Consider the following 69335-nt stretch of genomic DNA (forward strand, 5'->3'; position numbering starts at 1 on the left):
GGTGCTGAGCCGAGGTTTAGCTATTAAATGGAGAGGAAAAGATAAACTTTGGATCCAAAAATGGTTGAATTTTAGATTCCAGTTGGAGATAAATGTCTCTAAGCCAATTGCTTGGACAAAAACATGATGCATTAACAATCAATGTGCTTGATTCATTCCTCTGTTAAGCTTTTATTTAGTGCTTACTGTGTGATCTTTAGGCTGGGGACTTCACTGGCCCTGTAGAACCTTGTGTCTGGGGATGCCCTGAGACTGGATCGGCATTCCAAAACTCGGCAGGCACTGAAGCAGGGAGAGGGGTGCGGCGGTGGCAGCCGAGTAGGGTTCTCTCATTCCTGTAATGAAATGTATTCAGGCATGGCAAGATGTCAATAGACCGCTAAGTCTTCAAACATCTCTACGAAAATGCAAACCCTCCGCCACATGGCCCGGCCTGTCCAAACAGGTAATTATACTTCGTGAATTAAAGGCCTATATATCCCTGACCTATCGTGTGCTCAGAAAACAGTTTAACCTTTAAACCAAGTCATGTACACCATTTTACTCCTAGAAAGATGAATTTGTGTTATTCTGTCAAATCAGTATCAACCTGACCTTTAAACACATCGGTGTTTCTTGGAAAAATATTAGGGCTGGGATGCCTAGTGCGGCAACAGCATTAGCTGCTCCTGCTCGGCGCTGAGCCGGGCTGTGCTGTGCCTTCTCACAACAAGGGGTTGGGCATTGGCGGGGATCTAGTTCTGCTGAGAAACCCTGCGGGGCGGTGAGGACAATGTAGATGCCTCGGGCTGGCAGATGCATTTCTCTCTTACTGTTCCAAAGACACCAGCTAAGGTGAATCCGCTCCCACCACCCATCATGCCAAATTATCTCCGATCCTGGCAGGATCCTATTTATTTCATTGGTAGCTAGCAATTTACTGAGCTGAAGATCATTATATTTATGTGTCTGAGAAATTCTCACGATAATTACACATTCGAGCTGTCTCAGATGTGCTATATGGAGTCTCATTAGTCACATACTTGCCAGGATATTATCGCATTTTTCCGTAGCAACCTCCACAACGTACACATAAAGCGCCCAACTGGATGTGACCTTTGATTCTTGTGGTTTCCTTAAATATCAGATTTATCAGACAGCAGGATGACCTCCAAATTCTTGCAGAAGGCTAGAAGATTGTTTTAAAGATTTATTTTTTTATATTTGAAATGCTGATCAGATTTAAGCAGAGAATGAGAGACAGAAAGATCTTTCATCCACTGGTTCACTTTCCAAATGGCTGCAATAGCCAGAGCTGGGCCGATCGGAAGCCAGGAGCCAGGAGCTTCCTCCAGGTCTCCCATGCTGGTGTAAGGTCCCAAGGCCTTGGCTCAGCCTCAACTGTTTTCTCAGGACACAAGCAGGGAGCTGGATGGGAAGTAGAGCAACTGGGACACGCACTGGCATCCATATGGGGTCTCAGCACTTGCAAGGTGAGGCTTAAGTCCTTGAGCCATTTACTGGGCCAGGAAGATTGTCTTAATTCTGCTTTTTTCTCGATCACTTTAGTGGTTGTACTGCACAGCAGGGAGACCAAACCTACCTGAGAGCTGAAATTACTTTAGGAGTGTACCAACAAGTTCCCCAAAGGGGCTGTGCCATCGGGCAGCTCGCTTCCTTTCAGTGCGTGGAGTCATCGGAGGGGCAGGCACGAGGCGTCTGTGACCTCCAGCGCTCTCAGCCAGGCCATGCTGGACACTGCTCCACCTGTAAGGTCTGTTTTGGTTGTTTCAGAGTCAGGGATTGCAAAAGGGAAGAGCTTGGCAGTTTTCTCATTTCTACCTTCCCTCATTGTTATTACAAACAGTGGTTCGAGAGCGTCCCTAATCTTGACTGCAAGTGAAAATGTTTCCGCCAACCGAGTGATGAGTCCCAAGGAGCACAAGCTGACTCCTGTGTCCAAGAATGTACAGAACCTATTTTCTTCTAAAAGTTTTAGTCTTTCTTTTCACAGATCGACTGTTGATCTGTGGTATGCTGTAACACTCTCATTTTGTTTTCTTCATGTGAGTATGGATAATCGATTATGCCAGTGTCATTCATTGGTTTATCCATCCATTCTCTGCTGATTGGTAATGCGACCCCAGCCATCGGGAGTAGATCAGTTTCCATACATCTGTGACTCATGCCTCTAGACCCTCCATTAGCATTTTTTCGGTTGTGTAAGCTGCTTTGTTTTCTACATTTGACCACATATTGTGAACATCTTCCCACACCGTGAGATGTTGCTTTGCAGTGTGAATTTTAATAGCTGCCTGGTATTCGGTCACCCTTTATCTTGTCAGGCAATTCCATTGTTTCAGGTTTTACTCTATTGTAATAGAACTGAGGCCAATCCCCTCCACACAGTCTCTGCATGCAGGCATATTGACTTCCTTGATATTCTTTTAGTGAAGTGACCAAGGAGGCACACCCTTAAAGCAGCCGACAGATACTGCCAAATCGCCTGCCGGAAAAATTGTTCAATGTATACCCCCACCTGCTTCCTGCCACTGTTCTCCACGTCGTAATACCTCAGCACTGAAACCCCCTCCAGTTTCACAGACAACACGTGCACAGACGTGCTCTTGCTGTAACGCAGGTGCAAGCCAGCTACAAAGACAGAGGCCAAAACAGAGGGAGGGAGGGAGCAAGATGGAGAAGAGGATGCGACAGAGAGCGAGGCATTTCCCATCTGCTGGTTTACTCCCCAGAGTTGCCCAGGCCAAAGCCAGGCTCCAGGAGCTCCTTCCTGGTCCCCACATGCAGGTCAGGGGCCTAAACACTTGAGCTGCCTTCTGGCGCTTTCCCAGGTCATTCATTATCAGGGAACTGGATTGGAAACAGAGCACGCGGGACACCAACGAGTGCCCAGATGGGATGCCAGTGTCACGGGTGGAAGCTTTACCCACTATGCCCCTTCTACTTCGCCTTTTCCTCTGAAATATGATGATTTGCCAAAGCACGGAAGCTTCCAGTGCTGACGTGGTCAGATCTAGCAGTACTTCCCCTGTACATTTTGCCAGAAGAAGGAAGTTCTATCCGCAAGTTACTTCTCTATGTTTCTTTCTGTTCTTTTAGGCTTTGCTTTTTGACCGATGAATTCACTTTCCGGCTACATTGAACCCTCGAGTGGGACTGCCATCATTCCTGACCTCCCTGGCCAGGGACTCCCAGGGCACCAGGTAGGCAGCTGCCCTCAGAGCCTGTTAGCTCCCGGAGAAGTTTCCTAGGTGTGCCACTGGAGCATGCCAGTGCTGGAAAAGCCAATGTCGTTTCTCCCCATCTGTGAGCGTGGCCTCTGCGTCCACTTGTGGGCCTTCACTGAGGGTGCTTGGAGACCGGCTGTCTCCTCTCAGCCCTCCTCTAAGCCTGCGCAGCTCAGCTCACAGGGCCACACATGCACACGTGTCTGTGCCGTGGCTTTGTGGCTGTGCTGACCCCCTCTCCTGCTCCCTTGAGAACTGGCTCACTGGCCGTTCCGCATTGTTCTGCTTGCCTGCCCCGGCTCTCCGGTCACCCTGGCCTTCTGCGCTGGCAAACAGGATACGTAAACAGAGTTGAGACTATTCTTCTACTAGCTATAATTCACATCTTTGATTTGTTTATTGCCTTGGGTAAAACTTCCTGAAGACGTAGTCCTTTTATAGTCAGAAAAGATAAAACTATAAAACCAAAATAGAACAAGAGGGCTATGATCTCACTTGCGTTATAATTTTGTTGATTATAAATTTTAAAAGATTTCTGATTGGCCCCTAATGTATACACAAGATAGTTTTCATCTTCGTCAAATTCATGCTCAAGGCAGCCACTGTCCACCTCACCAGAAACCTAATCTGGTCTCTTTTCTTGGTCCCTACAGGGAGTCCAAGGTTTCAATTGGAGGCAAGAGCCGTGCCCCTCCAGCTGAGAGCGTGTGTGCTGGGCAGCCTGTGCGCTGTGAACAGGTGTGCCACGTGCCTCTCTAGAAAGCTAGAACATTTCTCAATGGGACCCTGAGGCTGGCCGGGTGTTGACAAGTCACCATTCCCCTGTAGTCTGGGTCTCATTTGCCCCTCTGCAGGGTGAGGGTGCCACCCGCCTTCTCTGTAGTCCAGGGCCGTAGGCTTCCATGGCACCAGCCCCTCAAGCCGTGATCTGTGTCTGCAAGCTAGCCAGATGCAACAAGAGGACTAAAGATAAACCTCGGAGGAGGCACAGTAGCTGCCAAGTGGAGCCGACACCAACCACAGAAAAGCCAAACCCTGGAGCAGAGCAGAGCAGTAGGGAGAAATAAAGCCAGCATGCAGCGCCATGAGGACCCACTCCTTGTCACTGCCCCAATGTCTGCTCTCCAGAGCCCTGGCACCACGAGGACCCACTCCTGCCCCAATGCCTTCTGGCCAGAGCCCTGGCACCCCGGTGGAGGCCCCACAGAAGTGCTGCTGTCCCCTGGCCCAGTGGCTCCTGGCCAGAGCCCTGACACCCCGGTGGAGGCCCCATGGCAGTGCTGCTGTCCCCTGCCAGAGCCCTGGCACCCCGGTGGAGGCCACCCATGGCAGGGCTGCTGTCCCCTGGCCCAGTGGCTCCTGGCCAGAGCCCTGGCACCCCGGTGGAGGCCCCATGGCAGTGCTGCTGTCCCCTGCCAGAGCCCTGGCACCCCGGTGGAGGCCACCCATGGCAGTGCTGCTGTCCCCTGGCCCAATGGCTCCTGGCCAGAGCCCTGGCACCCCGGTGGAGGCCCCATGGCAGTGCTGCTGTCCCCTGCCAGAGCCCTGGCATCCCAGTGGAGGCCCCACGGCAGTGCTGCTGTCCCCTGGCCAAGCTGCTACCATGTTCATGTGACGCCATCATCTCTCACTCCTTCAAGTCCCATTTGTTCAAGTTACAGAAAGGACAACATGCTTGGTTTAGGACATTTTAGGAAACTACTGGAAGGTACAGGAAGATCTGTCATGAAGAGATTTTTATGTTTATTTATTCTCTGCTTTTTAAATAAAACATTACTGAAGTTATACACAATCTGTAAGTGCATATCATTGTCAACATTTCTGATATGATAAAATATTCCTCTGAAATTTATTTCTTAGCAGCTACTTTTATCTTGTACCTAAACATTTCCCTGGATAATTGGCTCTGAATTTTTAAGAGATTTATTCATTTGAGAGAGAGAGCTCTTCCATCTGCTAGTTCAAACCCTAACTGGCCACAGCAGCTAGGACGGGGCCGGGTTAAAGCCAGGAGCCAGCGATCCAATTCTGAAGCCAGCCTCTGCTGCTTTCCCGGCCCCTGAGTGGGGAGTGGGATTGGAACAGGAGTAGCAGGGACTTAAACCAGCACTCAGCTTGGAGAGCTGAACATCCCATGTGGTAGATGAGCCCTCTGTGATAGAGCACTGGCCTGCAGCTCCGATCCTGGCACTGTATAAATGACTATAATAAGCATCTTTGCCCCTTAAATTCTTGTCTAGGTATCATGCCAGTCCCCTAGAATAAAACATGTATAAGGCTGTTGGTATGTTTGTTTGAAGTTACTCATCTCAACAAAGCCTTGCCAGCACTGGCAATTTAAAAGAGTCAGAAATGGGAACTCATTGTTCCCTCAATGGCGTTTCTCTGGTTACCAGGAAAGCTGAGCTCCCCATGGGTTATTGTCCGTTTAGAGCTGATCTGTCGTGTCCTTCATTTCTTCCTCCTTTCCCCCTCGCTCTCCCTTTCCTTCTCCGGCAGAGTGCAGATGTGCTGGCCGTGGCAGACCCAGAGCAGAAAGACCCGGCCAGGCCTCACCACACCCCAGTCATCACTGCAGGCCGCAGTGACAGGTCCTGCACGGAGGCGATTGTGAGTCAGCACAAAACCTGCCATCTTTTTAAATGACCCATTTATTTATCTGTTTGGAAGGCAAAGTCAGTGACAGAGAGAGGTTCCATCCGCTGGTTCCTTCCCCAGATGACTGCAATGGCCAGGGCGAGAGCCAGGAGTTTCATCCAGGTCTCCCACGTGGCTGCAGGGACCCAGGCACTTGGGCCATCTGCTGCTGCTTTTCCCAGACCCGTAGCAGGGCGCTGGGTTGGAAGTGCAGCAGCCGGGCCAGGAGCCATCACCCCACGAGACATCCCAGCACAGGCGGCAGCTCCACCTGCTGCTCCGCAGCGCCAGCCCCACTGTTGAGGTTTTAATGTGTGTTTCCCTACTGGGGTCATGACACGGGGTGCCTTTTCATGTGCTTCTTGACTGTGTGTGTCACCTCTCCATGGGTGACTTTGAACTTCCCTCTGGTTTCAGAGGGAGTGCCAAGGCTCATTGTTGACCATCAGCGCAATCTCACGTGGGGCGAGGCCATGCAGGGTCTGCCAGGTGGGTCTGAAGGGAGTCCCCTCCCCACGCTCCGCGAGCTCACTGTGGATGTTACAGCTGCAAGTACGTCCCCAGGGACTTAACTGCACGTTACAGAAAGGACCAGGTGTATGTTATTTAACATAACTGTGCAATTTGAATCCACAAGCATCAGTTGGCCCTCTGCATTGTCTCTGGAGCTTGTCCTAGCTACCCCTCCACCAGCAATCACCCTCAGAACTTCGGAGACGGACACTGAGACACCTGTGTTTCCCTTTCCCAAGTTGAGGGGAGCACTGGCGTGGCTCTGTCCGTGTTGGCAACAGTGAAAGAACAGCGTGGGTCTGTGTCGTGTGCACTCAGGAGCCACACCCAAGGATTTGGATCCCTGCAGTGTCCTGACAGCGCTGCCTATGAGGCTGGAGACAGGTCAGTGCTGCGCTGGTGCAGCCGAGATGTTACCACCAGTCAAAGTGTGCCCTTCCCCCAAGATCTCTCAGCTCCTCACCCAGCTTGTTGCTATGAGCTAGTGTGTGTGTGTGTGTGTGTGTGTGTGTATAAGACCTACTCTGTTTATTTGAAAGGTAAGGTGAAAGAAAGATCTTCCTCCTCTCCTCCATGGCTAGCCCTCTACCTTCCCCCACCATGGCCAGCGTGGGCCAGACTGAAGCCAGGAGCCCAGAACTCTATGTAGGTCTCCACACGGGTGCAGGACCTCGGGCACTTGGGCCATCCTCTGCTGCCTTCCCAGGCACATTAACAGGGAGCTGGATCAGAAGTGGCACAGCCAGGGCCTGAAATGGCTCCCATATGAGATGCCGACACCACAGACAGCAGGCTAATGCAGCGTGCAGGAGGGCTCCCCACAGCCCTCTGCCCCTCGCCTTCCCCAGGTGGTACTGAGTGCCCTCTGTGATCTGAGCAAGGTACCAGTTACCAGCAAAGGTGAAGGGAGTGGCCCTTAGGTCCCTGGCATCCCATGGTGCCCCAAGCCCTCCTATGTACATCATCTCATCCTGGTTTTCATCTTCTCATTCATTCATTGACTGATCCACTCCTTTATCCAGCAGGCAGGGTGGGGTGCCTGCTGCGTGCAGGAGGGAAGATGGAATAAAGAAAGGGGCCTCCACCTGCCTCCTGGAGCTCACAGCCCAGGGCAGCTGACATGGAGCTGGGAAACCGTGCCAGGTCTGGAGGCCATGCTGGGACAGGCACTGGAGAGGAGTGGCCGTCAGGCAGGGTGTCGCAGGCTGGGTGAGCTGCCAGCTGAGTGAGGAGTCAGCAGCAGAGGTGGGCGGTGAGGTCCTTGACGATACAATGCTCTGGCCCCAAGGCTTTGCTGGTTGAACCCAGAGGGTCCCCTGGGGCTCCGCTTCTGCCCAATGTGTGCTCACAGGGTGCTGCTGATGGGGGCACACGCAACTGCACAGAGAGGGAGGGGAACCAGAGAGCAGGAAGAGGTTCTGGTGGTGGGCAGGGAGATACCACAGGGAAGAAGAGCGGGTTTTGGCAAGCTGCCCCAGGTCCTACTTCCAGCTCTGGGGTAATTTAAATCCTTTGTTGCTACTTTCTAGAGTCAACAAGCTTTGCTGACTTGTGTGGTGCAATCACGAAGGACCTGGAGCAAGCGAGATGAAAGAAACACGCTGGACTGCGGCATCTCCACTGATGGGCGCGTGGGCCACACCGGCGCTCGGAAGTTGCAAGCGCTCAGTCGCAGGGTCAGGTGCATGGCTTCCCAACACCCCTGGCACAAAGGACAGGGAACATCATATTGGGCTTTAGGATGTTAAAAGACAAAAATACATCTTGTCTATTTATCAAATTAATCACCCTATACTCTGAAGATAAATGAGACTCCTAGGGCGCTATTCAGCTAGTAATTTAATACCCAACTTTTTCTGATCAATAAACCATTGGCCTGTTAGAATATTTAAGCCATGCTTAAAGTCATTCAGGGAAAAAAAAATCTATTAACTTAAGTTCTTTGAAAGCCTGTCTTTAATTTAAAATGTCATTTTCTATTTAAGCATCACATTTGGTACTATTCTAAAACAACCCTGATCTTAATTTCATTTTTAAGAAGATTTAGACAAATGTTTTGAATCAGAATATGTCATAGCATGTTGCCTTCCTCTCAGCAAATACCCAAGCGCCTATGCACAACTCCAGGGGTCACTCTCCGCGCTCTGTCCTCAAGACGCTGACCAGGGGTGGGTGTGGTGGCACAGCGGGCTAAGCCACTACTTCACACGGCCACATGCCCTGTTAGAGTGCCTGATATTTGGTTCCAAGTCTGCTGCCAGCCCACTCCTTGTGTGCACACTGGGAGGCAGCAGGTGGTGGCCCACGTCCTTGGGTTCCCTTGAAGTTCCTGACCATTGGTTTCAGTCTGGGCCATCTCGGCTGTTGCAGGCCTTTGGGGAGCAAGCCGGGGCATTGAAGATTCTCCCCACTACTGCCTTTCAATTAAAGAAGCAAACTTTGAAAAGTAGAACCCTGAGGCGTGGAGCTCTCGAGCTCAGTCCTTGGAAGCTGCAAAAGCAAGACCCGGAGGAGGGCTGGCCTCACCGGGAGGCCTGGGGAGGGGTCGGGAGGAGCTCCAGACTGCGAAAACCTCAGGGGCGCCCCATCCCACTCCACAAAGATGCTGCAAAGGAGCTGTTGGCCAGACTTGTCCAGGCAGAACCCAGCTGACTGCCTGTCCCAATCTAGCTTAATTCTGTTCATGGGTGATGCAATCCATTGGTGCCTTTATTTTTTTTAATACATTTTATTATTGTTGTTATTATTTTATAATACAGTTTCATATTCCCTTATCCCCTCCCCTGTTCCCTCCCCCCCAGTTCCTCTATATCATTACTAACATATAGTTCTTCATACTCAGTCATATATCCATCATTGCGGGCATAGACAATGGCAGAGAGTCCAGAATCCTATTGTCAAGATATAGTAAACAGTTTCATTGTAAGTCCATCTTTGTCTGGAAGCAGAAATGCATACGACACTACATCCTCACATCTGAATGTTAGTCTCCATTTCACAGCTACTGTACATCCCCTTAAATGAAAAGTCATGATTCAAAATCAACAATAGAAAGAAAAGAAGAAATTTACAATGCCATGAAGCTTTAAAAAGCCAGTAGCCTGTATTGGGGACCACAGAAGATACACGTGGTGTGCTTCAGGGGAGGGAGGGCCAGTGCGCTGTGCGGCTTTGGCCCCTAAAAAAGCATCTGACACATGCTCACCTTGAGGGGTAGGGGGTAAGGAGAGGCACTTTCAGGAGCTCCTATTGGGGTCACCCCAGCCTGCTCCATGCACAGTGCCAGCAGAGCTGAGCCTGTTGGGTGGAAATGATTTACAGCCCAGCAGATCCAACACAGAAGTAGGGTTGACAACTCACTAACGGCCTGGGTGTTACTGTGGCCGTTAGTGCAGGTGCAGAATGTTCTAGAACCTGTGGCAAACCTTGGGCAAAGCGTGAGCTACTTCAGTGTGGCCAGAGACCCCCAGGTTCTGAGCCACCTGAGGAAGCTGGGGCGACCCTCCAACATCCATCACCCTGGAGATGAGCTCCTTCCAACGTTCAAAAAAGAAGGCGGAGGGCACTGAGGCAAATTTTTTTTAAAGTGTGTCCTCGCAGCTTTTTTCAAAACCACGTGTTACTGTGTCCGTTATGAAATAATGAAACAGTACTCAATCCCATTATGAAGTCAGCGAGATTGAGTAAATAGCACATCTGCATTCACAGAGCAAAACGGTCAGGAGATGTTTATCCCACTGACATTTAAAAATAGCAGCTCAGTTTTTCTTTGTAAATGAAATTATAGATGTTTTCATTACCAAATATATATATATTTTATAATAAATACAAGAATGAGATTGTTAAACTAACTGTTGGGGACCCTGGTTGGGTTTTAAATGTGGATCCATTTCTTCAGAGCCACGGCCTCTTGTGGCAATGACCAGCAAAGGGAACCACCGATGATATTTGTGTAAAGCCAGTGCGAGGAGTGGGTGAACTGGAGACCGGCCTCTTGTGGCACTTGTCTGCCCCCTCACCACCCGCGCAGTTCTAAGTCCAAGAAGCAGTAGCCCAATACTGTCCGTGTGTCTACCTCAGAGACCTGGCCCCGGCGGTTCTGATCGCTTTCAGCAGGAATTTCCGGGGCACCTGCCCTCCCAGGCCCCAGAGCCCTCCATGTGGAGCCGCTTGTGACGGCCACACTGGCGTGGAACGCCTCACTGGTTTAACCTATTGGTTCCGTTCCAGATGCCAGGGCAGGTGTGACAAATCACCCAGAACTTAATGGCGCCAAGTAATCGTGCCATGAATCAGGTATTCCGACAGACAGTGGTTTAGCTGGGGCCCTGGGTGGCAGGCTCAAAGGCTGGGGGCTGCATGCTGCCTGGGGTCATCCGCGTGGTCTGGCTATGGGTCAGGTGGGATGCTGGTGGTGGACACTAAGGGAGGGGGCGGATCTCAGCTTCTCGCAGCCACGGGGCGCCCCCTGCAGGCCAGCTGGAACCTTTCAGGCAAGGTTCTGCGTTCAAGGGTGAGCCTCCTCAGAGGAAAAGAAAATGCCATCCCCACCATCCTCTCTGAAGTTAGATATGGCTGACCCCACTCTGCCAGGCGACACAGAGACCCAGCCCTCCTGGGACGTAGGAGGGACCACACCAGGGCAGGAGCGCTGGGAGGCTGGGGCCGTGGAGGGTGCTGTTTCAGAGATGGGGTGCCACACACCGCAGGGCCACACACCACAGGAATGAGCCGGTGACTTGGAGGTGCGCCTCTCTCCATCCCCTAGGGGGGCGGTGGCAAGCCCCTCAGCCTTTCTCGCTGAGTCTCCATCTCCAGAAAGATGATCAAGGGAGAAGTTATTAGAGCAGAAATCACCCCCAGAGACCAAATCTCACAGGATTTCACCGCAGAGGAAGCCAGTCAGGCTCCAGGGCCAGGTGGGCATGAAGACTTCGCTTAACCCACCTGTGGCACGATGTCTCCCTCCCAGGCCCCCAGTGACGCCTGCATTTTTAGAGAAGCCGGCAGCGGGGTTCTGGGTGGAATGACTAATACACATGTTTTTCAATCCTCAGCCTTGTGAGTATCCCTGGAAACAGACATTGACAACCAGCCCCCTGGAAAGACTGGCTGAGGCAGGATGCACGCTCCCTGGAGGGCGCCCACAGATCCCAACATCACCTCACGAGGGCCTCAATTCGGGTCCGGTTATTTTTTATAGCTTGTGTCCACAAGCTGATTCTGGAGCCAGCGCCCCCCGGGAGTGTGGCCCAGCAGGCAGTGGAGTGAACGCTCGCTCCCCCCAGCTTGAATGAGAGCAGAGCGGGAGGAGCCACGTGGTCCCCGCGATCCCTCGGGTGTGGGAGATGAGTCAGAGAGCCCAGAGGAGCATGCCACTGCTGCTCCTTGGGTGTGGGGCAGGGGCAGCATGGGGGCGGTGAGGATGTCCCCGTCCCTGGGGTGATAGATAAGCGGGCCGTTCCCAGGACCTCTCCTGCCGCCGGGGTGTGGGGAGGAACAGGAACAGGAACAGGATAAGCCCAAATCCAGCAATGTCATGGGTGCCCTCTGCTTGGGAAGAGGCAAGGACAGCTGGTGGCACAGGAAGGGCCTGCCTGGGGTAAGCTGGGCTGTCCATGGAGGCTGTGCCTGGTGAGTGGCTGAGGGCCACATCATGGAAGCTGAACGTGCCGCTGGCCCTGTGGCATTGGTGCAGACTTGAGTCATTCAGAGCTTGGTGGTATGTTAGGAGGATGTGGCAGGAGATGACAGTGAGAAACTGGGGGCCAGGAGACCAGGCCAGTGGCGCCAAAGGGCAGGATGGAGAGGAGGAAATTACCTGGAAGGCATTTGTCTGGCAGAATGGTAGGAGATGGGGAGCATCCCTGCCCCCCAGCTTGGGGTTTTGCTGTCTCCATCTGTGATGCTCTTTAACCAAAATGTGGCCACTTAGGAGGAGGAAGTGCCAGTCTGGGAGAGAAATTGAGCCCACATTTGGCCTGGAGGAGCTTCTGGGCTATGATCAGGGCTGAGCCGGGCTGAAGCCAGGAGCCAGGAACTCCATGAGGTCTGCCTTATAGGTGCAGAGGCCCAAAACTTTCACTGTTTTCCCAGGGAGCTGGAGTGCAAGTCCTGGCCTTGGATATGAGATCCAGTGTCACAGGTGGCGGCTTAGCTCGCTGTGCCAGAAGTAGGACTGGCCACCCAGGAAGGGTTTGGCAAAGTTGGCCGAGTAAATGATTTCTATGGAAGTGATTGTCCCACAAAATGCAAGAACAGGAAGAGGAAGGGGGTGGGATAAGAGTGAGACAGAGGACCTACTTTCAGAAGTGCCTGGGAAAAGCCTGGTGGAGGTGGAGGCAGGACACAGGGAGGGGGAAGAGGAGGCCTCTGGGGCCATCACATGGGGCGAGCGGTGCGTCTAGACTGGGCCTGCCACCTGCAGGGCACACAGTTCTGTGGGCAGCCCCGCTAGCTGCTCTGTTGCCACCTGGTCTTTCAGAAGCAAAGTATCCCAAATGTTGTGACTCACCCAGAAGAATTCAGCAGGTAGAAAAGCTGAAGCAGACTTGGGCCCGGCGGCGTGGCCTAGCGGCTAAAGTTCTCGCCTTGAACGCCCCGGGATCCCATATGGGCGCCGGTTCTAATCCCGGCAGCTCCACTTCCTATCCAGCTCCCTGCTTGTGGCCTGGGAAAGCAGTTGAGGACGGCCCAATGCTTTGGGACCCTGCACCCAAGTGGGAGACCCGGAAGAGGTTCCAGGTTCCCGGCTTCGGATCGGCGCGCACCAGCCGTTGTGGCTCACTTGGGGAGTGAATCATCGGACGGAAGACCTTCCTCTCTGTCTCTCCTCCTCTCTGTATATCTGACTTTGTAGTGAAATAAATATATCTTTAGAAAAAAAAAGAAAGAAAAGCTGAAGCAGCTGGCATTTTATCACTGATGCCAACCGCTGGCATCTGCAGGTGTCTGTTCTCCGGATGGAAGTGGAGGAACTCCAAGTGGGACCTCAGTGGGATTCCCAGGCGTTTTTTAAAGATTTGTTTCTTTTTATTTGGAAGACAGCCTTACAGAAAGAGAGGATAGGCAGAGATCTTTCATCCACTGGTTCACCTCCCAAATGGTTGCAATCGCTGGAGCTGGGCCTGTCCGACACCAGGAGCCAGAGCTTCATCCAGGTCTCCGACATGGGTACAGGGTCTCAAGCACTTGGGCCATCTTTCCTGCTTTCCCAGGCACATTAGCAGGGAGGTGGATTGGAAATGGAGCAGCCGGGACTTGAACCAGCATCTGTATGGGATTCTGGCCCCACAGGCAGAGGCTTAAGCTACTGCGCCTGCGCTGGCCCCGGATTTCCCAGGTTTGAGCTGCTTTGCCTCCCCTTGGAAGCTCACACATTGTTCGCTGTCCTGAGTCAGCAACTGCCTGACAATTAACTCACTGATCGACTGATGTTTTAAAATGTGTCCCTGTAAAAACCAGCGCGGCTCAGAAAGCCTAGCCAGTGGAGGGCAAACGCCCCCTGCCCGGCCCTGCCCCCTCTCATAGTAAACACAGAGTCCCCTGTTCCCACTTCTCTTCATTTACCATTATCTGAGTCTTTTTTTTTTTTTTTTTTACTAGCAATGCAATTTGATCCAAGGTGCTGCTCCCGAAGTGTTTTGAAAGGCCATTGTGGGAAGGATTGCAGAGTGCTAGCTAAGCCCCCTCCCCTTCAGGGAATCAGGAAATTAAACTTTTTATTTATTGGTCTTTGGATTTCCCATAAACGGACACAGTTCTACCTTGTGTGACTGCCTAGTAAAAGCAGAGCCCTGGCGAACAAAGGCCTGCTGATGGGTAATTAGTCCTCAGGCCTCTGAGCGGCCAGCCAGCTCTTTATGGGGCCATGACTACTCACCCCATGCCTTGAAGTTTCCAGCCTATTCCAGAAACCATCAGGTTCCTTTAGTTGCTTTGATAACAATAGATAGATAAATAAAATTTTTAAAAAATCATTTGGGGGAAGAGATTTTCTTTTGTTTTTACTTTTCTTCCCCCAAATGCTTTAAAATAAGGAACTGGTATTTGTTCAAGAGCGCAAGGAAAGTACTCAAGGGTGTTGGCTACGTACACGATTTTTATAAAACCCTGCCCTGGGTCTGAGTAGTCTTGTGGCTCAACTGGGTTCCTGGAGAGCATACTGCAGAGCTGCTGGAAGCCCGTCTCCACTCGATGGCATTTCTCCCCTACAGGAAGCCAAGACGGCAATCCGATCTTGTTGGCCTCCACGCTTTTTATGACACCCCAGAAGGGATGCGTTGTTGTGACAAGTCCCTCTGGCAGCCCACAGGGTTGGTAGTCAGCACCAGAGTCCTAGAGGGAGGGACAGGGTTTTACTTCGGGCTCTTCTTCAAGTGCAACATCGTCACACGCCTCAATCAGAACAAACTGTTAGCTTCTCTCCTGTGATCACAGATGCTGCAGAAACAGCGGAGGAAAAGCTGTCCTGGACCTCCCGGCAGCGTGGCGGCGGCTGGGGGCATCTGAGCTGGGTCAGACTCAATGCTTGGGGCCCTAGCCCCAGCCACCACTGCCAAGCGGTGGGCAAATCCAGGCCTTGCAGGCCGCCCAGCAACGAGCTTTGGGATCTTGAGGGGTGGAATTATTGCCTAGGGACATCCATGGATAAGGCGACCATACATCATAGGTGAGGAATGAATCCTGAGGGACTCCCAATGACAGGTAAGGGAGGGGACTGAGACTTGCTGGTTTGGAGGGGAGAGACTGGAAGATCTGTATGGGTCAGACTGATACACCAGCCTACATGGGAGTCCTGAGTAGGGCTTGTTAGCGTGGAACATTGCTGACCACCACATGCCAGTCCATGTGGAAGCTAGGGCTGGAGGCCTGTCTAGCAGGGCTAGATCCCAATACCAGACTGAATGTCACAACAGGAGACAGGTCACATCAGACAGGGTCATGACACTAAACCAGCACACAAGAGAACTAGGTCAGGGGCCGGTTTTTTTTGCATATGTGGGCCAAACCTTGTGGAAATACAAGTTCCACTGGTTAGCTCTCGAGCTGGGGTGATGATGGGCTGAGCTAGGTGCGACCATGGAACCTGCCACACTCATGGGTACAGGGACGAAGAATAGTCTGGGCAGGTCCGGGCTGCAACACCCACATGTGCATCTTAAAGCAGGATGTGGGGCAGGCCAGTCTACAAAATTCACCAACTCATACAAGGCCAACATGGAGAGGCAGGCTACGCTGGGCAAGGGCCTAGCATCTGCTGGCATGCATGAGATCTGGGTCTGGGAGTGGGCCAAGTGGGGGAATGTGGGAAACTCCCCTAGTGGGTCTTAGCACCTGCTGGTGGGCATGTGGTCCAGGCCTGGGTGTTGGGGAGTCTGGACAAGGTAGCTCCAACTGATGGCAAATGTGTGGGTTGGTTTTGGAATGGGATGGACCAGGCAGGGCCAAGCAAACCTTAGCTCACCAGCAAGTACAGAAACTAGGTTGGAGCGCAGGTCATGCTGGGCTAAGCTATCACACCTACTGGTCTGCATGAGCCAAGGATGGGAGCAGACTGAGTAGAGCTGGGTTCCAGTCAGTGAGAGTTAGGACTGGGGGCCAGCCAGGTCAGGCCAGGCTACAGCATCCAGAGACAAAGACAAAGATGAGGGAAGGACAATACCAAGCTGGGTCAGAGCAACCACTGGCATGCACGAGATCTGTGGCTGGAAACAGGCCTGGTTGGGGATCAAAGGGGATGCCCTGGCTGGATTGTGGTTCCCACTGGTGAGTGTGAAGGCCAGAGTAGGCACTGCTGTCTGGTCTGGACATGGCTGCAGTGTCCCTCAGCACAAGTTTGGACTGAATCTTGGGTGCGCCAGACTGGGCTAGACACCAACACTCACCTGGTGCTTCTGAGAACTGGGGTAGGTGTAGGACAGGCTAGGTTGGGTCTCTGCCCTTACTGAGTCATGTGTGAGCTGTGTCTGGACTGGGCTATAACGCCCAATAGTAAAAACTGGAATGGGTGAGGGCCAGTAAGGAAAGGCCACGGCTCCTGCTAGGACAGGATGTGGATCAAGTAGGGCTGGCCCATGGACCCACTGATGAGCACGAGATCTGGCATTGGGAGAGGATCTGATGGAGGAGCTTGGGAAACTCCTCTGCCAGGACACAGTCCCTACAGGTAAACGCAAGAACCATGATAGGGAGCAGCCCAGACCAGACCAGGGAATGGTACCCACCAGCACACATTTGGTGCAGATCAGGAGCCAATCAGGCTGGGTTAGTTCATATTACCTGCTAGCAAATATGAGCACCAGAATGGAGTGTGGGTCTGGTTGGGCTGGATCACAACACAACCCAATTCAAATGAAGGCCAGGACTGGGGGCCAGCTGGGCTAGGCTAGGCTGTAGCCCCCACCAGCCTGAGTTGGAATTGGGGGTGGGCTAGGCCCTGCCAAGCTGCAGCACCTACTGGCAAATGACGAGGTGAGGCAGGCCATGCTAGACAGGAGCACAGCACCCAACCAGCTCATGTGAGACCAAGGGAGAAGGGGGCAAAGCCAATAGGGGGTGGCATGGGGCTCTCCTGCTGGACCACCACTCCCACTGGAGAGTGTGAGTTGGGATGGGGGCAGACCAGGCAGGTCAGGGCTACAACACCTGTTGGCCTCATGTGAGATGGATTAGAGAAATGCCAGGCTTGGTTGACTGTTCTTTCTGGTGCATGCATAAGTCAGAGTGGGTATGGGTTGGTTGGGCTTTGCCATAGCACCAGCTGGCAGATGCTGGTATGGCGGGGCACAAATTCTGTCAAGTTAAGCTGCAGAACCACCTGGAAAGTGCAAGATCTGGGAGTGAGCCCATTAGGAAAACAATGGGCACCTCTCTCTGGGTTACCACTCCAAGGTAAGCATGAAAACCAGGACTAAGGACAGGCATGGCTAGACAGAGAGTGGTACCTGCTGGCACGTGTGTAGGCCAGATAGTGGGACTGGTTGGGAAACATGGGAACCAGGGCAGGGGGTGGGGCTGATGGGGGTTATTGCGGGTCACTCCAACTAGGTGGTCACCCCCACTGGTTTACATGAAGGCCGAGTGTGTGGTGGGTGGGATCGGGCTGGGCTCCAACACCCATTGGTTTGTGTAGAAGACAGGGCAGGAGGCAGAACTGTCCCAGCAATTGCAGCCACCAGTGTGTGCATAAGCTGATTGGGGTGACAGACTGTGATGGACATTGTATTGGCAAGCACACACAGAATCTGGTCTAGGATCACCTCAGATGAAGTTTCTTTGGGGATCCCCCAAACTGAATTGCTGGACTCAGAACCCAACCATAGAGAGAATTGCAGGTTCCATGGTTTGACCACAGAGTGCATGTGTCAGAGCTGGGCCTCCTCGGTGGCTTAGGCAGAGCAGTGGACAGCATATCCAGGTGCACATGGAGGATATGGCAGTACATTGGAGTTGGCAGAGGACACCTGGTACCATAACAGAGGATGGAGAACAGAACAAATCAATCAACTACTTCAACCAAGTATTGGCAGTGAATATCTGGGCAGAGACTCTAAAGTGATCTGTGTCAACCAGTGGATTCTGGAGAGATTTCATGGTGCTTGGAGTGGCAAGATCAGCAATAATTCAGAATTGTTGAACTATCCAAACCTCTTGAGCAGGACCCTCAGAGTACGCCCCACATCAGGGACCCTGGGCTGGTATCGGGTGGCTGTCCTCCATCCCAGGGTTTGAAGGTGGCTGGAAGGCTGGGTGTGGCTTCTCTCCTTATCCCCCCTCCAAATCCCCCAAATACAGGAAGAAAAAAAAAGAGAATGTGGAAATGGTGATCTCACCCCCTTCCTGTAGCCCTTGACCCTTATCATTCTAATCAATTATGTAAAAACCATCAAAAATAAAATTAATTAATGGGGAGAAAAGAATAAGTAGACTAAAGAGAAGCTGTCCTCAGAGAAGGCAGGTGGCAGAGTTCCCTTCCGCCAACATGACCTTATAAAGCGTGTCGGGTTACACCTGCCGCAGGGGCCCAGCACAGGGGATGGCATCCATTCTGTTAAAAATCAGAAAAGCAAGATGTCCAGACCTCCAAGCACTGGTTTCGTGTTTTTAAAACACAGGTGGTGCTGGCATCCACTGGTTTGGTGTTTTGAAAACACAGGTGGTGCTGGCATCCTAACGCTGGCATGCCATGTCGGAGTGCTGGTAGGTGTGGTGGCTGCTCTGCTTCCTAGTGAGCTCCCTGCCTCTGCACCTGTGGAGGCAACAGAAGATGGCTCAGGAGCTGGGGCCCCTGTGTCCACGTGGGAGAGATCTGAAGATGGAAAATGTCTTTCTCTCTCTCTCTGTCTCTCTCTCTCTCTCAGCCCCAACCCCATACTGCATCAATATACCTTTCACATCTTTTTTTTAAAAAGATGTATTTATTTTATTGCAGTCAGATATATAGAGAGGAGGAGAGACAGAGAGGAAGATCTTCCATCTGATTCACTCCCCAAGTGGCCACCACGGTCAGAGCTGTCCCATATGCCTGGTAACCAGTGCCCCCACATGTATGGTAACTAGTACCCCACATGCCTGGTACTATTGCCCCACATGCCTGATACTATTGCCCCACATGGCTGGTAACTGGTGCCCCCACATGCCTGGTAACAGGTGCCCCCAACTCTAGTGTTAAGAATGTGTGTATTTTAGATTCCTCACAAAGTGAAATCACATGACTCGGGTCCTTCTCTCTGTGGTTTGTTCATCTGTGTGTTATGTCCTCCACATCTTCCCGTGTTGACCCAGATGGCAGTGTGTCCTCCCACAGTGCACCTGTGCCATTCGTCCATCTGCCAGCTCAGTAGTCGGCACTTGCTGCGGTTCGGCCAGCATGACGGTGGAGGTGGGAGTACTGCCGTTGGTGAAGACCTGCCGACCGTTCTTTGGGTATTATGTGTTTCCTTGGGGCTGGCCCATAGCCCTTAGCACTGGCTGGCCCTTGACCGCCTCGCTCTGGCTCCTGGTGCCACGTGACCCCCGCCCAGAGGCTGGTCCACCTTCCAGGTACACCTGTGCCTTACCCACATCCACTAATGCATCTACCTCACTTCCGCCCTCCCCATCAACTCAGCTTGTCAGTTTTCACCCCTTCTTTGCGTTGGTCTGTAAGCACCACTCTTCCTATGTTAAGAAAAAATCCTAAAGAAAAGCAGCCAGGGCAGTGATGGGAAGAGCGGTGGGGAGTTGGGATCAGAAGGCAGACCAGAGACCAAATGCAGCAGCACTGGGCTCAGGGTCGCTGGTGTTGAACATGGAGGAAGCAGTGCCAGACTGGAAGCTGGAGGGAAAAGGAAATGATTTCCCCACACTTCCAGCGAGGACAGCAGCCCCAGGAGCCCGCAGTGGGCTGCGAGGCTCACAGCGGGATAATAAGGCCACATCATTTTAAGCAAAACAAGAAGGAAATTCTCCTGCTGACTGCTTCTCTGTAAGTTCTCCCTCAAGCTGTCAGCACCAGTCTGTCCGTGTGTCCATCCCCATGGTGAGCCACTCGACACACCCTGTAAGAAGGAAGCCACCATTCCCATCTGTGTGCCCAGATCTCCCTCTGCCATCCCTGACCCCCGCAATGCAGCTGTGCTCACCTGCTCCCCCACCACGCCCCTGCTTCGTGTGCTCCATTCAAACAGGGGCCACCTGCTGCGTGGCATCACCCAAGAGCCAACACTGCGACTTCATGTTCCCAACCTCAAGGTGGGGAAAGCAGGAGAGACCTCATTCTGTTGGCTGAACAGACCCATTATCATCCCCACTGCGCTATTAATTCTTCATTTTACCTATCATTAGGCTCCTAGTAAATAAGTAAATGAAGCCAAAATAACTGCTGATATCCATAAGTAATCAAAATGTATTTAGTGGTTTCGTAGTTTGTTTTCCTAATTTCCCCTTAATTAGCATAGAAAGAATTAGAATCAATTCCTTATCCAGCAGATTAAAAATAGGCTTAACTCTCACCCTGACACATCCCCAAATTCTCAAATACACAAGAAACAAATGCATAATTGTCCTATAATCTAATATGTATCCAGTATCAAACACATCGTCATGACATTTATCTTCTGTCCCTGATCACAGCTTAATAAAATTATAATTATGACCTTTCAAAGTAGCATTGCCTGATCCACCTACTCGGCATCAGCTGAACGTCACACTGTTGCAGACAGCTGCTGACAGATGTGCCAGGATGGCCGTACCACAAGCAAGGATGGGGCTGTGGCTGCTGCCCTGGTGCCTCACCTCTGGGCCAGGGCCCAGAAGCGGCCATTGAGCATGGAGGAGAAGCAGTTGGCCTTTCTTTCCCGTAACCACGTGTGGCTCAGCGCACCTGCCCTGTCAGGAACGGCAGTGTCCGGTTGTGTGGTGCCAGTGCTAGAAAGGGCACGCCAAGGAGGGAGCCGAGAACCAGCCCAGCTTCCGCTGGCAAACATCTGTTTTAATCCAAACCTTCCCTATGGGAGGTGGGCGACTCCCTGGTCTGGTGGAAAGGGCAAGCCTCCTCCTCTCTTTTTCCTTTTTTTTTTTTAACCAGTAACAATTGTTGTTGTGTTTTTTTTTTTTAACTTACTTTGAACCTTATAATTTCTATTTTTACTTATCATCTGTTTGAAAGGTCAGAGAGAGACGGAGAGATCTTCTATCCCCTTGTTCACTCCCCAAATGTCTGAAACATGCAGAGCTGGGCAGACCGGAGCCCGGACCTCTACTGGGATCTCCCATGTGGGGCAGCAGGAGCTGAGGACTGCGTCACACCACTGCCTGCCAGAGCCCTGGCGGGGAGCTGGAATCAGACTCACCCTCGGGCATTCTGATATTTTTTGGGAGCATCTCACAGGATCTCCTATTCAAATTTCCTATGAACTACACAAAAGGCCCCCCTCATTTCCTTCTGTTGAAGTCCTAGGATACAGGTACTAGGCCTTGCTTTCAACAGAAAAATCTCTTCAGGGACAATAAGGTTGACCTGTAGCATAATGTTGAAACTTTCAAATCCTCTCTTTTTCTTTTTCTTTTTTTTTTAATATTTATTTATTTTTATTGAAAGATCTTCCGTCCAATTATGCACAACCCAAGTGGCCACAACAGCCAGAGCTGAGCCAATCCAAAGCCAGGAGCCAGGAGTTTGGGCTGTGCTCGATTGCCCTCCCAGGCCACAAGCAGGGAGCTGGATGGGAAGTGGGGCAGCTGGACACAAACCGGTACCCATTGGGATCTCGGTGGATGCAAGCTGAGAACCCCAGCCACTAGGTTACCACTCCAGGTCCCCTCTTTCTTAAGATCTTCACATCACAATCCTAAAGTTTTATTTTATTTTTATTTGAAATGCAGACTTGGGCCCGGCGGCGTGGCCTAGCGGCTAAAGTTCTCGCCTTGAACGTCCTAGGATCCCATATGGGCGCCGGTTCTAATCCTGGCAGCTCCACTTCCCATCCAGCTCCCTGCTTGTGGCCTGGGAAAGCAGTCAAGGACGGCCCAATGCTTTGGGACCCTGCACCCACGTGGGAGACCTGGAAGAGGTTCCTGGTTCCCAGCTTCAGATCGGCGTGCACCGGCCCATTGTGGCTCACTTGGGGAGTGAATCATTGGATGGAGGATCTTCTTCTCTGTCTCTCCTCCTCTCTGTATATCTGACTTTGTAATAAACTGAATAAATCTTAAAAAAAAAAAAAAAAGAAAGAAAGAAATGCAGACTTGCAGAGAAAGAAGAGAAAGAGAGGTCTTCCACCCACTGGTACCACCCCCAAATGGCCATGACAACCCAATCTGGACCAATCTGAAGAAAGAAGCCAGAAGCCAGGAACTTCTTTTGGTCTCCCATGTGGGTACAGGGACCCAAGCACTTGGGTCATCCTCTGATGTTTTCCCAGGCCATTAGCAACCAGCTGGTTTGGACTATAGAACAGCCAGGACTAGAACCAGCACCCACCCACATGGTATACGGGTGCCGTGGGTGGATGTTCAGCATGCTACCCCACAGCGCTGGCCCCTGCCTCCCGTTTGACACTCCAGTGGTGTTTTTATTAGAAATGGAGTATCTATGCCTCTCGCTCATGGTTTCTTTGGTCATGGAATCCCTAACCAAAAAATATGTCAACAGCAGGAGAACCTTGGAGAGGGTTTGAGCGTCTCTCCTTCAGGCCTAGGTAACAGCCCCACACTGCGAGTGGAGAAGACTGCACTGGGTTGTGGTCCCTTGCAGCACGTACAGCAAGCTGGGCTGTTCTCTCTGCTGGAAGCTGGGGTGCTCTTGTGCACACGATGCCGGCATGTCAGGGGCCAGGTGAGTTGCATCTGACTGTTCTGAGCTTCTGTCTGGGCAGAAAGAGGAACAGAAGGCAAGAAAGCATGATTGGCACGCCTGTGCCCTAACAACCTGGCGCACATACGGACTTGTCCATCAGTGTGGTCTCTGTCAGGAGAGAACCTATACTTAGCCAAACTCACATGCTGCCCCAAGCCATCCGACTCTTCCCAGAGCCCTCGACAGGCGTCCGAGTTAACATCTGATCCCCTGCATTGATTCCATGGTTCAATCACTGACTGAGGCTGATTGATTGTTTAATACTTGGGCTTTGCTGTGGGCGTGTTGCTCCCATGTTTTCATAAACACTGTGTGCTAAATCTGGAATTCTCACTCACTTCATTGGGTGCTTGCAAAGCCCATGTAGGACATGTCACATGTGATCCCACCCTGGCCTCAGCTTCGCACCCGCATGAGCTCATTAGGGGCCCTAAGTGCTTAGTGTCCCCAGGGGTGAAACTGGGAGGTGGGGTTACTGTCACAGAGCCTCAGAGCCCCCAGGGGGTCCTCCCTACTCCACCCCTGGCTCCCACAACCATGCTGGAACCAAAGACTGTGGGTGGCAGCAAAGAGCCCAGAGAAGAAAATTGCCTCTGCTTGCTTGTTTTGTGGTTCTTGGGGTGTTACCATAACAGCATGGAATCTTCCCTGAACACGGCAGAACATATGGGAAGCCTATACTTAGATTCTCATTTCAAGTCCTTCCTCCCCCACAGCCAGCTCTCCCCACCGGGACTCCTCAATGTGGGATCAATTCTTCTGGGATTGGGAAAAAAACCAATCAGGCTGAATTGGGTGAGCTGTCCTTTTCTTCTGGCCCACAGGCTAGTACTGAACTCGGGAGTTGCCACTGGCCATTCAACTGCAATGTGGGCATTGTCCTAGAACGGCTGTCGTGTCAAGCTGTGGCAGGAGGGGGACATGCCACCACCGGCCCCAGCGTCCGCCCCAAGAGGCTCCATGCCAACCCAAGGCACAAGGCGATCTTCAACATCACAGTCCTAACTGTAAAACAGACCACATGGAAGTGTTTCTCGGCCTAAAAATAGACAGCGCTGAGGTGTTGGTCGCTTCCGAAAGTCACCGCACGCTCTCTCAACTGTTTGAGGCCTAGCATCTGTCTCAGCAAATGTGTATGTGAGACTCAGGTGTTATGCACGGACCCACCACACGTGCCATAAGCAACTAATGCTTTCTGGAATTGTTCTAGAAGGGACGCTAAGCAGCATCTCTCCAAAAGCCTTGTTACCCAGCCAGCAGCTGCTCTAAGTCACTTCTTTCTAGAATGGCATGAGTCCAAGTCGAATCCGTTAAAACAGAACTCTGTAAACACCTGCATGTAATTGATTAGTGTGTTGGGGTTTCTCTTGCTGGCTGCTTGTTTATTCCTCTGCTCTAAACAAAGAGCTAACAATAGCAAATCGTTGACATTGTGCCAACACGTTGAAGATTTTATTTTCATAGAGTGGATGCTTAAATTCATGGCATCTATAATGGAGTTCCTAGATCCGTCCCTCCAGTAAATACCCAGGAGCATTGTGCTGTAGTGGGTTAGGCTGCGCTATAGTGCCAGCATTCCATATAGGAACCAGTTTACATCCTAGCTGCTCCACTTTGGATCCAGCTCCCTGCTGATGTGCCTTGGAAAGGCAGCCAAAGAGGGTCCACATGCCTGGGCCAGTGCAGCCAAGGAGGAAGCCCACATGTAGTTCTGGGATTCTGGTTTCAGACTGACCCAGCACTGGCCACTGTGGCCAGCCAGGGAGTACACCAGCTGGTGAGAGACCTCCCTCTCCTCGACCCCCACCTGTGTTTTCTATGACTTTAAAAGTAAATAACCTGTAGGGGAAAAGAAACGACCTTGTCTATTCGATATTGCAGGTCTGCTGAGGCTGGGGAGAAAACCTCGGCTCTGGCAGCGCCTAAACACTCAGGAATTCCAAGTTTCAACTACCAGGTCAGGCCTTGGGCAAGCAGCCCTCAGGAGGCGGTGATGTCCTGCTGCAACTCACTCCCACACTGGCCCGTGTGCTTCCCACCACGTGGGCGCCCTTCTGTCTGTACCGAATGACTCCCATGTTCTGAGTGACCAGTGGCGGGCAGAGGCTGACAGTGTACAGGTCAGGTCTGTGGCAAATGTTCCCGTGTGCTCCCAGGGCGCTGGGCAGAGGCTGACTGATAAGGCATATGGGATCCTGGAAGAGCCACTCGGTACCATGGATGCTGGGGTCCCAGGGACTTCCCCAGAAACCAGTACAAGCAGACAGGGGCTATACAAAAGCCAAGGAAAACAGACAGCCATGTCAGTCTCCATCCAGGAAGCCTTCTAGAGGAAACAGAATGGAGGGCAGAGAATCAGCCAATAAATAATCAGAAAAAAATCTCTATAACAAAACCATGCAATTGGCAATGCAGACATGGATCCTGACAGCGATGCCCAACACAATTTGTGTGTTTACATATGGAAACATCAGCCATGACTAGAGAATTCACAAACTAGAAAGATTCCAGTGGAAGTCTATAGTCAACAAAACAAACACACAGACACACGGTGCATACAGAGTTGATGGATGCTGAGCAAGGCCTGTGGAGTGTGCTGCCGTCAGCTTCCTGGTTGTGGAAGACAGAATTCTGAGACCCTCTTAAACGGCCCCTGCCCTGGAGTAGGGGCAGCATGTGGGAACAGGATGATACATCGTTCCCATAACCAAGGTACATTAGATGAAAAACTCTTAAGATATGAAGATTATGCTGGATGGGTCAGCTCTCAACACGTGACACCTTAGCAAAGGGACAGAGGCTGGAAAACATGACAGGGGCTCAACCCCCCAAGGCATTGTCCATCGCTGGCCTTAGCGGGTCTCAGGGCTGCCAGCGTGGGAAGCAGCCACCTGCCCGCCAGCTGACATGGAAGCAGGAATTGCAGTCCTCCAGCCACAAGGACGTGGATTCTGCCGTGGGCGGCCCGTGGGAGAAGAGCCTGCTGGACACTTTGCTGCTAGCCCACGGGGCCCGGAGCAGCAGTCACACATAGACACGGGACCTGCAGAACAGTCAGCTAGAAACGGTGCTGCTCTAACTCACTAAATTTCTAGTTGTTTGTTAAACAACAATGGAAAACTGATGCGCTAGTTTCTGTGCCCTCTGTAGAATTTTGTTGGTAACAATGACCTTGTGGATATTTTCAGAGAGAAAAAGAAGTTATTTAGAAGGAAGATTGCATATCCTTGGAATTAAGCATAGCCAAGGAAACTGACCACATAGGAAACCAAAATAATACTTTCAAATTTTCAATAACCAGAATTCAAGCAAATCTTAATTCCTAATCACAAAGCAGAAAATATTGACAGCAAAAAAAAAAAGAAAAAAAAGAAATAAAAATTTAAAATACACATCTTAACAACTTTTGGGTTAGAAAGAAAAACAACTTCAAGTTATTTTAGAGTAAGCAAAGATACTATGAAGTGTATATATACATATACACAAAGTAGTATCAGAAAGTAGTAGCCGGGCCCGGCACGGTGGCCTAGCAGCTGAAGTCCTTGCCTTGTACACACTGCGATTCCATATGGGCACCAGTTCTAATCCCATCAGCCCTGCTTCCCATCCAGCTCCCTGCTTGTGGCCTGGGAAAGCAGTTGAGGATGGCTCAGAGCATTGGGACCTGCACCTGTGTGGGAGACCTGGAAGAGGCTCCAGGCTCCTGGCTTCAGATCTGCAGAACTCTGGCCGTTGTGGCCACTTGGGGAGTGAATCCGCAGACAGATTCTCTCCTCCTAAAAATAAACAAATCTCTAAGAAAAAGAGAAAGAAGTAGCCTTACTTACATTTACAAAATAAACAGGAAAGCATGTAGAAAAACAAAATCAACACAAGCCCCAGGAAAAAATGACACACAAATGGAGATGGAGTGGCAAGCAGAGCAGGACGTGGGAACCACGTGGGCATGTCAGAGGGGAGGTGTGTGATCCTACCCTTTGATGGGGATAATTCTATTAAAACATAGAAAGCATGTGAATCCATGGAAAACAAATGATGTCCTGTAAAAATAAAAAGTGCCAGAAGTTAGAGGAAAAAAAAGAGTACCCAACAGACCAAGATCCATAAAATCAATCAGATTTTCAAGGCAGGAGAGAGGCGCAGGGGAGACTGGCCAATGGATGCAAGGGGCAGGTGGAGAGGGGGATCCGTGCCCCACTGCTCAGCAGGGAGACGCCGCCAGCCCACGCCGCCCTGCGCACGGTCCAGCGCAGCAGAGAGGCTCTCGCCAGTCTCTGTGCGCAGTGCTGCTCGGGCTGAGCTCCCTGTTCAGCTGCACATGTGAACACTGCATTGACCATTAACAAGAAATCAATCCTGTGTGGGACAGAGAGGGAGACATAAGCAGAACGTGTTCCAAGATCTGCCCGCTGAGAGCAGTATCTGCTGCTGAGGTCTAGATCATAGCAGCCCACATCAGCAGGGTCCAAGGGTAGAAGACAGAAAGCTAAGCCCTGCACGGTAGCCTAGTGGCTAAAGTCCTCTCTTTGCGTGTGCTGGGATCCCACATGGGTGCTGATTCGTATCCCAGACGCCCTACTTCCCTTCCAGCTCCCTGTTTGTGTGGGAAAGCAGTTGAAAACGTCCCAAAGCCTTGGGACCCTGCACCCACATGGGCGACTCGGAAGAAGCTCCTGGCTTCAGATCAGCTCACAGTTCCAGCCGTTGCGGCCACTTGGGAAGTGAACCAGCAAGTGGAAGATCTCTCCCTCTGTGTATCTGATTTCCAATAAAAAGATGAAGAAGTCAAAACAGAGAGAGAGAAAACTGCCTTGGTCAAAACCAGCGTCAGAACTACAGAAGTTCAAAAACAAAAATGTACAGGTAAAGTATTTGGATCTCGAATCCTGAATTCGTCGAAAGACTAAGCTGTCATAACCACCTAACATTGGTCCCCAGAATTTCAGAAAGACTCACAGTGGGGAGTGGTGCTGTGTGGCCCTCCTGCTCCTGCTCACACTTTGTCAAGAATCCCACATTCTGTGACGTTAACATACCCACTCCGCGTGGTGAGCATGCACGTATGTGGAGGCACAGAACTCTCCATATGAAGTGAGCACAGTGCAATCTTCAGAAGCAGGAAATATAGTTAATTAATATAATTAATATAGTTACTGCATCAGCAGGTCAACATTGAAGTGGGTAAGAACCTTGGGAGCTGCTGCTGCACCGTTCCACAGTAACGGTCCCAACCAAGCCAGCAGGACTTAATGATCTCAAGCAGAGGAGGCTTAAGGAAAGCATGGAAACCAGAAGCCAGTGAATCAAAGATTCCTTTAAAGACATGCAAGGCTTAAGAATGGCGTAAGACACACCAGTAACCACTACAAGATGGGAATTACAGGACAGTTACGGAGCGGAGGTATAGCAAGGGGGAGTGGCTTACAGGGCTCCACTTGCTGTATTGTGTCTCTGTAAACTTAAAAGCTCTCTAAGATATAGTCTGTTAATTTAAATGTATCTTAACATGTGTAAATTCATACAAATTATTCCATCAAGCAATCCAATAGAAAAATTAGTGAGATGGGTCAGCAATATATATGTGTGTGTGTGTGTGTGTCACAGCAATGTATATATATGTATTGGCTTTTTGGTAGCAACACAGACACATAGTGCAAAAGCTACGGATGTAAATGCAATATTATTTTCAGGGCAACTAATCGGCAAACACCATAAAGTTTGATAATGCGAGGATGTGGGAGAACAGTTACTCTTGTATCTGGAGTCTTAATAGCAAGATGGTTAACAGAAACATCTTCTTTTAGAAAAATGAGCAAGATGAACTTTAGCATCCTCTTTAATTGGACAGGTTTATCGTATGAGTTGGCCACATAGAGATGCTCATAAGTAAATGTGATGTTTTTCAATAAGGATGTTGATTTCAGACTGTCTTATAGTAGGAAAAGGCCAGACATTGCCAAGTGACCTGTACGGCGCAGTCATGTGATAAAACACCAAGTAGCCACACTCTTAAAGAACTGCTTCTATTAGCACTGATGTGAAACGACTTCCAAGACGTATTTGTAATTCTGCTTGGTGGGGAAGGGACAGAAAGTAGAGGAGGAATGGAGAAGAAGGGGAAAGACGGAGCGGGAAGGGAGGGCAGAGGGAGAGATGGAGAGAGGAGGAGGAGGAGCGGGGAGGTCCGAGAGGAGGAAAGAGGCAGAGAGAGACAGAGAGAGAGAGGAACAGGGAGAGACAGTGAGAGAGACAGAGAGAGACAGAGAGAGACAGTGAGAGAGGGACAGTGAGAGACAGTGACACAGAGACAGTCAGAGAGACAGTGAGAGACAGTGACACAGAGACAGTGAGAGACAGTGAGAGACAGACAGACAGCAAGGGGAGGGAAGGGAGAGGGATTCCCTGCATTCCATGTTCTAGGCAAGGACAAACACAAAACACGTGGGCAGGATTGTTAATGTTACAGAAGGAAGAACTGGACACCAAACGTGCGGAGGATCCTTTGTCACTATATTTTTATTTCCTTAAAATTTTTCCTATGTATCATATATTAGAAAAATATATTAGAGGCTAAGACAAAAGCCCTTAGGAAGCTGAGAATATGAGAGAATGTCTGTAAGCAGTCAGAGAGCGTGTGGAACCTGCACAGCACCCCAGGGCTCCAGTGGCGTGATCACACCGAAGCTGGGGCACACACGCTTAAGCGACGTCAACCTTCGAAAGGACGTCATTTGGCAAATGATTTTCTCTGTAGAAAATCCCAAAGAAAACAGTCCAAAAGTTTGTCAAAATTTTATTTTTACTAGAATGTTTACAAATTAAAAGTGCAATCAAGGGTCCAAATACATGAGTCCTTTAGAAGTTTATGGAGAAATGGAAGCAAAAGATAGTCAACTTCACCAATAATTAGAGAAGTGCAAGAAAAGACAACAGTAAGATATCTCTTTTGTCCTTAAAGCCTGAGAGCTAAGGTGGGGAGGGCAAGCCTTAGCATCAGTAGTTGGGCCAAGCTCAAGTCGTGCACACTGTCCAGTCCAGTACTGCCTGCTGCCTTCCGGCCTGCCCCGGAGCCATGTGTGAAGCACACACAAAGAGCTTGGTGGAAGCCATTTGTGTAGCAACAATTCTGACTGCAATACATATACATATATATTGCCAAGAACTTCACCCCGTCTCCCTGTCACATGGTGACAGAGGCCCAGGCACTTGGTAAAGCCTTGAGGAGCCAGGGGCGTCGGCAGGGAGCTGGACCAGAAGCCGAGCAGCTTGGACCTGAACCACTGCTCTGATGTGGGATGCGTGCACTGGGAGGCCGGCCTACAGGTAGCAGCTCAGCCCACTGTGCCACTATCATGCCCCCAGAAGATGTCTTTTACAAATGTGGTGCATCTGTTTGGGAAAATAATGTAGTAATTGCTTTTTAAAAAGTTTGTCTATACATTCTGACAAAACAAAATTCCAAGATACTTTTTTAAACATCAAAAGAAAGCTATAGAGCCCGGCAGCGTGGACTAGCAGCTAAAATCCTCGCCTTGAACGCCCCGGGATCCCATATGGGCGCCAGTTCTAATCCCAGCGGCTCCACTTCCCATCCAGCTCCCTGCTTGTGGCCTGGGAAAGCAGTCGAGGACGGCCCAATGCTTTGGGACCCTGCACCCAAGTGGGAGAACCAGAGGAGGTTCCAGGTTCCCAGCTTCAGATTGGCTCAGCACCTGCCATTGCGCTCACTTGGGGAGTGAATCATCAGACGGAAGATCTTCCTCTCTGTCTCTCCTCCTCTCTATATATCTGACTTTGCAATAAAAATAAATAAATCTTTTTTTTAAAAGAAAGTTATAGAAGGTTACATATTGCATGACGTACTTCATATTCAAATCTTGTGTGTATGCACAGGTAAATGATTGTAAACACACAGAATCAGAACAAGCAGTTAGCAGATCTCAGGGCACAGGATAAGGATTGGAGACGAGGCAAAATCAAGAGGAACCTCTGGTTTATCTGTCTTTGAAACTTCAAAGTAAAAATGTAATTATATTATGTAGCATTAAACTTTTTAAAAAATTCTCCCAAAAGCAAAGATAGCCACCTTAAGAGTGTATTTAAGCATGTGTGTCATTACACACATATTTATTTTATAAGGACTTGAAAGATTTTTCGAGCTTACTAAAATCAGAAAAGCATTTCAAAGAGGAACTGGCCCACTGGACCAGGAAGCACGCTGTTCAGTGTCAGGTGTCTGCTGCAGCCTCAGGGTTCCAGGGGAGGAGTGGCACTTTTGTGAGGAGCACACCTGACTTTTGGCTTCTTTCTCAAAGCCGGCAGGCAGCTGTACTCGGGCAGGAGCCGGCAGGTACTCCAGACATCATCATAGCGTCTGGGAAAGCGCCTGAAATGGGGGTCCACCCTGGCCCCCCGATAGACATAGGATAACTGGTTGTTTGAGAAGCCATCCAGACAGGATGGAACGTAGTCACAGGCCCAGAGGTTGAAATTTTCGGAAACATGTTGCCTTTTATCAGGGGAGACCTTCCTGCGTCCCAGGCCCTGGGGAAGAAGAAAGAGAAAATTAGGAGAACACCCGAGGTCCCTCATCCTGAAGCCCTTATTTAAAAAAAAAAAAAAAAAGATGTATTTATTTTTATTACAAAGTCAGATATATAGACAGAGGGGGAGAAACAGAGAGAAATATCTTCCGTCTGATGATTCACTCCCCAAGTGACCACAATGGCCGGCATTGCGCCGCTCCGGAGCCAGGAGCCAGGAACCAGGAACTTCCTCCGGGTCTCCCACATGGGTACAGGATCCCAAGGCTTTGGGCTGTCCTCGACTGCTTTCCCAAGCCACAAGCAGGGAGCTGGATGGGAAGTGGGGTTGCTGGAATTAGAACTGGTGCCCATATGGGACCCCAGAGCGTTAAAGGCAAGGACTTTAGCCGCCGCACCACGGTGCCGGGCCCAAAGCCTTTATTAACACTAGCTGTGCCACACAGACAGGTTTCCATACACACAATAAGAACCCACGCTTGACAAGCACTGGGGAGCAGCATGTTGCTCACAGCCTTCTGGTCAACTGAGCGGACTGGATTTCCAGGGAAGGAGCAGCCCTGTACCCCAGCGGGTGGCGCCCTTGGCCCCAGCACATCCTCAGCTTGCCTACCTTGATTCTTTCTCCACCCTAGCCTGCCCCCCACGCACCTTGCTATGAGCCTGAGAACAACGGTGTGCTCAGAACAGGTCTCTAACTGGGTGAGAACTAAAACACAAGGTGCTGTGCCAGCTGCGCAGACCATGCCAACGCCCACGGGGACACAGCAGGAGTCCGCCAGCATTCACAGGGGCAGGTAATTACAGACGTCATTAAATGTTCTTTCACATGTGGGTCGCATGTAGGAAATCCCCCAGGATCAGAGACCCCTTCTGCTCTGCCCAGATCAGCCAGGCTGGGAAAACTCGGGGCAGGATAGAGGGAGCTCAGGGGGCTGGGGGCAAGGCCAGCAAGTCCTCACTCGAGGATATGCGAGTCCAACAGGAGACACCTGGAGAGGGAAGACGTAGGCAAGGAAACCACCAAGCCTCAACTTGCTGAAGCGTGTCTGTGGAAGATTCTGGAACCATGAGAATTCACCAGGGCAGCAGGGAGGGAGGTGGGCAGGGTGAGGGAAGTGAGAGAGAAAGAGACACAAGGGAAGCACAGAACTCAGCAAGTTACCACAGTAATGAAAATGGGCTAAATATTCACAGAAAGAAGAAGAGACAGAGAAAGATTTTCCATCCACTGGTTCACTCCCCGATGGCCATGGTAGCCAGAGCTGCGCCAATCCAAAGCCAGGAGCCAGGAGCTTCCTCCAGGTCTCTCACATAGACACAGGGGCCCAAGGACCTGGACCATCCTCTGCTGTCTTTTCAGACCGCAGCAGGGAGCTGGATCAGAAGTACAGCAGCCAGGCCACGAACTTGTGCCCATATGGGATGCCAGTGCTTGCGGGTGGAGGATTAAATGCCTGTGGAGCCACTGTGTTGGCCCCAGATTCTTTCAAACTGTATTGTGTTCTATCTTTAAAAGATAAACCTGAAGGCCCGGCGCAGTGGCTAAAGTGCCGGGATCCCATATGGGCACCTGTTCTAATCCCAGCAGCTCCACTTCCCATCCAGCTCCCTGCTTGTGACCTGGGAAACCAGTCGAGGATGGCCCAAAGCCTTGGGACCCTGTACCCATGGCTCCAGATCGGCATAGCACTGGCCATTGTGGTTACCTGGGGAGTGAATCATCGGACAGAAGATCTTCCTCTCTGTCTCTCCTCCATTCTGTATATCTGACTTTGTAATAAAAATAAATAAATCTTTAAAAAAAAAAAGATACGCCTGAAGCAAAATAACTTATGAAGAAAAGGATAAACAGGGTGTAACATAAACAGCAAATCTTAGCAAGAGCCGAGTGAGAGGGCCGCACGCCGGGGCTGAGAGCAGCCGGAGAGGGCCATTGCCACAGCGCAAGACCCACCAGAATAACACAATGCAGAGAGAAGGACCACCTTAGAAGCAGAGACGCCAGACCAGGACAGAGATGGAGAAAAACGTATGAAAATGTGAATAACATGACTAAGCTCTGAATTTAAAACTTTGCAGCCAATGAGAAAGTCTATAATCCTCGTTAAACGTTATTTGAGAAGCAGAGTCACAGTACAGCACCGTGAGAGGGTGAGCGGGAGCACGCTAGCTCTCCCTGCTGGTTCACACGCCAAGTCAGGTCTCCCACACGAGTGACAGGAGCCCAGGACGTCGGCCATCATCACTACTCCTCACCCGCAGGCTCTGCATCTGCAGGAAGCCACGGTCAGGAGCAGGGGCTGTGACGTGAGGTGCCGGCTCTAACTCCTGAGCAACACCCATGAAACATCACTAAAATTAAGTGCCCCAAAAAACAGAAAAGTTCATCTGTGCCATCCAAGAAGTAGAACTCAGAAATTACACTCGATGAAAGTTACCACAAGGGGCTGGCATTGTGGTGTAATGGGCAATACCACTGCCGGTGGGACTGGAACGCCACGGGTGCCAGTTGCATCCTGGCTACTCCACTTCCAACCCAGCTCCCTGCTATGGTTAGGGAAGAGCATTAACTGATGACCCTGTGTTTGCAGCCTTGCACCCACACTGGGACCCCTGCACCCACACTGGGACCCCTTCACCCACACTGGGACCCCTGCACCCACACTGGGACCCCTGCACCCACACTGGGACCCCTGCCCCTACATCGGGACCCCTACACCCACACTGGGACCCCTGCCTCTATACTGGGACCCCTACACCCACACTGGGACCCCTTCACCCACACTGGGACCCCTGCCCCTACATCAGGACCCCTACACCCACACTGGGACCCCTGCCTCTATACTGGGACCCCTGCCCCTATACTGGGACCCCTGCCCCTACATCAGGACCCCTACACGCACACTGGGCCCCCTGCCCCTACATCGGGACCCTTACACGCACACTGGGACCCCTGCCCCTATATTGGGACCCCTGCCCCCACACCAGGACCCCGGAACTCACACTGGGACCCCTACACCCACACCAGAGCCCAGCTGAAGCTCCTGACTTTTGGTTTTGGCCTGGGCCAGGACTAGTTTTTGCAGCTGTTTGGAGAATCAACAAATCGAAGGGCTCTCTCTCCCTCCCCGCCCCCTCTCTCTTTCTCCTCCTCTGTCTGTCTCTCTCTCTTTCACAACAAATAAAAAATATTTTGAAAAAAAATTACTATAACCCTTAAAACTGGATACTAGGACAAGTAAATGATCTTTAAAAATTCCAACCACATAGAAAATTCAAAACATTGTAAGCTTTTTGTTTAAAAATTGAAATTAAAATCAAATCATATACTATATGGAAGAAAATAATAAGACTTTAATTAGAAACACTTTTGGGAAATAAAAACCAATCTGAAGAATATGATTTTAATGATTTCATTAACAAAACAAAAAAAAAAAACAATTGCAAGGATCCAAACTAGCATTCAGCTGAAAAAACAAAAGTTCTAAAGAATGAATGGCAAAATGAAGGAGCCTAAGAAACACTGTACCAGGAAATGTGAAGAGAATTACATGAATTTGGGACAAAGCACCTGAGGTAAATCCCCCAAGAGGAGGTAGAAAGCTTACGTGATGAATGAACAGGACAGAAATAGGAGCTGTAACAAGGACGGCAAAGCCACGTGTTTCCCGAGTAAACATTATCTAGGCTTTGTCCAGTCGGAAACCCAACTTTGTGCCAACCCTTGTTGAACACTGAGAAAGGAGGCTTCCAGCACTTCCTATGGGACTGCTGCAAACCTGGCTTCATCCATGTGGCATGATCCTGTGAGCATCACTAGCAAAATATGCAGCTATACCTGTGTGTGAGTGGCAGAAATTCTCAGTGGTGCTCGCTGAGCCCCTCGGCAGCGAATCCCCAAGGTGCCAATGTGAGCAGAGCAGACAGGCTATGAAGCTTGCTTTTCATGTTATGGAATGCTGCATAATTTGAGTTTTTTCTAGCTCGGAGGTTGCTTTGATTGCACCTTGCATAGGAGAGGCAGGCAGGGCAGAGCCTGGAGCTGTGTGTTCAAGCTGGTTGTCCAGGGCGGCCACTCTGACTTCACTGCAACGTTGCAGGTTGCTGGAAAGGGCAGCTTGGGGCCAGCTGTTGGATTTTGCTGGTCCTTGGTTTCCTGATCTCTGAATCCATGCAGAGGGCTCATGTGTGGATTAAATGAGATAATAGCACAAAGCCCCGGCTGATGGTAAATGCTTAGTCGTTGGTGATTAACTGATACCATCATCATCAGCGCAGACTCTCAGAGCCCTCCTGGTACATCCTGGTACCTGAGATCACCATTCCGGGAGGTCACACCAACAGCTACGTCACACAGCAGCTACTGAGCACTGGAATGTGAGGCTTCCAAACTGAGATGGATGTAGGGGGAAAACATAAACTGGATATTTTTATGATCTATTTATTTTATTTGAAAATATGAGTTACATAGAGAGATTGATCTTCCATCTGCTATTCACTCCCTACCTGGCCACAACAGCTGGAGCAGGACTGGTCTGCAGCCAGGAACTTCTTCCTGGTTTCCCATGTGGCAGAAGTCTAAGGCCATTGGCCATCCTCTACTGCTTTCCTAAGCCACAAGCAGGGAGCGGGGTGGGAAATGGAGCAGCCAGGACATGAACTGGTGTCCATATGGGATGCCAGCACTTGCAGATAAAGGATTAGCCTACTACACCACTGTGCCAGCCCCCAAACTGGATTTTTTTATTTGAAAGCTGAGATCCAAAGAAAGAGTTTTCCCTTCATTTCATCCCTCCCATCGCCCACCAAGGGTCAGGAGCCAGGAGCCAAGAACTCAAAGTGGCCTTCGACATGGGTGGCGGGGGTTCCTCCTGTGCCGCCTGCTGCTTCCCAGGACGCTGAGCTGCTGAGCAGAGCTGGGGCTTGTGGAGTGTGGGCATCCCAAGTGGTGTAAAATGACCTGGACGAAGGCCAGCTCCCAAACTGCAGTTTGAAGACTTAGTTTGCTAAGAGGAATGTAGAGGAGCCGATCAATACGGATTACTCATTGAATGGATGGTTTGGGTGGTTATCTGGTTAGATTAATTTCACCTCTTTCATTTCACTGAATGTAGCCACTGGAAAATTCTACATGACACCTGCAGTTTGCACGATATTCCTGTTTCACAGTGATGCTCACTGCTGCCGAGCGCTAGCGGACGGCAGTCTCCAGGGACAGCATCACCCATGAGAGAGAGGCATTGTTTGGGAATTCCTGTCTCATGTAAGATCCCCTCCTTGGGGATCCTGGCCCTGTCACCCCGAGACACACACTGGTGATCCCTTCTCCCATGCCGGATCTTCATGGGACAGCTCACATAGCCCTGGGAAGGAAGCAGCATCAAGTCCGTGGACACCCATTCAGAGGCTGGGGCCGACGTGCGGCACCCTGAGCGCCCACTTCGTACACCGTCAGGAGGCCAGTCTAACACCTTGCTGTGTTTTGGTCTGGATGCAGTTTTCAGGCGAGTGCTCTGTTCTCAGCCCATCCCAGAAGGTCAGAGGTCAGATGTGACTCCCCAGCCCCCCAACTGTATTCATATTTGGAAAGGAGCACTCACGGAGTCGAGGTAGGTTCCAGAGTTCTCGAACGTGTGCCGGTTGTCGTGCAGGGAGAAGGGAAAGTTGTTGTTTGTTGCCTGCTGGAAAGCAGAAGAGGGAACATCAGGAAGCCCAGTCAGGTTCCGTGTCAGAAGGAAGCCAACCCCACGCAGCCCAGCGCTGCAGCAGACAGCACGGGCAAGCAGGGGTCAGTGCCAGCTTCCTGAGTCAAACCCTCATCCTGCCCTGCTGGGAAGCAAGGGTGGAACAGTGACCAGGCTCGTGACTCCAACACTGAAGAGGACTTCCACAGGACTTCCTCTTCTTCATCCCACCAGCAGAGTCTCAGGAGCTGGGGGCCTGGGCCAGGGCCGCTGGCTGACAAGGGGTGTGAAGTGTGCCGCTTGTTGGGGGGGCATGACCGAGTGGGTTGCACCAGGAGCAACTTCGGCTGCAGACAGCTCAGGTTTGCACAGTCACCCAGTGTGAGCTGGGGACAGCACTGTCCTCTAGGGTCCAGGTCCTTATAAGGCACAATGGGACAGAAACGCTGAGAGGGCCACCAGCAGGAGCCAGGACAGTGGGCACAGAACACAGGCGGAGCTTGGTACTCACTTTCTCCCGGACCTTGTAGATGGGCGGCAACCCTCCCTGCACCTGTCCAGCCGCCTGTGGGCACAGGGGCTCCTTCATGGCGGCACGGGTGATGGATTCTGGCGTCTTTTGTGTGAGTCCAATGTGTGGGAACTAGAAAACAGCAGAGGCCTTGATTAAAACCAGGCACTTGTGCATCTGTAAGCCAAGCATCAGGGCTTCCTCCACAAAGGGATTAAAAGGCGATTTGAGTGCTTCTGGCTTACAAGGGAAATGGCATCACTTCTGTTAATTTTCAAATATTCTTTCCAAGGCAAAAACCCTGTTGTGGCCCCAAGCTACCAGGGCTGGTTGTTTGCAGTTACAGGGCCACTCCCACCACACACAGAGCTGGCAACGTTGCGAGCCTGGTAAAGAGAATGGGGTCCCCGGAGACTGCGCACGCTCAGAGACCTGGGACAACAGAGGCGAGGGCAGCCTTTTGCCATGGAACCTCCGGGACCTGGAGCCCAGAATCCAGCCCACATCATAGGGGTCGGCCAACTGCAGCGCTCTGCAGGTCCACAGTCCAGGGGCAGGGAGGGTGGAGGCCCCCGGATAAGAAGAGAGGGGCCAAGGAACTGGGGGGGGGTCTCCCTACACCAAGAGGACTAGGCAGAGTAAAGCTGGGGTGAGGAGAGCCAGGCTGTGTGAACACAAACTGATTTGTCATTGGATGATTTCGGGGCTCCCCCAGAAAGTTGGGGGAACCTTGAGGCAGCAGTCAAATTCATCCAAGCAACTCCTGCAGGGCACAGTGAGAGCTGTAGTCCCAGGCAACCACAGCCTGCACCCTTCATTCCTGCCCGTCCCCTCAGCCACCACCGCTCATCCCAGCTAGCCACCGCATCAGAGCGAGCTTGGAAGGAGAAATCTCCGAGAGAAAGCAAGGCCTGAAGAAGGAATAGGAATGCTCCTAACGAGAGAAGAGCTGACGGGCTCCAGGTGGAAATGCCTGCGCAGGGGGCAGGGGCACCCCCGTGGTCGGGGCCCAAGCTGTCAGTGAGAGATTCAGACCTAAAGCCAGCTTCCTCTCCTGCTTAGCTTAACTTTTTCCAGCCTTAGCCTCCTCAGCTGTAAAATGGGAATAATAATCGACATGATGGGAAAGCTTTGATTAGTGACACTTGCACCCAGAGAGTGTGCTAAAACCTCAGCCGCTTCTTCCTGCTCACACTCGTCCCCTTCCTCCCCGCTAAACCCACCCCGATGGCCTCAGGCCAGGCCCCCTTCCTTCGACGGAGTTCACCCTTGGCCTACACCAGGATTCTCTTTGCATTCCTCCTCCAGCCACAATAGGACTGTACACTCAAGTGGCTTTTGGTGAATGTCCTCACACATGTGATTAACTGGGGACCATTCTGTGACAAGGTGGGGTCCTTACGCTACCTGAGGGGGGGGACACTCCCAGTAGCCAAGAGAGGCAGCAGGTGGATGGCACATGGCAACGGATAGAGCTCTTCAGTACAGTGCTGAGTGAGAAAAAGAGAGGAAGATCCATAGCCCAGTGTTATTCATGTAAATCATCTGGGCACACAAAATAATACCTAATTAGAAGCACACATTCAGATGCAAATGGTCCTGTTCAAGGCGTCCGAGTGGCTGCCCAGCAGTGGGGAGGGGAGGGCTGGAGATGGGGAAGGAAACCACCAGGCTTGATGGTGCAGACCCTACAAAGGCAGCCGGAAGTGACCCAGGGCTGAGGAAGACTGCCCCCGCGGCTTCGGACCCTTCCACTCTTTCTGGGAGAAGTGTGTTCATCATGCTGTTCTTTTTATTTTCCCACAACAAATAATAAGTGTTTGTTTCTTATTACAGCTGTAATACATATCCCTAGTTTTAACATCTGAAACCACAGAGAAAAACTTAAGAAAGGAAGCAAAAACTCTCCTGGGGTTCCTACCTCCCTTCCCTTTAACTCTCTGGAGCCCAGCCTTGGTGCACAGCACTCCACGGTGCAGCCACACAGGAGATACGGACGGAGTTCCTGGGTAGCCCGGCCCAGCCCTGGCCATCACGGCCATTTGTGGGCTGAATCAGGAGATGGATGCTCAATTTCTGTCTCTCCCTTCTCACTGGGATTCTGCCTTTCAAATAAAGAAAAGAAACTTTTAAAAAAAGTTTTCAACCAATGTTTAAATTTTTACGTACTAACTTTCCTTTGCCCTCAACAACCAGGACTGAGCCAGGAGCCCAGGAGTCCGTTCATGTGGTGGCAGGAACCCATCATGCACGCCCCAGCACCTGCTGCCCCACTGGGTGTGCGTGCCCCAGCACCTGCTGCCCCACTGGGTGTGTGTGCCCCAGCACCTGCTGCCCCACTGGGTGTGCATGCACTGAAGCAGAATCTGAGGCAGGGGAGTGCTAGCTCAGACCCAGGTCCTCTGGGTCTGATACAGATGCCCCAAGGGCCGTCTTGGCCTCTGCAGCTCTTTGGTAAATAAGAACAACACAGAAGGCCTCTGCCTAGGCACCTCCCCTTTGCCCTTCTTCCAGTCCCGCTTTGCCAACACCATTGCCTGAAGGAGTCAGACCGGGGTGGTGGCAGTGTTCTTACGTCAGCAGTGGCTGCTCTCCCTGGCTCAGGGACAACCAGCTTGAGCTCATTGGTATTCTGCGAGCCTAGAGGCTATGTCACTGAACAAAAAATAATAAAACTGTAAAAATGGCTCTAGCATTTTAATTTCACTCTTTTAAAGTATGTATTTAATGGCTATGACATGATAACTGTGAAATAAACCCTTCTGTTAGATATTGTAACCGTGAAATATAGCTTTTTAACTAGTTGGCAGTGAAATTTCTGCTGCACTCAATCACTTAGTGACTGCACTATCAAGTAGGAAGGTGGAAATGTGTGGGATGAGCCTTCCCCACCCGGCCGCAGCCAGACTACAACCAGCAAGGCAGCAATGACTGGCACCTCAAACGGCAATTATTCTCCTCCCAAATGGCCAAGGCTGCCTCGAAGCCAGCAATTTCCTTCATTCTCCCAACTTGTCTACAAGTAACTGGGAAACTTCGTCAGCAGCACTGGTCTGCCTGTGCTTTTAGGTGCCAACGGCAGGAAGGACTCGCTCCAAAGGCTCACATTGTGTTTGCGGGGGACAGTTTCTCTCCCCCTAAAACCTGGATGCTGGGCTGCATTTCTGGGCTCTGAGAGAAGCGGGTGATAAATCTCTACCTGTGAAATGCTGACACTCACGTTTCCCCTAGGACAGAACCTGATTTTTTTTGAAGAAGTAATGGGGATGCTTAAAATATACCGCCCAGACTCCCTTTCAGCTAAATTAACCTTGTGACCCAATGAATCAGGAGCAACATTTGGGGGACAGAGATCATAGGAAAGATTCTGTTTTCCCAGTGAAAAGGGGTGACTCAACAAACAGGTGTCTTGGGTATCTGTCCTGTTCTGTCTGATTGTTGTGGTTTGGGCTTTGAAGGAGTTCAAAGACTTTCATCCCAGAGTACAGCACCCCGATATGCTGATTATTCTAAATTGTAGGAACATAGCAGCAGGTGCTGGGAGATGCTTCATGTCTTGACAGTTTCAAATCTGACTCCCAAGAGAGGACACAATGAGCTCAGACCCTTCCCTGAGGCTCCATTTCAGAGCCTGGGAGAAGAGACGGGAGTGGGTCAACGTACTCAGGTAGACTTAGCCCACACTGCCGGCCGGCTCAATCCTCCAGGGAACCAGCTATTCACAATCTGCTCTCCATTCTGCAGACCCAGCTGACTTGGTCTCGGGTCATCATGTGTCCTCCAAACCCACTGAGTGCGCTAACCAGTCCCCGGATTCTCCTCCCATTGGAAAAGCTCCTGAGTGCTACGGGGCTGGGGCGACAGCGTCCTGAGCTGCCACCTCTCCCCTTCGGTCTTTGCTCCCGTCTTACCTTGGGCATCTGAGGGCAAATACCACCTTATCTCCCGGCAGTGGACTCACTGCCCACAGTTGGGCCTGGCCCTGACAGCCAACATCTGGGTTGTATAGTTACTTCAGAAATAGAAACCTTGATTTAACCAAGACACATAGTCAGCTTTGATGATGCCAAATTCTGTCCTGATACACAAATGACAGAAAAGTGAAAAGCTACTTGGTCTGAGCAGCTTACGTTTTCTCTCTATAGACAATTCCATGGTGCATTGGACACTTTTCCCACTTCACTCGGGCTGCCAGGGAACCCACACTCCAATTTGGTGTCCAAGTATCTACTACATGGGCCATTATGGCCATTATGTTGGTGTTGTTTATCTGCCCGGTCTCACCCTCTTACTCTGAAGTACGGTATGTTTCAGCTGGTCATGGATTTTTGTTTTATGTATACGTGGCATCAATATTTAACTTGTATCTTTCAGTTACTACTTCCTACTTTAAATCTTTGCAATGGAAGTTCTCGTGTGGTAAAAATCACTGTGCGTGCGCCCACGTCTCTCAGAGCTGCGTGTGCTCTGTTCTCACGCCTCCCTGAGCACTTTCGGATGAATCACCTCCTTAAGCCCACGATGGCACTCCACACTTGGCATGCTCTGTTCCCATCTCACAGGTAAAGAAACTGAGTCTTGGGCTATTATTCAGCTAAGGTTTGGTGAAAGTGCACACCTTCTTAAAAGTTTTTGAAAACCTTCAAACTCAAATTCTTCAGGGTTCTGCCCATTTCTGTTTTTCACTTATTTATTTGAAGGAGAGACAGAGCGAGAGCATGAATCCCCAGTCTCTCGCTTTCTCCTCAGGGCTGGGCAGGAGCTGAACCCTGTCTCCTCTATGAAAGGCAGAAACCCAGCTACACAAGCCAATCACTGCTCTCCCGGAGCTGTGTCCACAGGAAGCTGGAGTTGGGGCTCACACTCAGGAATACCCCACGTTGTCCATGGCCAAGCATCCTCCCCGGACACGATGCTCTAGCATTTGTCTGCTGAGGCTGCCAGCGGGCCATCCTGGGGCAGCCTCTCCCTGAGTCTGTTAAGCAGGGTGCAGGTGCTGACTGGTGCCCATGACTCCCCCAAATCTTTCTTGAGTGAATGAATTGACGAAATTTTAAAACAGAAAAGATCCTGTTGACACTGGCAGCACCGTGGGCAGGCTCACCTGCCCTTGGTGAGTGACATCTGAAGAGGGGGGCCTGCAAAGGGCAGGGACTGGGAAGCAAAAGTTTCCCATGCTGGACGCGGGACACTGATGGGCTGGTAGGCCAAGGTGGCAGGCCGTGAGCCAGCAGAGTTGGCTCAGAGGTTCCTCCTACAACATTGTCACGCGATGTCACGCACTGGGGACCCCTTGGGAAATTAAAAAAATATATCAAGAGCCCGGCCCCACACCAAGCTGCCGTCCCCACGTAGGCAGTAGTCATGTCCACAGCAGCCCAGGAACACAAGTGTTAGAAGCAAGACCCAAAGGAGGCGGGCAGCAATGTCGCCCAGCAGGCATCCACAGGCTCCGGAACTGCATCCATGTTCCCCATGTGCCTCCCCACACCCATTCCAGGAGCTGAGAGCTCCCCCTTGGCAGACAAGGTGCAATGAAGTGGCTGGTTCAAGGTCACACTGCAGAAGCAGCATCCAAACTCACTGTTGTGTCCTCAAGCACACTCAAATGGCAGAGAAAGGTACCAGGGAGCACCATCTTTCTCACCCATCTTCCGTTCTTGTCTAGGGGTGGGTTGAAGCGTCTGCCTTTGGCCATCGTCCCCAGGAAGTGAAAGGGCTGATGCAGGCTCCCTCTCCCCTCCGAGACTCCAGAAGCTTCTCTGGGCAGCCCCTAGTCTTCCTGGTTCCTGATCCTCACTTCTCAGCCTCCAGCAGGTGGGGAAGCCCACGGAATGGAAACGCGTGTCACAATGGGCAAGGCCCCTCTTCTAAGCCTTCCTGGGTGCTCTGGCACTGAGTCCAGTCACGGCCCCAGGGCCCTCGGCTCTGGTTGGGACAGCCTCAGGATCAGGCCAGACAGGTGAGGATAAGATAATGTGAGGGTAAAATGGCAAGCCTTTTGTACCCTCCTGGAGTTGATGTTCCCATGGTAACTGTCTGACCCAATCTCTTTGTTGTCAGAGAAGTGAATTGCATACCTGGGGTGACCCTGATCTTGTCAGTAGCACCTGTGTGTCCATGAGCACTGGCTCCGCACCTGTTTCCCACCGTGGGACACACAGGTGCTCCCAACTGCCCATGATTGCACAGAGGCAAAGAAGGGGCATTAAGGAATCACAACCACATGCAGGTGGTGTGAACACTTGCCCATGTGTTTCTCGGTTCTCCATGACAACCTGTAAGGTGAGCAGATGAGAGCAGGGATCACGTGGCCAATGGATTGAGTCAAAGCACTGTGTGGGTCAGCTGCTCCAGAGCTCGGGCCTCTCCATGCGGCCTCCTCCAGGCCCCAAAGGCTGTCCTGGGACCCGGCCTCTGCCCGGTGCCCACACACACTGGGACCACCTCACTTCTGCCCGGTGCCCACACACCCTGAGACCACCTCACTCCAAAGGCTGTCCTGGGACCCGACCTCTGCCTGGTGCCCACACTCACTGGGACCACCTCACTTCTGCCTGGTGCCCACACACCCTGAGACCACCTCACTCGCTTCCGCCCAGGGATGCTCCCGCTTCCCTGTCTCCTTGTAAGAGCACACTGTTCCACCATGCTCTCGGTTCTTCTGTATAAAGGTTGGAGCAAACATCTACAGGGTCTGTCTGACTCTTTTGCTAACGATGTATGTCCGCAACCCCAGCTTCTCCGGTGCAGCTTCCTGGAGGTTCTAGCTGTCAGGTTTTTTTGTTTGTTTTTTTGTTTTGTTTTGCCACAAACCCAAGTTGCCAGACACAGTAAGTGAGCCACACGGGAGGTTTTCATTTCCACAGTGGTAGCTGTGGGACAGGGAGAACGTGGGAGCAGAGACAGAGAGAAGAGCAGAAAGAGCTGAGAGCAGAGAGAGGAGAGAGAGAGCGAGCCTGTGCACAAGCAAAAGGAGCCTCTGTAGCCTCGAGGTGGGTAAGTGGAGATGCCGTTGTAGGTGACGCCAGGGACAGATGCCTCAGGGGTTGGTGGGGCACTCGAAGGTCACTAAGCTTTTTAGGCAAGTGGGCCTCAAAGGGGCCAGGACTAGGGGATTTATGGTAAGCATACATTCAAGGTGGTGCCGAGTCCAGGATGGAGGGATCAGGGTCGGTTTTCAGGGCCTCTGAGTTGCACCTTACCCGAGCCGGAGTTGCCACGGTGGTGACAAGGACCTCCTCTGATCCAGGCAGAGGTTGACGCCAGAGGGGCAGCGTCCTCTTGCTACTGTGATGTCAACCATCACGTGTGGTGCAGAGGGTGAGCCGCTGCCTGCCACGCCAGCATCCTGTAGCAGCCGCTAGCCAACCACTGGATCCAGCTCCCTGCTAATGTGACTGCAAAAGCAGCAGAGGACGGCTGCAGGGCTTGGACCCCTGCACCCACGTGGAGGAGGTTCCTGGCTCCTGGCTTCACCTTGGCCCAGCCCCAGCTGTTGCAGTCATTTGAGGAATAAGCCAGCAGATGGTGGCTCTCAAATCTGTAACCAGAGCTTCCCTGGGTTCTAGCAGGGAAAGGTCTCACTTCCCTCAGGGGGCTCCAAGAGCCAGCTAGGCAGGGGCAGTATGAAGCATGCCGCCATGGGGCATAAGCTGCTCTCACTGCGGATTCCACCAGGCTGAGGAAACATGCATGGCGCCCACAGGGCACTTCCACAGCATCGTTAGTACGAGCTCCCAGTGCCACAGGGCTAAGCACTGCCGCCCCCAGGCTTCGGGTCCCTCACCGAGCATGGAGCTGGGCCAAGGTGTGCAGGGAGGCTCCCTCCTGGACCACTGGGGCGCAGCTCTGCTTGCCCAGGCTCTGCCTCTAAGAGGCCATCGTGTAGAAAAGTTGTCATCCCCCAGTCCCAGCTCGCTTGGTGTTTGGTTTTGGTTTTGGTTTTGAAGATTTATTTATTTTTACTGGAAAGTCAGATATACACAGAGGAGAGACAGACAGGAAGATCTTCCATCTGATGATACACTCCCACAGTGGCCACAACGGCCGAAGCTGAGCCAATCCGAAGCCAGGAGCCAAGAGCTTCTTCTGGGTCTCTCATGCAGGTACAGGGTCCCAAGGCTTTGTGTCGTCCTCGACTGCTTTCCCAGGCCACGGGCAGGGAGCTGGATGGGAAGTGGGGCAGCTGGGATTAGAACCAGTGCCCATATGGGATCCCAGTGTATTCAAGACCAGGACTTTAGTCGCTAGGCCACTGCACCAGGCCCGCTTGGTGTTAACAGCTCCTCTGTCAGCCCCTTTGGCCTGTGGGCAGACAAGATTTCCTGTCCATGTGACCCCAGAGGGCTGCATCTCTGAGAAGGGACCCTCTTAGAATCATCTCCCTGCTGGGACACCCATGGAAACAGAGGCAGGTGTGGTAACTGTCTCCACTTGCAGAGCAGAAACCCAAGTTCCAGAGAAGCAACGACTCATCCACCAACAGCATAACCCACACAAGAACCCACCGGGCCCCAGGCCATGGTCAATGCCAGCATCCAGCAGAGTTCATTCTACTGCAATTCCTGACCCTGCAAAATTGCCAGGTGGTGCCTTTGCAAGAGGATTCCTGTTCATTCTTTCCCCTCTCACCTGCATAAAACAACGTCTGGCCCTGGATGGAAACAATTAAGACTAATTGCAAGGCAAGGACAAGTCACCCAACTAGAAAAGCTCACTCAACCTAGAGGTACAAACCCACCGCGACATATCTAAGGCACCCTTGACCCTGCCGACCTCTGGGACACCTGAACGTGCTGGATGTCTGATGTCTTTGCTGAGGCATGAATCACTAATAACTTTGCAAATCGCCTCTGGGAAAGCGCTTGGAAATCGGATCATTTGGAGAATTGGCTGCTCAGAGAATTGCAGCGATCCAGCAAGGTGTCGGAACACAGCAGTGGGCACAGCGGGTACATCACCGCCTGGTGGGGGACTCTATGGGAGGTTCTCCACAGCATGTGACGGGAGCCTCAGCAAATCCGACAAGTAAAGAAATGAAGGAGAGAAGTTCCCAGGTAGCCAGCCACCTGTCAGAAGCTGACGTTGGCAGGAGAAGCAGGCGTGGGGCCAGAGGGAGCGTGCAGGACAAGCCATGATGGAGAAGGAGCAGGAGGGCAGCGGATGCAGGCAGGGCTGACAGCAATGACGGGCGCCTGGCCTGTCTTCTGTGACCTTGACTAGCTATTCAAGGTCAGGAGGAGGCACAGACCAGGCGACAATGAAAATAACAACAGCTCCTTAGCACTAAGACACCCTAACGTGCAGTGAGTGTGTCATGTTTTTTCTGTACATTTTGCAAATGACAGGTAGAAATACTTTGATACATGCCTGTCCCTTTCTGGGGCATTTCATTCCTGTTGGCACGTAGGCCTGTGTCCTCATGGTGTTGTTATTACCCACGCAAATATGGCCACTCCTGACCACTTACAACTTGAGCAGGACACAACCCCAGGCAGCAGCCATCCCACGTGGGACCCTACCCAGAGGATGCCAGGGTGAAAAACCCCCGGCTCCAGCACCAGGAAACAGAACAACAGAGCTTTCCCTGGCACTTGGGGCTTGCTGGAGAGTTCAGCTCTATACCACACAGAAAGAGAGGCTGGGTGGCAGGAGCCCCAGACGAGCGAAGAGGTTGGCCTGTTCCAGCCTCCCTGTACTCTCTATTTCTGAGCTGAAAAACATATTGAAGTTTCATCAACATGACAAGAAATGGTGAACTAGTTTTTTAAGAGCCTTGTTGCAGAGATAGTAAGAAGACAACATCGCAAGGGACGGGCTTGGGCTCAGTCCTGGCTTCCGACCTCATTGTCTCTGGTTCTGCAGGGATGCAGGGCTCACCAGCTCTGTTAAACTACTGCACGTGAACCTGCATTTGTCCCTGCTTTCTTCACATTCCAGGGCGCTTTTGTCCCCAGGGTGTGTCGTGAAAAAGCAGAAGGAAGGACACACGGTGTCAAATCTGACCCTGTTGCCTCCCCCTGCTTGATTGGTTTGGTAGAGGACACAGCAGGGAACGGAAGGGAAACCGGCCTAGGGAGGCCACTTGGCTCAGGGGATGCCGGCCTTGTTCTCTGTGCAGCCTGCTGCCTCCGCCCAGCCGCGCACGCATCATCACTGCAACAGCACCTGTCTGATTTTATTCTCCTTTCCACTTCTGTGTGAGTTGGCAGTGATGGTGTGAGCCCTCCTTCCACCAAGACTTCAACTTGGCCAGCAGCATCAGTTCTATCCTGGAACCTTCTAGAAATTCAGAAACTTAGCACCTTCTCCATACCCACTCCACCTCCACCTGTGTCCCAGGTCCAGGCGATGTGTGTGTCCACGGATATCTGAGACGCTCTGCCTTGGGGAGCAGAGAGGCACGCCTTTGCCCTGCCTGCATCCACACACCTTTGGTTCCAAGGGCAACGGGGCAACGGATGGACGGTGGCCCCTGGACATGTTTGACTGCACCTGCAGACTGACACAGAAGCCTCCTCAGAACCTGTGACATTTGATTGGGCTGCGGTGCGTGTAGTGTCAGAGTTCACAGATTTGAGCCAAAGTCAGGCTCCAAGGGTGGATTTGCTCAGCACTAATGAAGAAAGTCTCCCTCTGAGGTTTGGAAGTTTCTAGACAGCGCTGTGCAGCTAGAGCTTTCTCCCAGCGGACCCCACGGCATGGGCGAGGTCTTGGCATGTCAGTGAGAGCACATCGCAGCGTTCTCGTCCCCAGCTTCCATGCCGACACCTGCAGCTCAGGCAACCGAGTGTCCAGGCAGTTCCTGGTTTTGCCACGCCACGGTCCAGGCGTTTCGACGGCATGGGAATGGCTGCGTAAGGGCTGTGTACCTAATTAAGCACTTAGTCAATAACCCTCTCCCTCCGGACCGAGTCATTTGCTTTATCCACCCCGGGAATGAGATCAAGCTGGGCAGTGAATCCGGGTAATTCACGCAGGAAGAACTCACTTAAGGTGAGGGTGGATTGATTGGAACTGGTTCTTTCAGATGGCAGAGAGATCACTTCCCTCTCAGCAGCTCAGGTCCAGCCCAAGGCCAAGGCAGGTCTGGGTGCACAGCCACTGTGTGCAGTTAGTGCAGCGGGACCTGCGTCCAGTCACGGGTGTCCACCTCCTTCGGGTGGGCTCGGAGAGCTGGACTCAGGCTGTCATTGGCACACACGCACCTCACAGCTGTATGGTTATTTTTTTAAGTAATTGGATGCATCTAATTGTTCTGTGGCGAGATAAGAACACTCCGTCTCATCTGAAGTCACAGGACAGCTTCGTGATGCCCGGCACCTGCTCCAGCACATAATAGCATTGTTAGGGGAAATGTCAGCGAAGGCACTGAACTGCGGAAAACACGAAATCAAATTTCTCACATGACAATAGCCCGGTGTCTGCTGGGCGTTCGCTGCCTCAGGCTGAGGCCAGGCTTCCGTCTGAGCCGATTCCGTCCACCGCGCTGCAGCGTGTGGTGTGTCTGGGCAGCCTTACCAGCAGCCCCCATTTCAGCAGGCCCTCTGTCCTCCTCCTCCCAAGGCCCGGACGCCCTCTCCAGCCCCCAGCCGTCTCTCCACAGAGAAATCCTTCCGGAGCCGCGCAGGGCGCCCCAAGACTTCTTGTGGCAAGCCTCCCTTGTCAGCCATCTGCTGGGACAGACACATCCCTGAGACATCTTCTGTCGCTGGCGTAATTAAAAGACTGTCTCCTGTCAAATGTTGTGTTCCATTTACATTCAAACTTATTTTGCTCTCTCTCCACTCCTCTCTCTGCCCTTGCCCTCAAGGAATTGTGGGAATTCAAGTTAATAGGCTTTTAATGGTTCCATGATAACTGTGATTATAAACTGTGAATGGGGAGGGGCAACGTCCAAGTTCACGGAATCTCAGCCGCCAACTCTGCTTTTCATCTTCAGTGGGGATTTGGCTTCCTGTGTTCAGACACCGCCCTCCTAAAAAAAAAAAGCCACCTCATTTGCTTTGCAATTGCTTTGATAACAATTTTAAACCCTTTGACTACACATTCCCCTTTTGATATGTTAACAGTATTTAGAAACACATCCTGTTGCTAAAAATTAAAGTGCAAAGTCTCCGGAGAGAATCCTCCGCTTCCTTTTACAGGGGAAGGTGCTGGTTTATTTAAAACACATGCAACATGTTGGACACACATACACCCTGCCTTCAACCTTGGCTGCCAAATATTTAGAAATAAATTTTTACTGTGTTCTCTGAACATATAATTAAAGCTCGGAGGCTAGTTAATGAAAATACACTTTTCTTTGAAACACGCTGGCTCCGCTCATCGAGCTGTCCTGGTGAGCCTCCTTGCCCGGGAGCCTTGCTGCCAGATGTCTCCGGAAAATCTGCCAAGCCAGGGCTGGAGACAGCCGGCACGCAGGTGGCACATGACTGCACCATCAACCAATCAGGGCCCCTCGACGGATCAGTCCTCATTCCATTGGTCCAGCAGCTCCACTTCTGCATGGCCGAGCCTGGGACAGTCCCGCCAGCAGCTCTTACTTTTGGTCATTGTAGTTGACGTTCAAAAAGGCCACAAAGAATGGTCAGATTGTAAAGCTGCCTTGCAAAGGGCCCAGCGCGGTAGCCTAGCAGATGAAGTCCTCGCCTTGCACATGCTGGGATGGACGCCGGTTCGTGTCCCAGCAGCCCTGCTTCCCATCCAGCTGCATGCTTGTAGCACTGGGAAAGGACGACCCAAAGCCTTGGGACCCTGCACCCATGTGGGAGATCCGAAAGAAGCTTCTGGCTCCTGGCTTCAGATCAGCACAGCTCCAATCATTGCAGCCACTTGGGGAGTGAAACAGCAGGCAGAAGATCTTCCTCTCTGTCTTTTCTTCTCTCCGTATATCTGACTTTCCAATAACAATGCTTAAAAATCTTTAAAAATTGCCTTGCCAAACCACCACCCCATCTCACTGCCTGGTGGTTGTCCCAAAGACTGTGCCATTTTCTTGGCAAAATGATGTTGGTGCATGGAATAGTACCCGTGCCCAAGCCCTTTAGGAAGGTCTTGCCACAACCCCTTCTTGGGAAAACCACGAGAATAAGAGCAGTGGGAGGCGGCAGCAGACGCACAATGCCGCCAGGTAGGTGTCAGGTGAGAGGTTGCGCTCACCTTGTTGTGGGCTGCGAGCGAGATCACGCCAGACATGTCCAAGGTTTATTAGGGAGTCTTTATTAACCAAGGTTGGTGATAACAGGGCCCACTAGAAATAGCAAAGCACAAATCCATATGGCAATCCAGTCAATCGTAACCCCAAGAGGAACAAATGGTCATTACCCTCAAGTCCATCCGTTAAGCTCAAGACCTACATCTCAGCTTCCCCAGCAATGTAAGTGATCCTAAGAGACATGCAACGAATAACCTGGACACGCTTACAAAGCCACAGACATTCACCTTTCCCTGGCTTCTCTGCCCACATTCCATCACTGCGAGGCCTCACCCCTCCTGGAACTCTCAAAGCATCTTAGCATTGCTATCTTCATTGTCCCGCCCAAGCAGTGAACAGAGGGTGAGGAATAGACACACAGGGGCCGTGCTCAGGGGCTGCCTGTCCTCAGAGGTACTGGGGAGGCCAGAGTCGGAGTGCTAGAGTGACAGAAGCACAGAACAGAGACAGAGCACGGTTCCCTCCCCGCCGTGAGCCTTTAAGGGGCTTGTGAGGGGCATGATTACACAACAACACAATCCCACCCCCTCTCAGGTTCCAGGCCAGATAGGTGAGTCACAGGTGGGCAGGAGGGAGCACCTAGGTGGCGGGGGAGTGGCTTCCAGGCTGGTGACCCTGAACTAGCTGCCTACCCCACAACACGCCCATCTGGGTTTATTGCAATATTTGCTAGGGTAAGAAAGACCAGACATAGTACAAAGGCAACTGAGCCCAATGTACACACAAAAAATATCAAATGACAGAAAAGAAAGTTTCTATCAAGTTGTTTAGTTAGAAGAAAGCTGAGAGGCCTGTCCCATGGTCTATAGTGCCAGCATCCTAAATGGGCTCCAGCTGGAGTCCCAGCTGCTCCACTTCCCATCCAGCTCCCTGTTTATGTCCCAGGAAGGCAACGGAGGATGGTCAAGTGCTTGGGCCCCTGCACACACATTAGAGACCTGAAGAAGCTCCAGTCTCCTGGCTTCGGAGAAGCTCACTCTGACCATGGAGTCATTTTGGATTTTCTCTCTCATTCTCTCTTTCCTTCTCTCTCTATAACTCTTTCAAATTAAAAAGAAAAAAATGTCTTCTTTACTGGAAAGTCAACATGACGCTTGGTAGCAGACCTTGTCATGCACCTCAGCAGAGGTGTTAGGGCCAAGCGATCCACACCTCGTCCCACTCCCAGGAGCCACATGTTGATTTTGAGGAGTGGTCATGTGGATGCAGTGCACGGAGCTGGGGGTGCGGCAGCGCCTGGGGCTTACCCACCCCATAGCCACTGTCCCCTCTTTCCAGCAACATCCCCCAAGTGGTTGCAATAAAGTTGGCTCTGCCCTTTGCTTCTACACCAGTCCATCGGGGCCTCTTGTTCCTCTGGCAACAGTGGTAGTTTTTAGAATGAGCTCACAGCCCGAATCAGAGGAGACCCAACTCTGCACCAGGAGCCTTGTTTGAGCAGTGGCAAAATCTCCACCTTCACAGCAGAGTGGAATCTGAAAGCACACAGGCTGGCTCTTCTGCCACCACCTTCCCAGCTGACACCTGGAGCACACAGCACGGTGGAGGGCGCAGGCGGGGCGGGGGGCAGGGAGCTCGGGTCTGGGCCTGAGGCACTGGAGCTGCATGAAAGTGACACCCCCAGGTTTGTCAGCACCTGGGCCAGTAACCTTCCTCCTGCAGATCAAAGAAAAAGCTCTAGAGAGAGGTTTGGCCTGCCAGGTTGGAGAGAGGAGGGCAGTAAAAGAGAGAGGTGGGATCCATGGATGGAGAAAAAAAATATAAAACACACACTTTGCTCCTTCCGGGGTCAGACAGCTTCATCAGGACCAAGGCTGGAACTTCAAGCTGGAACCACTTCCCTATGTCCCACCCCGCCACCTGCGCTGACCCTGTCGTCTCTGTCATCAGGGGGCAAGGTCCGGAGGATGGACTCAGCCCAGAAACCCCAGTGGAGGGCGGGAAGAGGGAAGGATGTACTCCAGCTCTCTGGTCCCTGCACATCCTCCATGCACCTGACTTCGGCCCCACCTGCTCATCCCAAAACCCCATCAGCTTCATCCAAGAAGGGATTTTTGGCAAATTCAAGGCTCCAGGACAACCCCACTGCTTACCCCACAATCCTGGCTCTCCCTCCAGGTGGTGCAGACGGCTGGGACACTCACCCAGAGGACAGAGAGGACCCAGGCTGTCTCAAGTGCGGCTTCCTCTTGTCAAGAAGAGACGTGTCTCCTAGCCTGGAGCCCCACACCTCCCAAGGTTTAGAAGACACTGTGGGAGGACAGGGGAAAGCCCGGCAACCGCAGCAGCAAAGCTGGTGGGTTCACGTTGTAGCCATTCTTTCATGAACTTCCACACCAATGCATGAACACCAAGGTGGGTGGGTTTTTTTTTTTTCTGTTAAAATGGGTGTTTCAGCCTGGTCTTGGCTGGCTATAGGTTTTAACCTATAGGAATTCTTCATCCTGCAAAACTCAGGCCAGTGGAGTAAAACAATCCCAAAGAGCGCACCCCGGTGGACCAGTTGATCCATCTTGAAGCTGTGTCTCCCTGTGGGGGCATCAGGGCAGCCAGAGGCAGGCAGGAGCACTAAGGAGGGAAGAGCAGCCTGAGCCCTGGTACAGCTGCCAGGGACAGCCCGGGGGCTGTGCTACCTCGAGCAGGTGGGGGACACTGAGGCCCAGGCGGTGGCCAGCCCGGCTGTGCATTCCAGCATCGCTGCTACACAGGCGTGTGACCTTGGACACATTGCCTGGACTCTTCCTGCACCCATGCTTGTTTGTTTAAATGGAGACCTTCACCACTTACTTCTCTCTATTTTTAAAAAAGATTCATTTATTTTTATTGGAAAGGCAGATATACAGAGAGGAGGAGAGACAGAGAGGAAGATCTTCCGTCCAATGATTCACTCCCCAAGCAGCCGCAATGGTCGGAGCTGAGCTGATCCGCAGACAGGAGCCTCTTCCAGATCTCCCACCCAGGTGCAGGGTTCCAAGGTGGCCGTTCTGCACTGCTTTCCCAGGCCACAAGCAGGGAGCTAGATGGGAAGCAGTGTTGCCAGGATTAGAACCAGTGCCCATATGGGATCCTGGTGCGTGCAAAGCAAGGACTTTAGCCACTAGGCTGCTTCACCGGCTCCTGTGTGTTCTTCTGTGAAATGGGAATACAATAGTGGCTGGGGCAGGGGAGAGGGGCCTAGCAAAACCGAAGCAGACAGGACAGAGCCAGGGCCTGGGCCAGCAGGGTGGCCTGTCCTACAGGCAGGCAGGGACTGTGCAGGGAGGACAGGTGTTCTTCATGCTGACGAGGAACCTTCCCGGGAAGACACCCTGACGCCTGGGCCTGGCTGCTCTGCCTGCTCTAGCACAGCCTGAACCGAGTCACACACTCCCACCCCGTGCACCCACCAGGTGCCCAGCTGCAGGTGGCATGGTGCAGGAGCAGCAGGGCAAATGCAAGGCCAGGGGGTATGTAGAGGGTAGGGAGAGGAGTTCTGAGCACTGAGTCAGGGTCCTGGAAGACCCAAAGGCAAATGTGGACTTTCTGAGCCCTGCTAAGGAAAATCCTGGCTCCAGGGAGCAGTCACAAAGGCCATTTGCAAATGACAGCGTCTTCAGCACGGCGTCCCAGCCACAGGCCAAAGTGCAGGCTTTGCTGAAGCAGAGTGGAGCCGAGAGTGACAGTCAAACATCATCTCCTCCTGCCACAAGCTGTCATCAGCTCCCCACAAGGTCATCTGGCGCTCCAAGGACAGTCCAGAGCCTCCTGGCTCTCCTCCGTAATGGACAGAAGCAATGGTGCAGATAATGCAGCCAAATGGCGGGTAATCCAAAAGCCATTTCCGTGTGGCCTTGGGAGAAGCGTCCATACTCCTTCTGAGGGTGGGTGTTGTGTGAGAGCCCCCTGCCAGCTCAGCGAGCAGCAACAGGGGCAGTAAGCACCGGAGGGGGCAGGCGATGGGGAGGACATGGGCAGGAGCTCCTGCGGTTCCTTCCTGGCTCCAGAAGCCAAACCCCTGGGAACACCCCTCTGCACCCCAGGAGATGGAAGCTGCGAAAGTCGCTCTGCACTGCCTCCCCAGCAGTCTCTGCTTCCCTCCATCCTCCTTGCCTCCAGTTTTTGGGCTCCAGGAATCCCAGTCCCCTCACATTCCACAGCCTCAGCACCCATCTGCTGGCCCCTTCACCATGACCACACCTCTGTAAGCAATTCCTTCATTGAAGTTGCTGCTTTAAACCACCTGGAGACAAGCTCTATTTCCCACTTGAACCCTGAAACACAGAGGGTAGGGAGGGGAGGCTGCAAAGGGGGACCAGGCTGGGGCACAGGGAGTGTGTGTGGAAGCAGGCAGTGGGACTGGCGTGGCAGGTACAGCTGCTGCCTGCCATGCTGGCATCCCATATGGGCAGCAGTTTGAGTCCCAGATGCTTTACTTCTGATCCAGTTCCTTGCTAACACACCTGGGAAAACAGCGAAAGATGGCCCAAGTATTTGGGCTCCTGCCACCCGCATAGGAGACCCCCGGCTCTTGGCTTGGACCTGGCTTGTCATGGTCGTCTTAGACAAGTGGGGAATAAATCAGTAGATGGAGGAGTTCACCTCTCTATCTGGAACACAGATTTTTCAAATTAATAAATAGATCTTAAGAAGGAAAGAAAGAGAAAGAAAGAGAGAAAGAAAGAAAAGAGAGAAAGAAAGAAAAAGGAAGGAAGGAGAAAGAAAAAAAGAAAGAAAGAAAAGGAAGCCATGGCCCCTTCCTGACTCCACCCATCCTTCATGCCTGTTCAGAAGGCTGACCCCAAAAATGAGGAGGCCAGAGCCCCTGGAAGGACAGTCCCTCGCTTACTGAAACCCAGGGTTCATTTGTGTGTGTGTGGCCTTCCCGCCTCTCATCACACGGAGAGGGGTCAGGTTCATCCCATCACAACCTTGAGCCAGTGCAGAAGGCTGACTCAGCTCTTGCTGAGGTCACCTAGGGTGCTGCAGCTCCTGGCAGGTGGCTGGCTGCCTCTGGAAACAGTGAGTTCAAGCCCACCACCCTCCAGTTTCCATCTGCAGCGCTATCTCCTCTGACCCCCTCTGCCATGACTGACTGGGATTCTCTAGGCAGGTGCTCTGTAGACTGTCCCATGATCCTGCCCCTGCGCCTTTTCCAGGCCTCGGGATTCACCCGCCTCTCCTCTCATCTATTTGACTTGTTGGCTTCTTGTTGGTTAAAGTTACAGCTGTGCACCGTTGCTTCCATAACAAACCACTGCAGTAGTCTGTCCATGGACAATTCCGTTCCTTCTGATACTTTTTAAACAGTTACTGTTCAGGATTTCTTGCCCCTGAGGCAGTACCATCTGTCCAGCTCCATGCACCAACCACACAGCTGTCACCCACGAACTGCCCTCTCTCCAATCCCCAAACCCAAGCCACCCCCCAACTTCTGCCTTGCCTCATCTCTCCACCTGGGCTCCTGACGCTCTGATCTAAGTCAGCTCTGGGATTATTCCTTCCTGATGACTGCCAAGCCCAGGAAATGCACACAGCCACACTGCCCTCTGCAGCCTGGCCATTTTGCACCTGTGGTTTTCAAGAAACAATCAGACCACGTCAACTCTCAGAAATGCCTTCAGGTGCCTTCAGCACATCGAACAAGAAGCTGTACTCAGTGTGATGTGTGGACTGCCTCGCCGATCTCCGGTTCTGCCTCTGGTCACCTGCTGACGTCATCCCTTCCTTCCTGGCACTCCCTCGATGCGCCACGCCCTTTGCCACCACATCACCTATAGCCTTGGTGCGGTGGACGCACTGACATGAGAATCATGCATGTTGGACTACCGACTGATCTCAGTAGCTCAAGTTTACTAACTGCATCACTTACGGACCGAGGTTCATGCAGGCATAAGGGAGGAGTTTGAGGAATTTACGTCTCAAAAGCAAGTGGGGGTTGACTTGAGACTGTGGGAGTTCCCGCACCCTGGCCTGGAAGTATCTTTCTTCCTTTTGTAACCTAGGCCTACAGAGCCAAGCAATTGTTCTACAGCCAGCCACCTGCCACCTTCCTTTTTCCTAGCCTCTCCTAATCCTCTTCAGATCTCACACATCCCTTCCTCACAGAATCCGGACTTTCTCTAGACAGGTGCTCCAGCTAAGTATGAAAATTAGCACCTTCTTATAAGTTGCTAAGTACAAATTGGCATGTAACCTGCTTTTATGTCTCCTGTCTCAATTGTTAGCTCTGTGGTCCAGGATCAGCAGCTAGGGCCAGCCCTCTCCTCACGACCTCTGGAGGGCCTGGTGCATGGCGAATACTCGGTAATCCTGAGTTAGTGATGTTTTCTTTAACAAACAAAGACATTGGATGGGAAAGTGACAGCAAGTTTCCCCTCTCCTTCTGGAAAACTTTTAGTAAACAAGTCTTCAGGGCTAGTTGTAACATAGCAAGTGAAGACACTGCCTGTGCTGCTGGAATCCCATGTGGGTGCCAGTTCAAGTCCCGGCTGCCCACTCCCCATCCAGCTCCCTGATAAGGCACCTGTGAACGCAGTGGAAGATGGCCCACGTGCTTGGACCCCTGTGCCCACATGGGAGCCTGGATGAAGCTCCTGTTCTGGGCTTTGGCCTGGCATGGCCCAGGCCTGCCTACTGTGGCCATTTTGGGGGGTGAACCAGAGAATGGAAGATCTCTCTCTTCTTTTTCTTTCCCTCTGAACTTTTTTTTGAAGATTTATTTATTTTTATTGCAAAGTCAGATATACAGAGAGGAGGAGAGACACAGAGGAAGATTTTCCGTCCAATGATTCACTCCTCAAGTGAGCCGCAATGGCTGGAACTGAGCTGATCCAAAGCCAGGAGCCAAGAGCTTCTTCTGTGTCTTCCACGCAGGGTCCCAAGGCTTTGGGCTGTCCTCGACTGCTTTCCCAGGCCACAAGCAGGGAGCTGGATGGGAAGTGAGGCTGCCGGGATTAGAGCCAGCGCCCATATGGAATCCCGACGTGTGCAAGGCGAGGACTTTAGCCGCTCTGCTTGACTTTGCACAGGTCCCAGTACCCAGGGGTAAGGAACCGCCACCTCATATCAACCCCGAGTCTCAGTCTGCACATCTTTCGAGGATTCTGTCCAAATGGTCTGGATAGTTCTGAAAAGCTGCCAATTTCACTGTCCGAGGTTGATGTCACCCTCCCACATCCATTGGCTCCATTCACAGAGATTTTTTGCTGTCATCGTTTGTTTGGGGTGGTTGTCCAGTTAGTTCTGTTCTCTTCCTTCTGCTAAAGCACCAAATGAGCTGTCATATTCTTCTTTTACAACAGGGCCAAGTGTCCACTGCTCCGCCTTTTTCATTAAGTAGGGCATGTTCTTGCACGCGAGTCCAAGGACCCAGGCCAGGCGTCCCAAGCATCGCTGGATCCCCCACCCCTGGGGCTCACGAACCCAATACCCATCTAGTAGGCAGGCCCACCCCAGGATCTGGGCCAGGCAACCCAAGTTCCACTGGTTCTCCCATCCCCGGGGCTCAGGAACCCAACCCCCACCATAGCAGCTGGGCTCCAGGACCCGAGCCAAGCTACCCGAGCCCTGTCAGACCGCCCATCTCTGGGACTCATGAACCCGGATCCGCTGGGCCCAGGCTGGCACAACTCGCCTCGCCTCAGCATTTGCAATCTTACTGTGCAGCTGACCTAGTCTAGTCTGCCCCCTGTACATCAAGACCCCTCAAACCATGAAGGTGCATGACTAGGCAGCCTGAGGGGCGCCCTGAGGGGCGCCTTTGGCACCCGAGCCATTCAAGGCGTTGCGACGGGGGAGGGAAGCCACGCAGCCTGGCTACAGGCACCGTGTGGGTCAAAAAAAAAAATAACTTTCAGGATGGGGTGGTCCCGGAAGCCCACTGAGCTGGAATGAATGCAGGTTCGTATCCTGGCTGGTCTGCTTCCTACCCAGCTCCCTGCTTGTGGCCTAGGAAAGTAATTTAGGATGGCCAAAGCCTTGGGACTCTGCACCCACATGGGTGACCCGGAAGAAGCTCCTGACTCCTGGCTGCAGATTGGCTCAGCTCTGGCCATTGCAGCCACTTGGGGAGTGAAACAGCGGACAAAAGATGTTTCTCTCTGTCTCTCCTCCTCTCTGCAAATTTCGCTTTCCAATAAAAATAAATCTTTGAAATAAAAAAAAGTATGGTATGCGTTTATTTAAAAAAAAAAAGGAGGAGAAGGGTCCTGCGTGGTTGGGATGGAACCCTGATACTGTCTGCACCTTTCAAACCCTCAACAGAGAAATTACATAGCAAGTGTGAATGTGGGTCCGACTCTAGTGTCCCTGTGGTGGGGTAGGCAGCTAGTTCAGGGTCACAGGCTTGGAAGTCACTCCCTCACCACCTAGGTGTTTCCTCCTACCCACCTGTGACTCTCACCAATCATCACCTGGAACCTGAGAGGGGGCGGGATTGCACTGCTGTTGTGTAACCACGCCCCTCACAAGCCCCTTAAAGGCTCATGATAAGGAGGGGCTCTCTTTTGGTCCTGTGCTCCCACAGCTCTGGCACTCCGACTCTGGCCTCCCCAGTACCTCTGAGGACAGGCAGCCCCTGAGCACGGCCCCTGTGTGTCTGTATTCCTCACCCTCTGTTCACTGCTTGGGCGGGACAATGAAGATAGCAATGCTAAGATGCTTCGTATTACTAACGTGTGTACTTTTGAGAGTTCCAGGAGGGGTGAGGCCTCGCAGTGATGGAATGTGGGCAGAGAAGCCAGGGAAAGGTGAATGTCTGCGGCTTTGTAAGCGTGTCCAGGTTATTCGTTGCATGTCTCTTAGGATCACTTACATTGCTGGGGAAGCTGGGACGTAGGTCTTGAGCTTAACGGATGGACTTGAGGGTAATGACCATTTGTTCCTCTTGGGGTTACAATTGACTGGATTGCCATATGGATTTGTGCTTTGCTATTTCTAGTGGGCCCTGTTATCACCAACCTTGGTTAATAAAGACTCCCTAATAAACCTTGGACATGTCTGGCGAGATCTCGCTCGCACCCCACAATAACAGCTTCTAAGCCTTGGGCGCTACACAGACTGACCAGTGTGCCTCTTCCCTGTCCACCTGCCAGTCCCTGCCAGCAGAGAGAATGTCCTCCTCATATCCTTTTCCTAAGGAACAAGCTTAAATACACCTTGGGAGGAGATGAAGTACAGGACATTTACAGCCGATGGTTAAGATTGCCAGCAAAGTCTGAACTGATACACAATGGATGGCGCCGGCATGGACAGGACTGAGTCTCCCACTGGCAGCGACCCCGAGAGCCCCTTGGCTGTTGGTCATTTCACCTGAGTCCCAGGAAGTGAGGAGGAGCTCTGGGAGCAGCAAAGGCACCCCTCATGAGAGACCCAGGATGCCCCTCCAGCTGCCTGCCCAGGTCCCCCACGCGAGGCGGAGGGCACCAACCAACTGGGTTGACCCGGAGACCGCAAGATCACTTCATCAGGACTGACCTGGTAACCTGTGCATGCAGGCTGGAGATCCCAACCTAGGAGGAGCTCGTGAGGCCACCCACACACAGCGACATCCTGGCTCCTTTGATGTGGTTCGTGTAAGGATGCCAACAACAACAGCTCTGCCGCTCGGCCGGCCAACATTTTTTGTTATCGGCAAAGGCAACAAGCCATGGATGTTTCTTCCCTGAGGAATGGACTCCTCCTCCCCACGGCCGGAGTCAAGGGACGAGCTGCCTAACAAAGCAGTGGGTGAAACGCTCCCTGGAAAAGTCTTTGTGCTTAATTAAAGACAAACCAGCGTGATTCAATATAAACATACAAAGACAAAAAGGCGTATTTCAGGAAATGGCAAGAAGAAGAAGGGACCAAGGCCTGGCACTGCACCAGGGCGTGGGATCCAGACTGGAGTAGGGGAAGCTGGGGCCTCCGCCGAAAGAACAGCGTCAGAAAGCACTCGTGTCCACGGGGTGGAGCTTGTTAGCAGTGAAAGTGGAGCAAAACAACGCGGCTGCATGAAGATGCCACCGGAACCTGGCCAGCAAGCCCTCGTCAGCACCAGGAAAAAAAATAACAAAACAAAGCGAGTATTCCAGAAGACAGATGTGGGTCTAGAGCTCCTGGGACCGGCTCAGGCGACTGTATCTGTAGAGCTATCTGCTGTTCAGAAAACCCAAAGCTGGCAGAGGGTGTGCAGTGGTGTCTACAGGAGGCAGTGCCCGTCTGCTTCACCACGTCCCAAGCTGGGAAGGTGATGCAGGAGACTAAGAAACCAAGAAGCAGTGGCTGAAAGAGTTGGAAGCATGGGCTGTACCAAACGTGTGCACCCATGCTTGTAGCCGTGCTATTCCCAATAGCCAAACACCTAAGAAACCCACGTTTCCCCTCCAGAGAAAATCAACCAACAAAATGTGGCAAATCATGCCATGCCATGGGATCGCATTCAGCCTTGAAAAGCAATTCCTGATGCACGTGACAACATTCCAGGGTGGACGAGCCTTGACAACCCGATGCTCCATGGAATAAGCTAGCCACAAAAGGACAGATCCCGGGGATTTCAGCTCACAGAAGATTCCTGGACCAGGCGGATTCACGGAGGCGGGAGCAGAGCAAAGGGAGTTGGGGTGTGAAGCGAAGCAGAGGGGCGACAGCAGTGAATGGCAACAGAGTTTCTGTTGAGGATGCTCAACAATGTGCAGAAGCAGACAGCAGGACACAACTGGGCAGCACTGTGGGCAGTTTAGATTCCTGAATCAGACACTTAGAAACAGTTCACATGGCTTGGGAAAGAGCTGTGTAGGAGCCATGTCTAATGAGTGTGAAGAAAAAAGAGTATAAGAAGTTTTACTTCACTCTCACCTCTTCCCGGTGCTGGCCATCAAAGTGGTGCTCTAGAGGGCCCTCTTGGCTGCTCTTTCACTTTAAAAGTGTAGCATTAGGGGCGGCATTTGGTTAAGTCACAGACCGCAATGTCGGCACCCCAAGTGGGCACTGGTTCAAGTCCTGGTCTCCTCATTCAGCTCCCTGCTAACGCACCTAGCAAAGCAGAGGAGGATGGCCCAGGTGCTTGGGCCCCACACCCACCCAGATGGAGTTCCTGGCCCTTGGCTCCTGACTTCAGCCCAGCCCAGCCTTGGCCAATTCAGGGAATGGAAGGACTTTCTGATTCTCCTCTCTGTAACGCTGCCTTTCAAAGAAATACAGGTCCTTTTAAAAAATTGTTTTTATTTGAAAGGCAGAATTACAGAGCAAAAGAGAGACAGAGACAGGGGGAAATATCTTCCATTCACTGGTTTACACCTCAAATGTCCACAATGGCTGAGCTGAGCCAATCTGAAGCCAGAAGACAGGAGCGTCCTCCAGATGTCTGATGTGGATGCGAGGGCCCAAGGGATTGGGTCATCCTCCTCTGCTTTCCCAGGCCATACGCAGGGAGCTGGGTAGGAAGTGGAGCTGCCGGGACTAGAAGCAGCACCCAGATGGGATGCCGGTGCGTCCAGTAGAGGATTCGTCAATTGAGGCATTGCGCCAGCCTCTGTATCTTTTTAAAAAATAAGATGAAGATGCCCGTCGCATATCTGAGTTCCTGGGTTCAGCCCCCGGCTCTGCCTCCTGACTTAAGCAGACACAAGTATTTGTGTTCTAGTTTGTATGCCTGGCTCCTGGCTAGCTGTTGCTACCTCTCCCCTCCATCCCCCACCCCTACCTTCTGTCTCTTATCTCTTAAAAAAAAAGGGGGGGGGTAACATTAGCATTCCAGTCGTGCCTACTGTGTGCCAGCCTTGTTTTAAACACACTACACACATGATCATTGAGTCATGTCAACCCCACCAGGAAGAGGCCTGTTGCCACCTGCATTCGTCAGGACAGGAAGTGGAGACACAGGTGCTGGGAGGCCTCCCTTCCAGTAGCCTGCCCCCACTTCCTGCTGTGCTTCATCACCTTGCCGCCTCTCCTGCACACGCACGCTGGAGTGGAAAAAGGCATTAATTGTCCACAGACGCCACAATGCATATCCTTACTTACATACTTGCATGATTGTGGGAGAGTATCAGACACTTAGAAGAAAAGTCACCCCATTTTCACAAAAGGGGAAACGCAGCACACCCTCTGACACATGGGCCTGGCCGCTCTTGGGACGGCCCTGCTAACGTCCCATGCTCAGCGTGGAACTGAGTACAGCAGACACGAGTGACCGTGCTCGCTCAGCTTTTCAGGTCCGTCTTATTCCTCTTCCTACCTGTAGAATGAACCCCAAGAAAAATGAATGCTGAGATGGTAAGCCAAGCTTCCTTTGGAAAGAAAGAATAAGACTGCAGTTGAAAAAACATGATAAATATTATTTTTACAAGGAAAATAGTTACATCACAATTTTAAATTCCTCTCCATGTGAAATGGAGTCAGTTTGCACCACCTACTGGAATATTCAGCTCCCTATAGTCAGCGCTGTGAACATCTGAAAACCCTTGGCGTGGCAGAGAGCTCGAGGTGCCCGGCTGTGACCCGTGGGAAAGGTCTGGCACGAGTTCGCTTCAGGGACCATTTTCTGAAACAAACTCTGCTTCGAAGCCAAATTTAATCATCTAGCCAAATGAACATGGTACAGCTGCTTATAGAAATTAAATGATTAAGCCAGATACATCAACCAAGGAGATAAAAATGGAAATTAGAAGCAAAACTGAAATCAATACACATTATCAGTTGCTAAGTCATGACTTAAAAATGAGATTCAAGCTGACAACTGGAAAATGACAGGAAACATGCACCAACAGGATGCTAAACAGGACACAGCTCAACGGCAGTTAAAGTCCGCGACCAGTGCAAACGCGACACTGTTTACATCCGAAGAACAATCATCGTCACAGCCTAATTACAGCCTACAGTTACGCATGCAGTCTTCCTACTTAGGCTCTTAGACATTTTAAAGGAAACATCAACAATTTTTTTCATTTTTCAGGGCAAACTATCCCAGCAATACATGCCTGATATAACTAGCAACATTCATTATTGTATAGTTGACAGAGATCTGGAATATATACATATATATATACACACATATGTATATATCTGTCTCTACTATATTATACTATACTAATATCTACTATTCCGAATGAGATTGCTTCAGAATAGAAGCTCGGATTTATTACATTTTAATTTCTTGAAACCTATTATAGCATTTCACTTATTGGATGGGTATTTTGTCTGAAAATTGATTTTATTTTTAGATGTCAACTAAATTAAGTGAAGCATGAAATATGCTGGCAAGATGCGTCTACAAGCACACGCCATACAATGGTGTGTGCCAAACAAGACTGAGACAGGCACAGAGGCCCTGTGCGATGGCGACCGCCTCATCCCGAATCCTCTGCGGCGAACCTGTTCAGAGCGGCACACATCCAGCCAAGGCGCCACACGCATTCCCTGTGTTATTCTAACGCACCGCTCCCGAGAGTTCATTTTTACTGGTGTTGGAAGTACAGGTTGTTCTTGTTTCAGCCAGGTAAACATCCAGCCTTTATCTCCTTGGAGGGTTTGCCCCAACATTTCCCTTCTGTAGCCGTTCTTCCTTGCTAGTGCAGCCTTGACCTCAGATCCCAACATTCAGTCTCCATTGGGCAGGATGGAGACTTAATGTGGCCGTGGAGTTCAGCGTTGCAGCCTTTAGAGTCACCAGGGCCGAGCCCTTCCTCCTCTCTGACCGAATCCTGGTGACTTTACAGAAAGAGGGAGAAAGAGACCAGCGCAGGGACACAGGCTCCCACTTCCCACTGTGGGGTGCACAGAGACTCGTGTCAGACCGCGTAGCTCCGAGCTTTCCCTCTGCCTAAGGCAGCAACCTTGGTTTCGTTACACAAACGTGAAATGGGCTGAGCCAGATTGCCACTCCCTCAGATACGCAGAAGCCCCCATCCTCCCATTGCACGATCCCTTGGACATCGTCCAACCAGGCAGCCCCATTGCCTCCATCCCCCATGCCACTGGTGCACTTGACCCTCCTGGGCCTGGCCAGTGGCCCTTTGCCGCTCCCTGGAGCCCCTGTCTGTCTCCTTCAGTGCACAACTGGTCCAAAGAACAATACATCCAGTCTGGGTGAATCCCATTGGCCTCATTTACCTTGACTGTGCCACCCTGGCCGAGAGCCCTCCACTGTAGATGAACCTATGTTTTTTTTTCAAGATTTTATTTATTTTTATTGCAAAGTCAGATATAGAGGAGAGACAGAGAGGAAGATCTTCTGTCCAATGATTCACTCCCCAAGTGACCAAAATGGCTGGAGCTGAGCTAATCCGAAGCCAGGAGTCAGGAACTTATTCCAGGTCTCCATGCGGCTGCAGGGTCAAGGCTTTGGGCTGTCCTCGACTGCTTTCCCAGGCCACAGGCAGGGAGCTGGACGGGAAGCTAGGTCACCAGGACTAGAACCAGCACCCATATGGGTTCCTGGCGCATTCAAGGTGAGGACTTTAGCTGCTAGACCACTGTACCGGGCCTGAACCTAAGTTTCTTAACAAGGCCTCAGAAGCCCTGACCAGCCTCGTGCCCACCTGCCTGTCCATCCACTTCATGCCTCAGCTGCAGGCTGCTTAGGACAGCTTGCCCCCGTCTCTCTGGTTGTACCTGCTGCTGCTGGCCCCGCTTTGTTCTCTGCCTGGAAGTCTCTCTCTCTGTTTTTTTGTGTAGTTTCCTCCTCCAGAATTTGCTGGTGGATTCAGCTCACAGTTGCCAGTTAATGTTATAGGAAGTGCGCAGTTGAAAGTCCCTGCCCCCCACAAGATTGTCATTACCCATGCCTGTGTTCCCAGGGTGCAGTACAGCACCCACACTTTGGGCACAGGGAAGAGCTTGCTCCAATCAGCTCCAGAGGGGCACGCGAGGCCAGGGCTCCACACTGGCTCTCTCTGGCCACACACCCCTCTCCGTGCAGGGCAAAGAGGCAAGTCACCTGGAGCCCCAGGTTCTGCCCCCACGACTCCTGAGGACCTGGGGTACCTACTCCAACGCTGACGGGGAGCCAGGGAAGCCGTGATGAAGATAAGGGGAAGGAGCATGTTTTATTTAAGAGTTCCCAAGGGGTGGCTGTTGTGGAGATGTGTTTATCAGGAAGGGAGGATAGGACATATTGTATTTAACAATTAGTTAGCTTAATCTGTAAAAACTTTAAATATTTAGACATATGCTGTGCAGGCCTCCCCAGGCCCTGCAACTGCTAGCACAGACTTTGTTTCACTCTCGTCTGAGAACCAACCTTGTTTCTTGTATTGAGAAGATCCCCATTCCTCCGCGCTGAAGGGGGACTGACGCTCAAAGTCAGTGCAGATGTGGCCCCAGGTCGCCAGCAAACACTGGCGCCCGGGACAGGCGGGGCAGCCGCAGGCTTGCTAAGCCCCTCTGCACTGAAAACACACTCCTCCGGGGCTAGCCTGGCACCAAGAGATGAAGCCGATGCTGCTTCGGTGGGACAAATGCCTTCTCTGCTTCTTCACACTTCGCTATCGTTTGGTTTTTCTTTAGTAAATGAGCTTCAACCTGCAGTGAGAACTTCGCTCTATGGAAACAAGTTGCCATTGTTTCATTTACAAATGTGAACCCTTGGCCAAAGGCTTCTGTCTTTCTGGCTGTCCCTCCTGTTAGGGCAGTGCTGGGACTTCTCTGCCCATGTATGTCTTCATTAGCAAAAGCAGAAATCACATGTAATTTCAGAAGTCAGTAGAAGGTCCAGGACTTAATTTATGCTGTAAGTAGCAGGAATCACGGACAAACTTCATTTTTTTTTTTCAATTTATTTTTTATTTGAAAGGCAGAGTTACAGAGAAGGCGAGATAAAGAAATCGCCTATCTGCTGATGTGTTCCTCAAATGGCCACAATGACTGAGCTAAGCCTGTCCGAAGCCAGGAGCCAGCAGCTTCTTCTGGGCCTCCCACATGGGTGCAGGGTCCCAAGGCTTTGGGCCGTCCTTTGCTGCTTTCCCAGGCCACAAGCAGGGAACTGGATCAGAAGTTGAGCAGCCAGCAGATGAACCAGTGCCCATACGGATGCTGGCTCTGCAGGGGCAGAATTAGCCTACTGTGCTATGGGGCCAGCCCTCTAGCCCTGAATTTCATTTATAGGTTAAGGAAATAGATGTGCAGCCTGGCCAGCAGAGCCAGGGTCTGCTGCATGCTAGATACCTGAGGTTAGGTAGCCATCTGAGGTTTCTTGCATTGCCCTGCTGCCAACTTGCCATCAAATCCTCTTTTATTTCCATCGGTTCCCTGATGGTAGCCTGGAGTTTCTTTTTAAGAGTCATTTTACTAAGGCCAGTTTTCTGGAATAACAGATTAAGTCTCCATCTGTAACATAAGCATCCTATGTGGGAGCCAGTTCGAGACCCGGCTGCTCCATGTCCAATCCAACTCCATACCAATGCACCTGGAAGAGCAGCGGAAGATGCTCCAGGTGCTTGGGCCCCTGTGTCATGTGGGAGACCTGGAAGAAGCTTGCCCCAGCCCTAGTCCTCAGGATATCTGGGGAGTGAACTGGTGGTCAGTCAGTCTTCTCTCTCAGTAACTATCCCTTTCAAATAAATAAATAAATCCTTTATACACGTATGTAAAAAGAGAGAGAGTCATTGTTGGGGTTGACTTCCTGGGGCTGCGGCCCTGGAAAAGGAAGAAGGTTCTCGCTGCTTGGGGTGTTGGTCACAAACATCAGCTCCCCCGCTGATCTGGCATCTGCTGAGAGCCGGGGGTGATGGGACTCACGCACAGGGAGGAGCAGAGATGTGTTGGCAGGGGAGCGTCAGAGAGGCAGGGAGGGCGAACGTCTGTGTCACGATCCACCGTGGGGCTCCACCCAGCCACCCGCCCACCTCTGCTTCCACGGCCACGTTAAGTCTCCACTTTGACCCCATTCACTTTGGAGGCCAAGTGCTTACCGTATGCACCTGGGGGGAGGGCTGCAGCTGAATGCTAAAGCCTTGCTTCTAGAAAAGCCGTTTAGTTTTCTGTCTGTTGAGCTAGAAGGAGCCAGATGTTGCCCTGAGAGCCAAATTGCTGACCTCCTGCCACCCAGGGCCCCTCCCGGCGCTGCCTGCGCACACTGCCGCTGACGACTCCCCCGTCCCCACCGCCACTCCCACCTGCACGCGGTTGCTTTTGTTTTTCTTTCAGTGTCTCAGCCCCTGCCCAGCTCCCCAAGGCTCTCTGCAACCCCTCAGGCTTGTTCGATTCAGAACAGAGCCACTGCCGTTCAAACCCTGCCATCAAGACGGAGCCAGGGTGGGCCACGGTGAGATGGTGGGCAAGTCCAAGTTTCCTGCCAGCCGTGCAAGAGGGTTCACCGAGCTGTGGAATTGCACAGAACACTTGTCTGCAAGGATGCTGGCGGGAGCTGTTAGCTTCAGGCAGCTGTTAGCTCTGGTTACTGACCTCTGAACATCCCTGCTCATCAACCCTTGTGGCCAAGGGTGATTGAATGCCACCGATCACATGATCCCCCTTTGCACTGAAAAGCTGCCCTTGATGGAACACAGTGGACGATGGAACCATGGTGTGCACAGGCCCCCGAAGAAGCGCGCTACTGCGCCTTCCCGTCCTCCTCCACGCCGAGCATTCCTGGCCCGTGGACTCCTCGCTGTACCACTCACGGAAATGGCAGAGCACCTGCATCTCTGCTTTCTCAGGCATCACGCCCTACCCTTCCTGACTGACTGCTTGCTGCTGCCCTGTGCACCACCTGGGACTACGGCACACTCCTTAGGGGTTGGGAGTCACGTTTTGTTGGCATTTTGAATCTGGGATGCTCTTAGAAGTTCAATAAGGAGCTGCTCAATGGAACCAAATTAAGCAGACCTTGTCTGGCCAAGCCTAACCTCCCTTTCACAACCACTTAGTGCTCTCTGGAGAAATGTGTCTTTTTCCTAACCACTCTGGCAGACCGCCTGACTTAAGATCATGATTGACAGGGCAGATGGACATGGCCAGAAAAAGGGCAACAAAGAGGATTAAGTTAGACTAATTAAGGATGAGTTCACAAGGAGAGGGAGAGGGAGGGAGACAACAGCCTGGTGTTGAAGGGGAAAGGATGGGGTGGGCCCAGGGAACAGGCGTTTCACGGTCTCCCTACCGTGGCTTGCATCTGCAGCTGCTTGTGAAGATGTGAAGATGGCAAAGAAGAGGAGGAGCGGCAGCTAATGGGCACGCCAGCAGGTGCCAGGCACAGGTATGCCAGAGGGTCCGAGTATCAGCCCATCTGTGTACTGTGCCTCCCTGCGGCAGCTCCTCTGTCCCCACCCCCGCCACCACCACCCATTCATACAGAACCCTGCACTCGGATCTCTAACCATGGAAGAGCTGCCCAGGCTCTGCGTCTTAACACCCCCACACCCTAGAGCAGTGTCCTGGTGGGCGTGGGGGCACCTCAGAGCCAGGGTCCGTGTCACTCATGCAGCTGGTAAGCTGCCATGCAGGTGTGAGGTGAGACGTGCATGGGGGTCTCCGGGGCCAGCAGGGTGCCTCTGACATCCTGGGGACACACCCAGGCTCTGCCCACAGAAGGCCGCAGCAGCCATCTGGTAGGAACGTGCCAGCTCTGGAAGCCCAGGACAATTGCATTCTAAACGGCCCCTCGGAGAGCCCCCTCCTACGACGAGGCTCCCAGGCCTTCCCCCCCCCAGTCAGATCATCAACATTCCTGGCAGCCAAGATGCACAAAGAGCTTCATCGATTTC

The 69335-nt window shown here is 51.8% G+C and overlaps 1 protein-coding gene across 3 annotated transcripts; it reads right to left on the reverse strand.

Annotated features, from left to right (window-relative positions):
- Positions 1-30951: 30951 nt before the first annotated feature.
- On the reverse strand, positions 30952-43307 carry TEX36 (testis expressed 36). 3 transcript variants are annotated; one of them, XM_058671614.1, is made up of 4 exons: positions 43093-43307; positions 37458-37589; positions 36863-36940; positions 30952-31260 (listed from the first exon to the last, which is right to left on the reverse strand). In XM_058671614.1, exons 1-4 carry the CDS (start codon positions 43153-43155, stop codon positions 30964-30966), a joined length of 570 nt encoding a protein of 189 aa, XP_058527597.1. In that variant the 5' UTR covers positions 43156-43307; the 3' UTR covers positions 30952-30963. The 3 variants fall into 3 exon arrangements, with proteins under 3 accessions (XP_058527597.1, XP_058527596.1, XP_012780954.2); XM_058671613.1 differs by having other exon boundaries at positions 36863-36943; positions 43093-43304; XM_012925500.2 differs by having other exon boundaries at positions 36863-36943; positions 43105-43302.
- Between the last annotated feature and the right edge of the window lie 26028 nt (positions 43308-69335).

The sequence above is a fragment of the Ochotona princeps genome, chromosome 13, assembly GCF_030435755.1.
Source record: "Ochotona princeps isolate mOchPri1 chromosome 13, mOchPri1.hap1, whole genome shotgun sequence".
NCBI lineage: Eukaryota > Metazoa > Chordata > Mammalia > Lagomorpha > Ochotonidae > Ochotona > Ochotona princeps.

Bases quoted from the DNA above. Each gene is read 5' to 3' on its own strand.
- TEX36 (XM_058671613.1), bottom strand. From the start codon at position 43,155: ATGGCCAAAGGCAGACGCTTCAACCCACCCCTAGACAAGAACGGAAGA. The intron at 37,590-43,092 runs GTGCTCCCTGGT...GCTGTTTTCTAG, and splicing joins GAAGATGGGTGAGAAAGATG to TTCCCACACATTGGACTCAC. The intron at 31,261-36,862 runs GTGAGTGCTCCT...CTTCTTCCCCAG, and splicing joins CTGGAACCTACCTCGACTCC to GGCCTGGGACGCAGGAAGGT.